Source organism: Desmodus rotundus, chromosome 12 (genome assembly GCF_022682495.2).
Source record: "Desmodus rotundus isolate HL8 chromosome 12, HLdesRot8A.1, whole genome shotgun sequence".
Classification (NCBI taxonomy): domain Eukaryota; kingdom Metazoa; phylum Chordata; class Mammalia; order Chiroptera; family Phyllostomidae; genus Desmodus; species Desmodus rotundus.
In genome coordinates, this window is record NC_071398.1 from 47,045,448 (window position 1) to 47,114,505 (window position 69,058).

At 49.1% G+C, this 69,058-nt stretch overlaps 4 protein-coding genes and 1 non-coding gene across 10 annotated transcripts; 2 read left to right on the forward strand and 3 right to left on the reverse strand.

Annotated features, from left to right (window-relative positions):
- Window positions 1-1,477: 1,477 nt before the first annotated feature.
- Window positions 1,478-5,578, reverse strand: LOC112310108 (myeloid cell surface antigen CD33-like). 2 transcript variants are annotated; one of them, XM_045200405.2, is made up of 7 exons: window positions 5,492-5,578; window positions 5,041-5,424; window positions 4,560-4,832; window positions 4,113-4,397; window positions 3,716-3,815; window positions 3,311-3,371; window positions 1,478-2,547 (listed from the first exon to the last, which is right to left on the reverse strand). In XM_045200405.2, exons 1-7 carry the CDS (start codon window positions 5,532-5,534, stop codon window positions 2,506-2,508), a joined length of 1,188 nt encoding a protein of 395 aa, XP_045056340.2. In that variant the 5' UTR covers window positions 5,535-5,578; the 3' UTR covers window positions 1,478-2,505. The 2 variants fall into 2 exon arrangements, with proteins under 2 accessions (XP_045056340.2, XP_024422115.2); XM_024566347.3 differs by having other exon boundaries at window positions 1,478-2,670.
- A 5,584-nt stretch (window positions 5,579-11,162) lies between these two features.
- LOC112310109 (myeloid cell surface antigen CD33) lies at window positions 11,163-18,057 on the reverse strand. 4 transcript variants are annotated; one of them, XM_053915015.2, is made up of 7 exons: window positions 17,927-18,057; window positions 17,479-17,862; window positions 16,999-17,277; window positions 16,728-16,775; window positions 15,405-15,501; window positions 14,946-15,126; window positions 11,167-11,754 (listed from the first exon to the last, which is right to left on the reverse strand). In XM_053915015.2, exons 1-7 carry the CDS (start codon window positions 17,979-17,981, stop codon window positions 11,635-11,637), a joined length of 1,164 nt encoding a protein of 387 aa, XP_053770990.1. In that variant the 5' UTR covers window positions 17,982-18,057; the 3' UTR covers window positions 11,167-11,634. The 4 variants fall into 4 exon arrangements, 3 of the variants coding, with proteins under 3 accessions (XP_053770991.1, XP_053770990.1, XP_045056341.2); XM_045200406.3 differs by having other exon boundaries at window positions 11,192-11,754; window positions 15,042-15,126; window positions 17,927-18,053; XR_008425709.2 differs by having other exon boundaries at window positions 11,731-11,754; window positions 15,042-15,126; window positions 15,378-15,501; window positions 17,927-18,055.
- Window positions 18,058-31,278: 13,221 nt separating this feature from the next.
- Window positions 31,279-38,015, forward strand: LOC112310110 (sialic acid-binding Ig-like lectin 5). 2 transcript variants are annotated; one of them, XM_045200402.3, is made up of 9 exons: window positions 31,279-31,879; window positions 31,947-32,330; window positions 32,535-32,801; window positions 32,995-33,036; window positions 34,297-34,548; window positions 34,635-34,919; window positions 35,217-35,316; window positions 35,672-35,732; window positions 36,496-38,015. In XM_045200402.3, exons 1-9 carry the CDS (start codon window positions 31,843-31,845, stop codon window positions 36,535-36,537), a joined length of 1,470 nt encoding a protein of 489 aa, XP_045056337.2. In that variant the 5' UTR covers window positions 31,279-31,842; the 3' UTR covers window positions 36,538-38,015. The 2 variants fall into 2 exon arrangements, with proteins under 2 accessions (XP_045056337.2, XP_045056336.2); XM_045200401.3 differs by having other exon boundaries at window positions 31,281-31,879; window positions 36,373-38,015.
- Window positions 38,016-48,992: 10,977 nt separating this feature from the next.
- On the reverse strand, window positions 48,993-49,099 carry LOC112310253 (U6 spliceosomal RNA). Its single transcript, XR_002975366.2, has one exon. It is a non-coding gene; the product is annotated as a U6 spliceosomal RNA (small nuclear RNA).
- Window positions 49,100-59,985: 10,886 nt separating this feature from the next.
- SIGLECL1 (SIGLEC family like 1) lies at window positions 59,986-63,300 on the forward strand. The gene is made up of 5 exons (XM_053915866.1): window positions 59,986-59,989; window positions 60,078-60,359; window positions 60,479-60,584; window positions 61,687-61,843; window positions 63,244-63,300. The coding sequence occupies exons 1-5, from the start codon at window positions 59,986-59,988 to the stop codon at window positions 63,298-63,300; spliced, it is 606 nt and encodes a 201-aa protein (XP_053771841.1).
- The last annotated feature ends 5,758 nt before the right edge of the window (window positions 63,301-69,058 follow it).

Sequence of the window (69,058 nt, forward strand, 5' to 3'; positions counted from 1 at the left end):
CAGTATCCATGGTCAAACCGGTATAATGCTCCCCCTGCTTATGACTACTGGTTCTGGGATGGGGCTAATGCAAACTCGTATGCTCCTGTGGACACAAACAAATGAGATCGCAAAGTGCAGGAGGAGACCCAGGGCTTATTTCAGCTCCTTGGTGATTCCGGGAACTTTAACTGCTCCCTGCACACCAGAGATGCACAGAGAAGAGACACAGGGAGATACTTCTTTAGGGTGGAGAGGGGTCCTATATGAAACAGTTACAAAGGAACCAGCTCACCACGTGTGTGATGGGTAAGGATCCTGCTGCAAGAGAGGCCGCAGGGAAGTTCACGGTGGCCCCGGGGCAGCACTTGGATGTCCTCATCCTGGGTGGGCTTTGGGGGTACAGCATGTTGGGGCTCAGAGGGAAGAGTTGCACCAAAGCCTGAGGTCCCCCTCAGGGCTGCACCAGGGACACCCCTCCCCCTCATCCCCAGATGAGGGTAAAAATAAATAAGTAAAATGGTTCATAGACCCAGTACACATGAGCAACTAGTGCCCAGATCCAGAAGCAGACCCTTACCTGAACCCCAGAGGGGCCCCACTGCCTTCTTCCTGTCACGTCCCCCTGAGGGAAACCAGGCTCCAGATTTCTGATACCAAAAATGAGTTTTTTTAAAACATTTTATTTATTTATCTTTAGAGAGAGGGTAAGGCGGGGAGAAAGAGAGGGAAAGAAACATCAATGTGTGGTTGCCTCTAACGTGGCCCCCACTGGGGGCCTGGCCTGCAACCCAGTGTGTGCCATGACTGGGAATCGAACCAGAGACCCTTTTGTTCGCAGCCCATGACCAGTCCACTGGGCCACACCAACCAGGGCCCAATGATGAGTTTTGTCTGCTTCTGAACCTCATGTCAACAGTATCACCCAGCACATACTCTTCATGTCTGGGTTCTCTTCCTCAACCTAATGTTAGTAGGATTCACACGCATGGTGCAGAGCTGTTATTTGCTTCTTCCACTGTGTAAATCATCTGCAATCTGTGGGCCCGTTGATGGGAATTCGGGGAGGTTGCACTGCTCAGCCCTCACAGGGAGTGCTGCTGGGGACCTCCAGGTGCACGTTTCAGGGGCGTTTGCACACGTCTGTGTTGGGTCCGCCCCCCGGAGTGGAACTGCTGGCTCCTATGCTCAGTGTTTCCCGAGACATTGTCCCAGTTCTCCTCCCCACCAGCGTGTCTCAGAGTCCCAGTGGCTGCACGTCCCCACCAACACATGATTGTCCTTAAAAAGTTTTTATTGCTATGAGCCATACACAACCTAAAACTTCCTCTTTAGGTATTTTTAAGTGTGCAGTTCAGTGACTACACTCACTTTGTGCCACCATCACCGCCGTCCACATCCAGAGCTTTTCCCTCATCCTGAACTGAAGCTCTGTACCCCTTAACCCTGAACAGCCCACCCAGCCCCCAGTCTCAAGCCCTGGGAAACCACGATATGTTACTTTTCTTTATTGCGGTTAAAAACAGAAAACCCTTTGCTATTTGTAAGTACACACAGCACAGTGGTGTTGACCACCCACGTGTTGTCCGTGATTCTCTAGAACGTCTTCATCTTGCAAAACTGAAACTCTGTAGCAATTTCCCACGTTCCCTCCCCAGGGGCCCCGTTCCCGCTGTCTCCAGGGGTTTCAGGCCGGCAGATACAGTGTGTACCCGGGATCCCGCAGCATCTGTCTTTCTGTGACTGGCTCTTTTTTCACTTAGTGCAATGTCCTCAACACCTGATGTTTTTTATATTCTTCTTCTTATTTTCGCCCGTGTGGTGGCTGAGCGGTGGCAGGGCCCTGCAGTTTCTATTCTCAGGTCCTTGAGCGCTGCTGAAGCCTGCGCCTTTCTATGTGCTTACTGGCCCTTGCGAGATCCCATTTTCTCTCGGGTTGTCTGCCTTTTTCTCATTGATTTTTGGAAGATCTTAACACAGTCTTTATTTACTCTGGATGAATCTTTGGTAAGATACATGCGTTGTGAAATATTTTCTCCTGCCAAAGAGTTACATTTAGAAATAGAAATACTTGAAAATAATACAAGTTCCCCTCCACCAAGTGAAGATAACACATGTTCTTAAAAATAGTCAAGCAAACAGAAGACAGAGGTAGAGCCAAAACTGACACCTCTCTCCACCCTGAGGTGAACTTGGTACATAACAATGCCCTTAACGCCGATGGTGCATATATTCTCACTTAACAATGTAGGTGATCAAATTATCCCCCATGGTCCAGAGCAGGAAACTGAGGCACACAGAGGTAAAGTGACTTGCCTGATGGAACACCCTCAGTAAGTAGCTGAGCCTGGATTCGAACCCAGGAATCTCTGCGACTTCAGCCACTCCAAGGAACATGATGTTTCCATTCATGACCTTTGGCTCAGAGGGCTGTTAACTGTTTAGGAATCGGACCCTCCACTCCTTTCTTTTCAGAGATGCCTTTCCTGGGCTCCAGCCAGCTCCTGCGGGGGTGGGGGTGCGCCCTCATTTCTGGATCTTGATCTCGGAGTACGGGGTCTCCTGGGCCTGAGGGTTGTGTGGTTTCATGTTGTGGAAACTGAGAGCAGCGTAGTGGAGCTCGTGCTCAGAGGGGGAGGCGGCCGCTGCTGGGGGCAGGTGGTGGGAGGAGGAGGGTGCGTTCAGGTGACTCTGAGGGGGAGGAGAGAGGGGCGTCCCAGTCCACCTTTGAGGTCTGGAGAGGGGCACCTGGGGCTTGAGGGGTCTTCCTCATTTATCCATTTCACACCCATTTCCTGAGGATTCACTCGCTCACTCATTCACTCATTTATCCATTTGTACCACTGACAAACTGTAATCATTATAGCTTGTTCTTATTACTAATCTCATGTAATCTTTATGAGCTCTCTCCATGGATATAACTATTCTTCTCGTTTCACAGATAGGGAAGCTGATCTCATGTTTTTTCCTACTTTTTTGATGCCACTCCTAGAAGGTTGTAAGTTATAAACATTGTTCGCATCGTATTTCTCTTGGACTCCCTGATGTAAACGGTGGGAGCAGGACAGCTGTCTGGGGGCTATTCGGGGAGGGGAGGTGGAGTCAGGGACCCCAGGAGGTGGTGGGGACTCGGCTGGACAGGAACCAAAGGAGAAGGGCGTTGCCACAAGGGAAATGGACAGGACTTGGCCAGTGACTGGCTCTGGGGGATGCGGGAGAGGACAGTTCTCAGACCTGAGGAAACCCGAGGGAGGGCCAAGTTTGGGGGCAGAGGAGGAACTCCCATGTTCACCTCAGGGACACTGGGTGGAACATTGCCCACGGCAATCACCTGGGAGACGCCTTCCTGGCTCTCTGCCTTCTCTTCCTGTTTCTTCCTGCAGATCCTCAGTCTGAGAAGAGAGACAGGGCCCTTCAGCACAGGCGGCTCGCACCTGGGGGCCTGGCAGGGCTCAGTGAGGCAGGCGTGGAGGCTGCTGCCTGGTTGCAGGGACCACAACAGGAACACATGTACCCTCCTCCCAGACAGCTGGCACCAGTGTTGGGAACACAGTACACCTGGCCAAGGTGTCAGGAGGCTGACTTCCTGTCACCGCCTCAACTTGTGGCACCTGTTCCCAGATTTATTGCCTGGTCAGGGCTCTCTGGTTTGGAGATTCTTTGGGTCCCTGCCCCCCCCCACCACCACTGCCACCTCCTGAGGCCTTTGCCCAGTCTGGGGCCACCCCCCACTCACAGGAGGAGGCCAATGAGGCCGAGGCAGACGGCCAGCAGGGCTGTGGCACCGGCTCCCACCACGGCCCCCTGAATCACCCCTGTCCTGTGTCCTGGTCTCCCTGAAGAGACGAGACACCCGCGTGAGCTCCTGTTTCCCTAAGCAGGCGTCTGAGCACCCTGCCTTCTCCAATCCATGCTGACGAGTGTGCCCACTCCCACCCAGGACTCCTTTGTCCCCCACCCCTTCATATGACTCAGCCTCCAGGTCCCCCAGCCCCCTCCCCAGCCACATGTCTCAGAGGCCTGGCCTCGAGTTCCCCTTTGCCCAGAGTCAGGCCACTTTCCCTCCCACTCAGTGTCTTCTAGGGTCCAGGCTTGTGCGCCATCTCCCTGGGCGTCACCCATCACACCCTGACCTGGCAGCAACAGGACAGTCACGGTCTCTTTCCCGTGGGTGTTCTGGGCCTCACATCTGAGTCTGAGGGTGGACATAAGCTCCCCGTAGAGGCTCAGGGAGCTGTTGGCCCAGGGCCCCGCAAAGCAGGAGGTGATGGTGTAGGAGGCATTGCTGTGGTTCCCCTCCAGCAGCGCCTCCCCCAGTCGCCAGCGCAGCAAGGGGGCTGGCTGGGCTTGGGAGGAGCAGCTGCAGCGGAGACCCTTGTCCTCCCAGGAGCAGGAGGGTCCCTGCAGCTGTGGGGGGTCTGTGGGGAGAAACAGGGGAGGGATCAGAGGAGCCTCTCTCCTCCCCAGGAACCCAGGGTCCTGCCCCCAGGTGTGTTCCTACTCACTCTTCAGAAGGAGGGTCAGTGGGGCCCCCAACTCCTTCCACCCTCATGGAGCCAGTATCCTGACCGGGTACTCACAGGTCACATTGAGCTGGACGGTCCTCTCCCTGATCTTACCACCTTGCAAGGCCGCCCGACAGGTGAGGTTGGTGCCGTGGTGCTGGGGCCCTGGTGTGAGGGTGAGCACTGAGGAGTTGGCAGTCCTGAGACCCAGTGTGAAGTTGGCCCACATCCAGGAGAAGACAGGTGGTGTCTCTCTGCCACAGTCCCATGACACTGTACAGGTGATGTTCTTGGGGTGGCCAGATTCCAGGGTCCCCTGGATGTGGATGTCAGGTGTTGGTGTGAGACCTGGGGAAGTGAGAGACAGAGACCTAGGCCCTGGAAGCGGGGTTCTAGAGTGTGCCCCTAATTGCAGCCTGTGTGCCAGGCCAGCCCCAGGATCCAGTCCCCATCGGTCCCCCTGAGTCCATCCCAGGATGAGGAGAATCGGGTTCCTTCCCAGCCCAGGAGCCCGCAGGACCCAGCCATGTGTCATCCCTTTGACCCGATTTCTTACTCGTTACATTTACAGAGAGCAGGTTCTCTTTATAACTTTGTTTCACATAGGACCCTCTCTCCGCCCTAAAGAAGTATCTCCCTGTGTCCCTTCTCCGCGCGTCTCTGATGTGCAGGGAGCAGTCGTAGGTCTGGGGGTTCCCGATGAGGTGGAATCGGCCCTGAGTCTCCTGTTGGACTTTACGATTGGGGTTGTTTGTGGCCACAGGAGCATCCTCGCCTGACTTGGCCCCTTCCTGGAACCAGTAGCCATGAGCTGGGGTAGAGTCTGTCCAGCCTATCTTGGGGTAGATCACAGTGCAGGGCACGGAGACACACTGGCCCTTCTGCACTGTCATGGACCCCAGCACTTGCAGCCGGAATCCTGGATCCTGAGCCAGGGACCCTGTGGGGAAAGGAGGGTCAGCCCCAGCCTCCACCCCAGCCCTCACACTCTCCCCTGGGGCACTCACCTGCCCACAGCAGGGCCCACAGCAGCAGCAGCAGCAGCAGCATCTCTGGGGTATGTGTTGGGGTCTCGGTGTCACAGGACTGAGAGGAAGCCCCAACAGGAAGCCAGGGGGAAGGGAGAAAGGTGATGATCAGGAGGAGGAAGTGGGCAGCGCATGTGGTGGAGCTGGCCCGGCCCTTGGAGAATCAGCACTTCCACTTTCCAGATGGGGTCCCCATGAGGGCCCCACACACTGGAGAGGACCTGACCCAACACTCCCGACTGCCTGTCCTCGCCTGTCCCTCTGGCACTACTGTCCACACAGGAAAGCAGGCACTGCCTGGCCAGGCACAGCTTCTGAATGACGCAGAGGATCAGTCCCTCAGGTGTGGGACTCAGGAGGGGCTGACGGGGGAACAGGAAGGCATGGAATGTGACATAGTCCTCTGGGTGAGACAGGTGGCGGTGACAGACAAGTGAATGAACACACAGCCCAGCAGAGCATCTACTCCCTCTGGGGCGTGCAGTCAAAGTGGAGACAGTGGCTGCCTTTGTCCCCATCCCTGAGAGTGACCCTAACACCCGAGGAGGCAGAGGGGCCCCAGGTCATGCCAGCTCCCGGTGGTCCAGGGTGTGTTGGTGGGAGCACAGGCCGGGGCGTGTAGGAAACTCAGTTGCTCTGGGCAGTGGACAGTGAGCTCCCAGGTGAGAATGGCCAGAGAGGACAGGACCAGACTCTGAGGGGGTCACCAGCCTGTGACCCCAAGGTCGTCCTAGGCTTGCTTGCCTGCTCAAATCCCCTGCCCAGGGATCCCTGCTGTTGGTTCAGAGAAAGATGCCATCACAGTATGCCTTTGGAGTCAGGTGGACCTGGCTCTTCTGCCCTCCAAGCCTCAGTTTCCTCATCTGTCATAGGGAGGCATCACAGGCCTCAACCCTCATTGTCTGTGGGAGAACCCTGTGTAAGGGCAGGTGCCAGCCCTGCCTGATCCTCAGTGGTCACTCTGAGTCCGGCCCTCAGTGGACATCCTCTGGTGGCCAGCTCGGCCCTGGGCTTCCTCAGTGGAGGCCTCCAGCATGGGGTCAGGGGTGTGGGTTCTGCAGCCAGATGGCCCTGGGCTCCAGCCTGTCTCCTTCATGCTCACTGTGCTGCCTCAGGAAAGGCTCCACCACCCTGTGCACAGCCGGGCACCCCGGCTCACGAGGTGCTGTGGGCTGAATTGTGTCACCCCTAAAATTCATCTGTTCATGTGCTGACCCCCCAGTACTGCTGAATGTGACTGGTTTTGGAGGTGGGGTCTTTTAGGGTCGATTAAGGTAGAATGAGGTCACTAGGGTAGACCCTAATCCAGTAGGAGTAGAGTCCTTATAAGGAGAGATTGGGGCACAGACATGCACAGAGGAGAGACCACAGGGGAAGAACCGTCTGCAAGCCAAGCAGAGAGGCCTCAGAGGGGACCAGTCCTACCAACTCCTTGATGTTGAACTTCCTGTCTCCAGAACTGTGGGAATATGAATTTCTGTTGTTTAATCCCTCTAGTGGCAGCACTGTGTTATGACAGCCCAAGCCAGGGAACACAGCGGGTTGCCAAGTTGACCTGTTCCTACAAGTGAAGTGTGGGGAGTGGCCTGGCCTGGCCCACAGTGGACACCGTTTGCACGGGGTGGGTCTGTAGGATGGGGCCACTCTCAGGGTTGGAGGAGGAGAGGGAAGGGAAGGGAAGGACTTGGTAAAGGGGGGAAACCCCCTCGAGTAAACCCCACTGATCCTCTGTCACCAGTTCTGCATTCTGCAGGGCTGCAGCTTCAGCCCCGCCACCCTGCTCCTCCTCTCCCCAGGACGTGTCCAGCCCCATGGGTTCTGCTCAGGTGGCTCCCTCTGCTGGAGGGGCCTGTCACTGCACCTGAACCCTGGTACCTGCCTCCCATCTGTGGAGCAGGGTGTTTGGGGAGCTGGGCTGAGGTGAAGCAGACCCTGCTGAACTAGGAGTGGGGGGTAGGGACAGAGTCACAGCCTGGCTGGTCAGGGCTGACACAAGGGGAGGGCGGGCCAGAGGAGGGAGGGAGGATGTGCCTCGGAGATGGGACAGGTGAGCTGGGGGGTGGAAGGGGAGCAGGGTTGTATGGGAGGCAAGTCATCCCATTTCACAGAGCAGGACCAGAGCCAGACTCGCTGGTGGGGCAAAGAGGGGGTCCCGCTGTATCCCCCTTGCCTCAGTCAGTCCTTCTGCTTCTCTGCTCCAGCATCCAAGGGAATCTGCCTCCTCCCCTCCCTGCCATCCCCAACTCTCTCCTCTACATCTCCCCTCCCCTCCACTTCCCCTTCCTACACCTCCCCCTTTCCTGCTTCCCCTTCCCCCCTTCTCTTCTCCTCCTGCTTCTTTATCCCCCCTCCTTTCAGGTGAATCCACTTCCCTTCTCACCTGCCCTGGCTTCAAGCCTCAGTCTTTCCAAAGGTGGAGAGAGGTTTCCACTTTCCCTGCCCATCCCCTAGTGCTTGGTCTCAATGTGGACACGACTGTAGTTCCCTCACAGGCCAGTGGGGGGTGTGATGAGGCCACAAGGACTGCTGGAGCACAGGCACATGTACTGGGGGTGTGATGACATCAGACTGCAGGGGGTGGCTTCTGAGAATGACAAGGTCAGTGGAATGGCTGAGAGAGACCTGGAGTCATGAGCGACCCTGACCTTCCCTCCTGCTGGGATGTTGGATCTGGTTGGCCTGACCATCAGGCCTGAGTCCTCCCAGGCAAAGCTCCCATGTGAGGACCCAGGGGATTGAGACCTGTTGTGTGTCTGTGTGTGTGTGTTCTTCGGAAGTGTTTGTGTGTTTGTGCCATGTGTGCTTGTATATTAGTGTCTGTATGTGTGTATGTGTGTGTGGTCTCTGTGTGTATTGTGTGCACATATCTGAGTTGTGCATGTGACTGAGGCGCCTGTGGTGTGTATGTGTGTGTGTGTTGTGCACGCACTCAAAGTTCAGCTTCTCAAAAACGACATCTGCAAACAACACCACGAAGAATATAACCCATCCCATATTTTCTATACAACTTTCCTGCTTTGTCTTCCTGCAGACTCCTTATCACCAAGCTATATAACATATAAATCTACTTACTCCATTTCCTGCGACTCTTTGGCTCTGGGGCTCAGGCCAGCCCCGGCGAAGAACTGCAGGAAGTGTCTGGGCAGAAGTGGGGCTGGGAGCCTTGGGGTGGTTGAGACCACCTGGGCAAAGACCAGAAGGCTCCAGACAGAAATGTGCAGAAACCCAGAAAAAGGGAAAGCCTGTCCTGGACTGTACGAGATTAATCAACTCCAGTGTGGCAAGATAGAAAGCATGCTGGAAGTTATTCAGCTGGCTGGGGGACAGATAAAAAGCCAAAAGGAAACCTGATTTCTCCTAAGGTCTTGGAACAGCTGTGAAGTGTCATAAGGACCCCACTTTGAGTGATGAATGAATGCCCTCCTCCAATGATGCTCCGAGTCCGGCTTTGTTATTCCCATCTAATGCACAGCATCCAGTATATAGTTGACATCCCTACGGGGGAAGAGCCCACGTCTGAGGAAGGCGGCACCCCGGAGGTCCTGACACCCATGACCAGCATCACTGCCCTAGGAGGTCACCAGACCCTCATCCAGCCCCTCCCACTCTGCCCTGGGCCTCATAGACGGTCGGCCTCCAGGGGGCGCTCGATCCACCAGGGAGACTCAGGCAGGGCAGCTGCCTCTGTCCGCGGTGCTGAAACCGGGTCCCAAGGCGAGCTCAGGTACCCACCTCCCAACTCTGCAGAAGGGCCCGATCCCAGAGGCTTATGTACCAGTTTGGGGCCAGGAGGGTAAAGGTGTGGAGGTGGATGGATCCGGGGGGAAGCCGACAATCAGGAGTCGTAGGGCTGGGCTCCTCTCTCTGCTCCATCTCCCCACTTTCCTGTTCACTCTCAGGCATTGTCTGTCCTGAGGATGATGTCTGTCTGCCCCACCTGGCTGGAGGATGTGCTTGCTAAGGCTTTCTGTTTCCCACCCCCTAGATGACTCCATTAAGTAGCTCTCTTCATGCCAGCCACACCAAAACAAACAAAACCAATACAACAAGTCTAAAGTGAGATGCTAGCCCTCCCAGTTGACAAAGGAGAAAAGTGAGGGTCAGGGTCAGGAATACTACACACTACGTCCACCCACCCCGTGCTTCTGGGCAGGAAGGGATGCTCTCGGGTCTGACGGGAATAGCATGCACTTCCTGGCTCCCATTGGCCCCTCTTGCTGTACTCACTGGTATCGTCAGAGGGACTTGGAGAGAGAGGTGCCTACCTGGCTGCCTCCTGATTCTCAGTCAGCATTTGGGAAACAGTGGGCTGAGTGTCAGTCCTCTGTTGGGTCTGGGCACTGAGGGGCCCTGCCTCTGCATTGTCCGTCACGTCCTGCGCTCCTAAACCAATTTACCTTCTTCTTATTTCCAGAATATTTTGGTGGATCTTGCATGAGTCAAAGGGTGTATGGCTGTGAGTGGAGGGGAGGAGTAAGGAACAAGGATCGACACCATCCTCTCTGGATTGGAAGTCTAACTATCAATTATTAATATTTCAACAATGGGTTGATTTGCATCGTCCTGCCTGACACTGTCATGGACAGAAGTCTGACTCAGCTGTTCCTTCTGGGTGTAGGGCAGTGGGGTTTAGGGATCAGGCATTGTTTTATGCTACACTTGTCCCTAAGGGTCACTTTATGAACTAATGGATCAGCACTTCTTCCCTGTCATGGTTTTGGCGCTGCAGGAAAATTTTGGGCTGTTTTTCCTTAAATTGATTTTAAGTTCAAATCTTAGTTATCTTGCCCTGGCCGGCATGGCTCAGTTGTCTGGAGCATCATCCTGTAGACCAAAAGAATGTGGGTTTGGTTCCTAGTCAGGGCACATGTCCAGGCTGCAGGTTCAAACCCTGTGACATGTATGAGAAGGGTAACCAATCAATGTTTCCCTCTCCCTCTCCCAAAGCAATAAAAAAAAATGTCCTCAGGTGAGGATAGAAAATAATGAACAAATATCAGTGTTTTCAGGAGGGAGATTACAGAATCCTGCTTCCCTCCACCTTCCCAATGAAGAGATGGAAATTTGAAGGATAAGAAGGTGTTAGCCAGAGAACGACATGGTGATGGGCATTCCTGGAGGAGGGATGTGGGAGTTCAAAGACAGGGAAGAATACATCAGAACAAGGGTCCTCAGAGACTGGTTGAAGGATTGACAGCTTAGGATATGGTGATGGAGAAGTGGACGAGGTGAGATTAAGAATCACTTCGAACAGAGGGGCAAACACTGTAGCCAGGGGGTGGCTTGCATTTGCAAATAATATGTTGTGAAACAGTGACATTAACTTATTTCCAGATTGTCTGCGGTTGTGCTTGCCCTGCAAACAGAATTGCATCATTGCAACAGAGACCATACCGCTTGCAAAGCCTGAAAATTTGCTTTCTGTCCTCCCACAAAATTTTTTTCTGGACCCCTGACCTCGAATAACAAGTTGGAGCCTTGTAAAGTGTTCTCCTGGGCTAAGGAGATAGAGCAGTATTTTGACTCCAGTTGGCTCTGAGCTTTAAGAAATTCTATAAATGTCAATATGTGGTTTTGCCCACAGCAGGAATAGTGGCAGGCAGGCAGGATGGAAAGGGAAGATTCAGGAGTGGAGAGAGATGATGGGAAGAAACTCACAGGAGGGATTTGAGTAGAGGACAAAGCTGACATGTCGCAGATGTGATGTCCAGGACAGGACAGACACCCAGCCTCTGAGTGAAATGTCACTCACTTTCACAGTGGACCAGGACTTCTGCCGGCTGTTCTGCACACGGACTTTTATTCAATATGAAAGCAACTCTGTGAGGTGGAACTTCTTACACCTAATCACAAAGCAGGGAATGGAGACACAGAGGGGTAAGATGGCTCACCGGCTGTCATATGCATAATAAATGGAAGAGTGTGAGCTTGATCCAAGGTCCCTCCAATTGCAATGCCTAAGACAGTTTCAACATAGCAGGAACCCCATGTACAGTGGTTTATATACTCCCTGCCTGTGGGGATGTAAGACTCCAAGAATGAGCCTTCCCACATAGACATGTTGACTTCCTACTAGGTCCTTATCTCTGTGGATGCTGTGTGGGCTCTCTTCTGAGGAGGATTCATTTCTGAAAGCTGATGGAGGCATAATACACTTCTGGCTCTGTTCCCAAGGTCAGGCTGTCCCCTGTAGAGAGTGTAGGGTCAGCAGAGCTGTATAATGTGGGCTCCATCTGGTGACCCTGTGGGAAGAGCAAAGGAAGGGGTCAGAGCAGGGAGTTGGTGGGGTAGGGGGATTCCCTGAAGTGAATTTGATTATGACAGGACCTTTGTTCATTCTTCCATTCTTTTATTAAATACTTGTTTTTAATGTTTACCTGGGGATATGTTTATTGATGTCTCTGTGTGTGTGTGTGTATGTGTGTGTGTGTGTGTGAGAGAGAGAGAGAGAGAGAAACCTTGATATGAGAGAGAACATTAATGGGTTGCCTCCCATACATGCTCCGACCGAGGGTTGAACCCGCAACCTAGGTATGTGCCCTGACCAGGGATCCAACTCGCAAACTTGTCGTGTATGGGATGATGTTCCATCCAACTGAGCCACCCCACCAGGGCTATTAAATATTTCTCAAGGTCCCATGTCTTCAGTTATCCAACAAACATAGCTCTTATTGGTTGCTTTCCAATTCTACTCAACACTCACAGAGACTGGTGTGGAAAATGCAATTATTTTACAAAGAAAGAAACTAAGTCTCAGAGAGGTTAGGTGCCTCTCGAGACCACACATCTATGGTTTGTGAACACAACCCCTGGGCTCTCGGGGGGTCTCCCATGTTCCAGGCACTGGATACAGAGGAAAGGGTTTATGAAAATCAACTTCTCTTTCGGTGTGGCTCTCCTTTGCTCTTAAACCGAGCAATTCTCCAATACCAGCTGAGTGACCTGCAACAGGACTGAATTCTGACACTATCTACTTGAGGTATTGTCAGGTCCCACAAGTTAGGGGCTCCGTCCACAAGATCGACCCCCTCACTGCCACGTCAGATGCCAATCGTCAGAGTGCAGATTTTCACTCCTTTCTTGGCTGTTGAGTTAACTGCAACATTTCTCAAGAGGCTTTCCACTTCCTCTTCTTCCAGTCTCTCTTGAACTCACTCCAATCAGGACATCTGCCTCCACCTGGCCACCAGACCCACAGCAGCTCTGATACCGCTCAGCCCAATCTAACCAGTCCTTTCTCAGACCCTGTCTCACCAGACTTACTGGCATTTGAGAAAACATAAGCAGTCTCTCCTCCTCGAAGTTTCACCCCCTTGTGGCCCCCAGGATCCAACCCCACACTCTCCCAGTCATTCATTTTTCTTCAGCGGTCTCCTTTCAGTGTCCACCATGTCTCCCTGACTAAAGACTGGGGGGTCTCAGAGCTCTGTCTGCAGACTCCTTCTTTTCTTCGTGGTTTCATCCACTATCAGACTTTGATGTGGAAGACCCCCAAATCTCCATACTTCCCACCTGCCTTCTCCTGAGCTCTGGACTGTGACCATCTATTTGTCTTCTTCAGGTAAACATTTGAGGAGCACCTTAAACTTGTGGTAACCAAAGCAAGGTTTTGCCTCTCACACTGTACTCCTCCCAAGCTGGCCATTTCGGGACATGGTAATTCAGTTCTTTAAGTTGCTTAGGGCGACCACACGGGAGTCCTCCTTGGTGTCTGTGGACATGTGTGGACATCTAGGACTATCTACAGACCGCTATGGCATCGCTGGACATCTATCACATCCATGGAGTCACCTCTGACACCAATGGCACCTATGAGGAAGAAGCCATGGGCTCTCTTTGCTCCCACCCCAAGTGCACCCTACATTCCACTGGCAAATCAGTTCTAAGTGCAAGTCTGGTTGACTCCACCTTCAAAATGTATCCAGAGCCCAACCATTTCACACCAAATTCATCGCTGTTACCCTGACTCCATCCATCAAATGGACTGACCTGTGCCCCCATATTCGTGGGTTGAAGCTCTAACCCCCACTATGGCTGTACTTGATATTCAGGCCTTTGGAGAAGGATGTAATTTTAAATGGGGTCATTAGGGCAGGACCCAAAATGACCTAACTCTTCATAAGAAGAAGAGGCACCAGAAATGTGTGGACAGAAAAGGCCATGGGAGGACACACCGAGAAGGTGGCCATCAGCAAGCCAAGGAGAGAGTTTTCAGGAGGGACATTTTACATCAGTAACGTAATAATTTGTAAAAATATAGATATTACCAAGCTCCCAGAACAGTTGACAAGTGGGAGATATTTGCTGAAGGAAAAGATAAACGCTCGGGTGTTGTGAGTCACGTGCTCACAGACCTCACCGCGGTGCCCGCATTAGTCAGAGTTCAATGCGTAAGTGAGAGCCAGAGCACGGAGGATGAGCAGGAAGGGGGCAGTGACGTAGGCGTGGGACAGGGTGGGGAGAGACGAGGGGTGATGCTGAGATGCAAGTGAGCAGACGAGTGTGGGAGACAGGAAGCACCAAAGGTGACTAGTTTTCCGGCCTCAAATGCTAGACCAAGTCGCTTGGGCCTCAGCTGCTCAGTGCATTTCAGACTTGGGTGCGATGGGGCAGTGCTATTTCACAGAAGTGATGCTAAGGTGTGGGTGAGGAGAGGTGGAGAGGTGGCGGGCGGGGTGGCATCAGCAGGATAAGGACTAAGAGGGGAGCTCAGTTCGAAGGAAATGGTTGTGCTAAGCTGTGTTCAGAAGCATGGACATGCTTACAGCATCTTGGTGCAGGCAGAGCTGATAGAAGACTGGGAGGGACAGAGACAGGTCTCTGATTGGGTGTCAGGGACAAGAAGACCAGCGGTGAGGTGGAGAGCCCAGCAGAAGTACGTTTGTGGGAGTATTAACCTCATTCTCCTTTGTTATGACACCAGGGGCTTTGCTCACCCTAGGGAAACCGTCCCTGCCAGGACTGGCCAATGGCTAGAGATAGGGAAGGACTTCCCTGCGAGCATGACTGTCACGTGGCAAACCAGCCAGTCCAAAGTGCACAGCCCCTACCACAGAGCTCTTACATCCCAGCCCCTTCCCCTCCTGCCCTAATCGCACCAGGACCAGGTACAGGACAACAAGAGGCAGCCCTTACACCCAAGAGCCCACTGAAATTATTCAAACTAGCCAGGCCTACGCCTGCTTCCCCTGCCTCACCTTGGCCTTCCCCAGGGAAACCTCCATTAAGGATATGCCCATGTTTTCCCCCCTCTCCTTCTGTCTGCTTCTGACCGACTCCGGGGCTGCCCTGCCTGGCCCTGTAGTGTGGCTTTTCCTCTGCCTTTTGGGAAGTATGAGCAATAAACGGTGGCAATTGTCTCCCTGGTGTGTTGGCCTGATATACTGAATAATAATAAAATCTACATTTTCAAAAAAAGTAGGACGTTGAAGACCTTGTTTTGGGACACGCCAAATGCAGTGCAACCGTGGGCCACCCAGGGAACAAGGCGGGGTGTGCAGGCTGCGTGCCGGATGCCCAGGTCACTCACCGTGGGAGCTGGTGCCATGGTAGTGTGGGTGTTGTCCACGCCCCCTGCTGGCCTGGCTGCTTTCTTCCTGAGGGTCCTCTTCACTCTGTGGGAAACACCAGGGTCTTTGACACAGGGTCACTCTCTGAGGCTGGAGTGAGTGACTGGGGCAGGGGCAGGGTCGGGCAGACCAGGAACCATTATAACAAGACTTTTGAACCAGGTCTGCCTGATTTTGGACTTCCAGGGCCACAGCTGGGAACATACTGAAGCCTGGCTCAGCAGCTGGATTCTCACTACTACTGTACCCCCAGCCTTCCTCTGGGCCTCCCAACCCCTCCAGCCCCTGTTCTGCACCTCGGGCCCACACACTATGCAGCTCACAGGAAGTAGGTGATGCAGAGGCAGCCAGCCAGCAGCACGGTGACACCAGCTCCCCCGATGGCCCCCCAAATCACGCCTGCCCTGGTCTCTGGTTCCCCTGCACACAAGAGAGGCTTGGGGTGAACTCCAATCTGAACGTGCAGGCTGTGTCCCTTCCCCTCAAGCATGAAGACAGGGGTTCCCCTTGGCTCCCACGCAGGCTCATCATGAGGTCCCCCAGAGCCACAGCATAAAAGGCATGGTCTATGCACACCCCCTAGCCAGCCCCCACGCTCATGGGAAGCCCACCTCATTGCTTCCAGGACCAGGTCCCTCTCCACCTGGATGTCTCTGAGGCAGACGCACCTGGGCTGCACAGGACCTTGAGCCTCAGGGTCCCATGGACATACCCGTGGAGACACAGAGAGCTGTGGGGTGCTGAGAGACCCTCCTCTCCTTCCTCCTTGGGGAGCATTCTGAATCTTCTCTCCTCATCCCCTCTGGCCCTGTCACTCAGGGTCGAAGGTGGCCTTTGTGTCTCCAGAAAGGGGTATAAGCACGGAGGTTCTCAGACTTTCTGGGGAGCCCCAAACTGCTCTCTTGGTTCCATCTGGCCAGCCTCCCAGGAGCCCCACACCTGGGGTCAGGGTGGTGTCTTTGGGCACCTCCTGTCTGATGGGACCTAACAAGGTCCCTGTCTGGGGGCGGGGGGGGGTGGTGAGGACCAGATGCTGTCACCAGTGTGAACAGGGCGGGGGAAGTGCTGGGCTCGAGACAGTCGGGGTCAGGGCTGAGGGGCTGACAGTCACAAAAGAGCCCAAAGAGACGATTCTGAGCACTGAAAAGACTCCATGTGATACTGTAAGGGGGACATACCCCGCCACACAAAGTCCAAACCCACAGCACGTCCAGATCCATAAGTGGACCCTAAAGTAGATTGTGGATTCTGGGGGACGGTGCCTTGTCAGTGCAGGTTCATCAATTGTACCCATGGCCCCTCGGGTGGTGGAAGTGCTTGTGAGAAAGGGACCGGCAGGTGTAGGGACAATCCTTCTACCTTCTTCTCAGTCTCGCTGTGGACCTGTATCTGCGCTAAACACTGTATCTCCTGGAAAATGCCCCAAGCATGGGTGACTGAAGGAAGAGCCTCGCTTAGGATGGGCAGGGAGGAGCTTGTGGGTCACCCTTGGGAGACAGCAGGATATTGGGGAAGAGGCCTGAAGGGAGTTGCTACATCTAACTGTGTCCCATCCTTCTGTTGAACTCTGGGAGACTTGCTGTGAATCAGCTGGGCAAGGGACCCCTCTTCCATCAGCGCCATATGGACAGGAGGCTCCTTCCTACCTGGGCCATCTCCCAGGCAGGCACTGATTGCTGGGTTCTGGGGGACACCTGGGACAGGAAGAGAGGAGTTGCCTCTTCAGTGGGTGGGACAGACTGAGACACGTGTAGGCATCGTCACATCCTTAGACACCACAGCAATGCAGGACACACAGGGCTGTGTCCTCTGGGTCCCCTCCTCAGCCAGGCCTCCGGGACAAAGGTACCACCACAGCAGCCAGGCTCTCTTGCTCCCACACCCTCAGGTCCCCTGCTCTTCTGACCCAGCACTCACAGGTGACGTTGAGCTGGATGGTTCTCTCCACAGTCACACCCACTGCAGGGAACTGCACCTGACAGGTGAGGTTGGTCCCCTGGTCCTGGGCCCGTGGGGTGAGTGTGAGCACGGAGGACAGGTGTGTCCTGGGGCCCAGGGAGGTGTGAGCAGCCGACGTCCAGGAGAAGAGGGGGGGCGTGCCCTGCTCACAGGCCAAGGGCACAGAGCAGGTCAGGTTCGTGGGGCGACCAGGCACCAGGGGCCCCGGGATAAAGATGTGAGGAGTGTGGTTGAGGGCTGGTGAGGAGAAGAGGGGACAGGGGATCAGGAGGGAGGGTCCCAGGTGTGGCCCTAAGACAAACTTCAGGCTTTGATCCAGATCCTCCCTCTGGGTCTCAACATGCTGTACCCCAAACCCCTCCCAGGATGGGCCATCCCAGCCAGGCCCTGGGGCCACCATGAACTTCCCTCTGGCCTCTCCTAGAGCCTGTTCCTTACCCGTCACATGCACGGTGAGCTGCTTCTCTTTGTAATTATGATTCACACGATACGTTCTCTCCACCCTAAAGAAGTATCTCCCTGTGTCTCTTCTCTGTGCATCTCTGATGTGCAGGGAGCAGTTAAAGTTCCTGGGATCCCCAAGGAGCTGGAATCGGCCCCGGGTCTCCTCCTGCACTTCACGATCTTGTTTGTTTGTGGCCACAGGAGCATCCAAGTTTGTATTAGCCCCATCCCGGAACCAGTAGCCATAAGTAGGGGGAGCATTATACCAGTTGAACCGTGGATACTGAAATGAGCAGGGCACAGAGACACACAGGCCCTCCTGCACCGTCACGGGCCCCTGTACTGTCAGCTTGTATCCATCGTCCTGAGCCAGGGACCCTGTGGGGAAAGCAGGGTCAGCAGCTGCCCTCACCCACCCACAGCCTTCCCCTCAGGCTCTCACCTTCCCACAGCAGGGCCAGAAGCAGCAGCGGCAGCAGGAGCAGCGGCAGCAGCATTGCTGACAAGGAGGGTGTCTGGCTCCTGTGGGTGAAAAAGAATGAAGGCGGCAGGAGGGGGCTGTGGGGAGACCACGGAAGCTGGGAGGAGCACGAGATCTCGGCTGTTTACAAAAGAGGAACCTCAGAGCCAAAGTGTGTCCCTCTCTGCACAGAGCTGGAGGACACCCCTCAGCCCAGACATGCTGGCCACCCACCCAGAGAAGAGTAGAAGGGGAGCTGACCCTGAGTCCTGCCCACCTTGGGGACTCCCCTGCAGGACTGGAGCAGGACCAGGACCTCTGAGTACAGACACGTGAGTCTCCTAAGGGCCCCCCATCAGAGGGGCTGGTCAACCCCTGCATGAGCAGGAGGTCAGAGCCTCATGTGGGAGTCATGCTGGGTCCCACAGGGCGTAGGACTTGTAATGTTCCTGTGAGAGTCGGGGCAGAAGGGAAGTGGGGGACCCTGTGAAGTGAAAGGAGCACTCACTCACTCACTCACTCATTCACTCATTCATTCATTCACAAGCACTCGGTGAGCATCTAAGTGTTGGCTGGCTGAAGGCAAGACATGAAGGGACCCGTCGACCTGGTCTGTGTCTCTGAGAAAGTCCCCACCACAGACATCCCTTCCTCCCAACACAGGAAGGCTGTGGTCACTGGGCAGTTGACCATGCTTCCTGCTCACATACTGTTTTTTTTTTTTAATACAAGTGTGGGGTGTTTTAAAAATCTAATATACTGAGGAACTGCGATGCCGTTTTCCAAAGCAGATGCACAGTTTTGCAGTAGAGAGCAAAGCAAAAGAGGTCAGTTTCCTTCTTATTCACTCCCATAGTTCTTCTTTCGTTTTTTCCTTTTTTGGTAATAGTCAACGTACAGAACCATGGTGAAACTTCCTTGTGTGATTTAATTTAAATTTATCTCACATAGGTAATGTTGGACGTATTTTCATGTATTTATTGACCATTTGTATGTCTTTATAGAAATGGCTATTCAAATGATTGAGCAAGTGTAAGTAGGGTTCTTTCTGTTTTGTTTTGTTAAGTGACTATTTTTCTACAACAGGATTTATTTTTTTATTATTGCTTCATATGAATATCTTGGATATATTCCGGATTCAAGTCATTCATGAAGTCTGTATTTGTAGATATTTTACTCCAAGTCTGTAACTTTGTCTTTAACTGTATTAACAGCGGCTTCTGTAGAAGAGCAAGCTCCTGTTCCCCAAGACATGTGCCCCTCATGGGGTGGCTATCTAATGCATCAGGATGTGGAAGGACAAGGTAAACTAAATCCGGAGGCCAGATGGGGACATTCATGGGGAGCAGCAGGTCACGTGGGCAGTGCAGAGGAGGAATATTGGCCACCTGAAGGGAGCCTGGTACCTGCAAATCTTGCCTGATGAGGAAAAGGGTCTTTGCTGATGGGGTGGAGGTGAGGATCTTGACCTGGAGAGAATCCCCCCTTGTCAGGGTCAGTCCCTGAATGTGGTCACATGTGTCCTTGGAGAGAGACGCAGCAGGTGACTTTTTGTACACTGAGCAGGATGAGGCAGTGTGACCAGGGGACAGGCTGCAGTGAGCCAGACACCAACCAAGGATGGCCGGCAGCCCAAGCCCCAGGGAATCACTAAGGTGGACTCTCCCCTCGAGCCACTGAGGGCGTGAGTCCCACCAACCACTGGATTTCCACACATCAGAACTCATTTCTCATCAAGGAGCTCAGGACATGTGACCCCAAAATGTGGCACCTAGTCTTTCTCTGTTTCAGGGTCTCAGTCCAGAGCTTAGAAGGGCAGAGGGAAAAGACACTTTACTTTTTTTCACAAATTTCTAGCCCCCAAATCTAAGAAAATAAAACTTTTTTTTTAAGGCACTGAGTGTATGGTAATTTGTTTCAGTGGCCCCAGGAAAGCAACAGATGCAGGAATTCATGGGACACCTGTGGGAAAAAGCAGAGAAGGAATCGAGAAAAGTCCTCTTTCACCAGATCCACTTCTCTGTTCCTCTTTTCAGACAACTTTCTCAGAGGGTTTTCTGGAGCCCCTACTCCCATATCGCCTCCTGCAGTTCCCTCCTGGTCCTGCTCCAATCACATCTTCACAGCTTTCCCACCAACCACTGGAACCCAGTGACGACATGTTTTCTTGTGTCTTCTCTTCTCTGTGGGCCGCCAGAGCCTGTCCTGCCTCACTGTTCTCACCCTCTCACACTGACAAACGCACCCCCATCTCCAGTCCAGAATGCTTCCCCACCTCCATCCTACACACCAGAGCTCTCGCTGACATCATGAGGTGGCTTCTGAGAATGAATGTCCCCCTCAAAACCCCTCTCTGGTCCCTGAAACACACGCCCTCCGTCGTGTGGCTCAGTGCTGTAATTTCTTCAGTGATTTAAGTTCTATCCTCTTGTCTCCAGATTGACAGCTTCTGGATGACAGAGATTTTGATGCTGGGTTCAGGGTTGCATCCCCTGTGTCTACAAAAATGCTGGCACACAGTACGGGTTCAGTCATACTACAAAAGAGGATGTAAATAAACAAATAACTACTATTTTCTTCAAAACTACACACACACTGCAATATAAAAGAATCAGAAGGGAAGGGCATTTCAGTAGAAGGAACTGCACGTGCAAAGTCTCAGAGTCACTAAGGCCCTGGTCCACCTGGTATGGCGATGGTGTGAGATTCCCAAAGAGGGTGGGATCCAGTGGAGAATCCAGCAGGGCACAGGCCATGCAAGCCCTTAAATCCGGCCTCTGGAGTTTGTCCCTCCTCCCGGGCCACAGAGAGTAAATGTCGCTGTTGGTACTGTGTAGAACCTGGAGGATAGGGGGGTCTGCAAACACAGTCTGTTGGCCTGAGTTGAGGACTGAAGTGGAGGTTCAGAGACTCAGGAAGAGATGAGGCCCCAGGAACAACCAGGGTCAGGATGGGGAGGAGATGGACATCGAGCTGAGCTGTGATCAAAGAGGGAGGGTGGACAAGACTTAGTGACTTATTGAATCACAAAAAGGAAGGGAGGGCACTGTGTCATCTATGTGACTAGGACCCTGTAAAGGAGTGGGTTTGGGAAGGAAGATGGCAGCTCAGTTGTAACCATGCTCAGCAGAGCAATCCCAGGGATCGTCCTGGAGGTGGTGTCAGTGGGATGTTGGGGAGTGAGACTCCTGTGTCACTCACCTGAGACATCAACCTGAGACTGTGCTTGTATCTTTCATGCCCCTTGTGGGCCTTGTCACCTTCCTCCTGTGGTACCTGACTCTGAGAGAAGAGACCAGGGCTTTTCATCCGGTCAGATCAGGGTGCAGTGGACAGCAGAGCCAACCCCCTGTTTCTTGGGACAGAGGGGAGAGTGAAGTGGGGGAGCAAGTCTCACAGATTATCTTGAGCACAGTAGGTGCCTCCCAGCCTGGACACTCACAAAGGCTGTCCATATGGGATTCTCACCCATCACCCATTCACCTCCTGACAGCACTACCCCTGATTTGTCAGATTCCTGGGCCCTGGCTCTGGACTCAGCCACGTGCCCCTTGCCCTCCCCTCCTCTCCCTCCCCCCTGGGGCAGAGTTCACATGAGGATAACAAGGCAGAGCAGGAGGAGCAGGGTCTTAGCAGCTGCTTCCACAATGGCCACCAGCAGCACCCCTGCCCTGGGCCCTGGTTTTCCTGCAGGAAAGAGGGACGAGGAGAGAGTCACTGGTTCAATGGCAATCCTGTGTCCTTTGGCTCCCACTGGGAAGGTCATCTCAGGCCTTCCTGCATCAATAGACTTGGGACTGCCTGTGCCTTTACCCCTGACCCTGCCCTGATCCCCTGCAGTGGGGCAGAAAATAGAAGGCCTAGGTTGGGATTCCTCAAAATAAAACATTGTGTTCATTGATTAACTCTATGGAGAAAGTGAAAAGCAAACCCATTTAGTGGGAGAAATATTTGCTAGTCGTAGATCTGATAATGCTTATCATCCAATACATATGAAGAACTCTTACAGTCCTGGCTGGTAGCTCAGTTGGTTAGAGCATCATCCCAAAGTGCCAAGGCTGCGGATTCGATCTCTGGTCAGGGCACATGCAAGAAGCAACCAACGAATCCATAAATACGTGTAACAATAAATCCATGTTTCTCTCTCTCTCTATCTTTCTCTCTCTATCTCTCCCTTCCCCTCTCCCTAAAATCGATTTACAATATAAATATTAAACAAAAAACATTCTTACAGGTCAACAATGGAAGTCAAACCACTCCATTACAAAATGGGCAAAGGACTTGAAAAAATTGTCTTCAAAGATGAATAGAAATGAACAGTGACTACACAGGAGAAGAAATGGCTTCATTATTATTACACAGAGATGCAAATCAAACCCATGGTGAAATAGCCCTTCACCCCCACTTGTGACCTATAATGTTTTTAAAGGAGAGTAACAATGCAAGTTTTACACTTTCCTTTTGGGAATGTGAGATGGTGCTGCCATCATGGAACACAGTCTGCAGTTTCTTCTAAAAGTTACACACAGAAACTGTCATTTGACCCAGCAATTCCACTCCCAGGCGTATGCCCCCAAAACATATGTTACAACAAAAAAAGCATAAACAGTATTCACAGCGGTGTTCTCACTGTCAAAAATGGAAACACCCAAATGTCTGCCTACCGATGACTGGGTGAGCTGAATGTGACACATGCACACAACGGAACGTGTTCAAATACTGTATATAGAAGTTGTATTATGCAATTGTCCACCTGGGCCTATGCAATTTTACTAAACAACATCACCTCAATAAGTTCAATGAAAAAGTAAAGAAATAAAGAAAAAATATGAATAAATATATTAAAAACTGTAGGAGGGAAACTAAATGTGAGCCTGGCAGTCTCGACCAGACACATGCTGAACAGTCCCCAGGCCCTGCATCAAGGTCCCGTCCCCTCTAGGCCTGGGGTCCTCAGTATGAGCCCCCCCATCCCTGCCCTGGCAACAGCTGGCCCCAGATAGTCCGGGTTCCTGGTATCCTGAGGCTGAACCCGAGAATAAGGTGGAGCTACTAGGCCTCGTCCCAGCTGAGCTGAGGTCACTGCTGGCCTGGACTAGGTCCTACCCCTTCCACATTCTCTCACATCTCCTGAGCAGGGGCAGCCCACACACCATCTGTCTACGCTCCCTTGGCACCGAGACACAGGGACACCTGGGCGCCAGCAGGTGCCTCTCTCATAAGGTGAGCTCCCCTCTGTCTGCAGCCCCTTCCTGGGGCAGCACCCTGCCCTCAGGGATGGAGGATTCCCACCAGGGGGCCATAGTGAGGGCTGAGCTCGGGACAGTTAATACTGAGCCAATTAGATTGACAGCAGTGTGTGAGTCCCACACAGTCACTGCCTGGGAGGAGGACACAGCGCCACGCAGGCCCGTGAGGGCTGCCCTCAGCAGCCGTGTGAATGAGTGCCTGACATGGGGGGAGGGTCTGCAATGAGGGGTCTCCAGGCTCTAGCAGAAGGATTGGACGGGCTTGCCTGCATGATTCTGCATGCTGACAGGGAACTCAGTCAACTCAGGATTTTGTAACCGCATATCAAGGACTGGGCATCTCAAACAACAGAATTGTATTTAAGGCTGGGAAGTCCAAGTCTGTGTGTCAGCGGATTTGGTTCCTGGTTGAGCCCACCTCCTGGCTTGCTGGTGGCTGACTTATCCCTGTCCTCAGTGGCCTTTTTTTTTTTTTTTTTGCCTGTGGGAAGAGAAAGAGGAAATTGCTTTCTGTTTCTTTTCTTATAGGGCCATCAATCTTGTGGGGTCACTATCACGAACTCCTTTAACCTCAATTATTCTGAAGTAACAATCATGTCACTTCAACATATGGATTTTGGGGGACCTGATTCAGTCTATAGCATTCAGGCTTCATGGGGTCCCCACATTCCATCCATCCTTGTCCTTATTGTAGGCAGTTCCATACCTGTCGTGCACAGGGTCTTTCTTCCCTTATTGCAATAGTTTCCTTCCCCCTTTGCAATAATCTCACTCACCTATTTGCAATAATCCTTGTTTAAAAATCCTCACCTGAGGGTATGTTTTTATTGGGGAGGGGAGACAGAGAGAGAGAGAGAGAGAGAGAGAGAGAGAGAGAGAGAGAGATGTTGATCAGTTGCCTCTCGTATGCATCCTAACCAGGGATCAAAACTATAACCTAGGCATGTACCCTGACCAGGAATTGAACCAACAAACCTGGGGTTTAGGAGACAACTGTTGGAACCAACTAAGCCACTTGCCAGGGCTTGTGATAATCCTTTTGAATAAAGTCTCTCCTTATCTATATCCAGATTTATTTTTTACATCACAGACTGAAGGCTGAAGTCCAGCCCCCTCTGTTTGGCTGTGGAGCCCTTGGAGAGCAGACCCCAGACAGACATCCAGGGGCGTGACCCAACCTTGCGTCCTTTACCCCAGATTCCAGCTATACTACACAGACTGCTCCTGCCCAGACAGTGGCCAGGACCTCTTCCAGTCCCTTGCATTGTGCCTGACATCACCACTGCCTGGGATGCTTTCCCTGCCATCTCTGCTTGGTTGACTCCTGCTTTCCCTTCTCAAAGTGCATCTCGAGAGGGGGTTCTCCTGAGAAGACTTTTCTCACTCCATTTCCACACCTGAGAGCAGAGGCTGGAGCTCTGGTCCTTGGACCCCCAGGCCATGGGAACCTCATCACACTGTGTTTTAATAGTTTACATATTTCTGTGCCTTCCCCAAACCCCAAACTATGGACTTGAGCTCCCCTGAGGCAGGAACTACACCTTCTTCCTCTTACTGTTTCCAGCATATAATGGACATGCAGTAAAAGTTTAGAGAACAAAGAAATGGGGAGAAATGTAGGGATTTCCCAATGTTTCCCTCATGAATGTGATGCAAAGGAGCTGAAATGCACTTTTGTTATGCAATGAGCTGGGAGTAAGGTTTCTCTGGTGACCTTGAAAGAAGAACTGGAGTAAGTTTGTCAATCTGCCAAAGTGACTGTGAAGGCAGAGGTTGGAGACTCTAACCCCATGGTTCTCATTGGGAGGTTTTACCACCCACAGACATTTGGAAATGTCTGGAGATAAGGTGGTTGTCAAAACAGAACAGGGGAAGCTCCTGGCATCTCCTGGGTGGAGACCAGGGATGCTGCTTAACATGCTACAATGCACAGGACAGCCCACCCCCACACAACCAAAAAACCCCACTCAGCTACAAATGCCCCAATATCAACAGCACTAAGGTTGATAAACCACAGCCCTAATCCTATCTGTGAGAAAGGGCAAGGGTGGAGGGGGTGGGAAGGCAGCGAACACAGCTTATGTGAGGAGGTGATATTTGAGCTGGATCTCACAGGATAGGCATGTGCCACAAAGATGGAGAATGGGGACACTATTATGACAGGGAGGTGGAACCAGGTGAATTCAGTGTGGGGAGGCCAGAAGGGGCAGGAGGGTTTCAGGTTGTGGCAAGAATGTGGCTGAGGTGTGGGAGGAATAAGGTAATGATGGTGAGTTATGAACATTCCTGAACAACTCCCACTGGAGTGGATACCTTGAAAGTGGCAGGTGGGGAAGGATGTCAAGCCAGGGGAGGAGCAGAGTTGGAGCTGAGTCTGAGAAAGTTCCCTGTTCTGCTGGACTTTTTGTTTGGTGTGGCTGGCATGAAGCGAACTCTTTGAAGGAGCCGTCAAGAGGGCGGGAAACAGAGCCTTAGCAAGCACATCCTCCAGCCAGGTGAGGCAGACAGACATCATCCTCAGGACAGACAATGCCTGAGAGTGAACAGGAAAGTGGGGAGATGGAGCAGAGAGAGGAGCCCAGCCCTACGACTCCTGATTGTCGGCTCCCCCCCGGATCCATCCACCTCCACACCTTTCCCATCCTGGCCCCAAACTGGGACATAAGCCTCTGGGGTCAGACCCTTCTGCAGAGTTGGGAGGTGGGTACCTGAGCTCGCCTTGGGACCCGGTTTCAGCACCGCGGACAGAGGCAGCTGCCCTTCCTGAGTCTCACTGGTGGATCGAGCGCCTCCTGGAGGCCAACCGTCTATCAGGCCCAGTGCAGAGTGGGAGGGGCTGGATGAGGGTCTGGTGACCTCCTAGGGCAGTGATGCTGGTCATGGGTGTCAGGACCTCCGGGGTGCCGCCTTCCTCAGACGTGGGCTCTTCCCCCGTAGGGATGTCAACTATGTACTGGATGCTGTGCGAACTCATTAGATGGGAATAACGAAGCGGGACTCGGAGCATCATTGGAGGAGAGCATTCATCACTCAAAGTGGGGTCCTTATGACACTTCACAGCTGTTCCAAGACCTTAGGAGAAATAAGGTTTCCTTTTAGCTTTTTATCTGTCCCCCAGCCAGCTGAATAACTTCCAGCATGCTTTCTATCTTGCCACACTGGAGCTGATTAATCTCGTACAGTCCAGGACAGGCTTTCCCTTTTTCTGGGTTTCTGCACATTTCTGTCTGGAGCTTTCTGGTCTCTTCCCAGGTGGTCTCAACCACCCCAAGGCTCCCAGCCCCACTTCTGCCCAGACACTTCCTGCAGTTCTTCGCCGGGGCTGGCCTGAGCCCCAGAGTCAAAAAGTCGCAGGAAGTGTGGGTCCTGATAGGACTGAAAACAGGAACTTCACGTCCTCCCAACCTTCCCCTCTATGTGCCACTCCTTGTTATCCTCACTCAGCCCAGGAGTGCCCACGTAGGGGTTGGCTTCCTGCTCCCCTGTGGCTGCTCCAGCATCCACTACACCAGGGGGTCAGATTCCTTCCAGGTGACCCCTTATCTGAGTGCCCCAAACACCAGTATACAGCTCTGAAGCCACTCAGCCCCAGGCCAGCATCCGATTGGATGCTGGCCTCACTCCTGTTTGTCCTGGCAGGGCTGGGGCTTCTGGAAAAGGAGGGATGAGAAAAACTTGAGATCCTTTGCCCTGCAGAACACAGGGAAGGTCCTGGACTCAGGATTCAGAAAGAAAGGGCCAGACACAGGGACATCCCAAACCCTCTCCCCACCCCGAACCCACCTCTGCACATCAGGGAAGCACTTTGCTGAGTGGGCCCTGACTTCACAGAAAAACAAACTCCTGTTCTCCTCTCACTTCTGGTCTTCCAGACTATTCCCTCTGGCTGTGAGTGAGTAGATACAAGGAGAAGGAAAACAGGATGTATGTAATTCTCTTTACCAAAATTAAAGCAAAACTTTGTGCAAGACTCTGCTGCTTGTGCCTTTGCCTTATGTAGACCTGCAAAGCCTGTCACTCAGCACATCCTTATCACCTCCTGTGCAGCTCATCACTGTGCAAAGCTAGTGCACAGGGCTGGTGAGAGATGCACATTCCTGCCTCCAAGGACTCACTTTCCATTGTGGGGACTTAAATGCACAGCCAAGGAAACTCCTCTCAGTGCTCTCTGCCCACCTCCAATCTGTCCTCCACAGAGAAGCCAGAGACAACTCTAAAACCCAATGGTGTCATTTTCCTGGTTCCTCAGCTTAATTTTTCTCTAGGTGCCCCAATGGAAATAGACAGAATCCTTTAAGATGGTCCCAGGGGTGTTACTCAGTTGTCTTATTTGTTACTGATGCTTAGAACACACCACAAACTGAAATGCCAACACATGTACAGAGACACACACAAATTTGTTCATGTAGTTTTTCTAAAAAGTTTAGCCTTAGCCATTGTGGCTCAGTTGGTTGGAGCATTGTCCCCTAGACCAAAAGGCCATGGGTTCAGTTCCCAGTCAGGGATTGTACACAGATTATGGGTTTGATCCCTGGTTGGGGCATGTACAAGAAGGCAGTCAATTGACATTTCCTTCACACATCTCTCTCTCTCTCTCTCATCAATGAGAAAAATGTTCAGCTGGGGATAAAAACTTTAAAAAATGTAACATCATGTTTCTCATATGGATACAAAATAAACACGTGTTAAAGACTTTTTATTGTGTTTAAAAACACATAACATGAGACCTCCCTTCATAACCAATTTTTAAGAGCCTAGTATTACCAACTACAGGCACTCTGTTGTACAGAGCTCCCTAGAACTTTCTCATCTTGCATAACTGAAACTTCATACCCATTAAACAGCAGCTCCCCATGTTATTTAACTCATGAGTTGAGAGAACCGGGCAGAAATGATAGAAGCACAGATTTGTATGGAGTACATGAGTGTTGAGGTGAAGTTGTGAATGCATGTGAACCTGGATTGGCAGGGCGATTCAAGAGACCCTCTGGCAGATGGAAGAATGCCTGTGTGTGTCTGTGGAGATGAACTATTTGCATGGTTTCCAGTTATCTATAAACTAGGGCAGTGTAAAACAGTTCAAAGGCAATAAAAGGCTAGAATCAGATAACCCTGGAAGTGTGAATGGTAAAAAATGCATAGTTTCCCACCGCAGATGGCCAGTCATCTCATTTTTGCCTAAATTTTCTTGTATTAAAGCAAATACTTATTGATCACCTAATATAGACCAAGCATGCTTCTAGTCAGAGTGGATTCAGCAGTAAGAAGAGCTACAAGACCCTTCATGAAGCTTATATTCTAACGGCAGAAAAGACAGGCAAAGAATGATCAAGTAGATTATATGTTATATGGATTGGCGTTAAGGAGTCTGGAGGAAAACAAAGCAGGAAAGGACGTAGAAAGTATGGGATGGATTATATTCTTCATGTGATTATTGAGAAGCTGAGGTTTGAGTGTGCACATGTGAGCTTCACAGACACATGCACACCTCAGATATGTGCACACACAGAGATCATACACACACACACGCATATTCCTCAGACAGACACAGAAAAAAGACAGGCACCACCACACACACTTACACCTTAGATACATACAGAGAGACCGCACACACAGGTGCATGAAAACAAACACACGTGCCCAGGTACATGCTTCAAATACACACACAGACACAAACACCAGGCACAGAGACCATAAACACAGACACACAGGCCCTCAGACGTAACCACACGCTTACCCACAGATGTACAACACAGGCATGCACACAAAGACACAGAAACATATACACTTCAAATATACACACAGACACACCTGACACACACAGAGACCACAAACACAGACACACACTTACATTCAGAAACACATGTCACAAACACTTGCAAAGGACACACACACTCAGATACACACAACAGGCCTCAACCCCCCTGGGTTCTCACATGGGAGCTTTGCCTGGGAGGACTCAGGCCTGATGGTCAGGCCAACCAGACCCAACATCCCAGCAGGAGGGAAAGTCAGGGACACACGTGATTCCAGGCCCCTCTCGGCCATTCCACTGACCTTCCTTGTCATTCTCAAAAGCGACAGCCTGCCCACTAAAACACCATCCCGCCCCCAGTCCCTAAACCTGTGGTCCAGCAGTCCCTGTAGCGTCATCAGCCCCCTGCTGGCCTGTGAGGGAACTACAGTTGTGTCCACACTCAGACCAAGGTGGGGGGGGGGGGGGGAGTTGATCAGGGAAGGCGGGAACATCTCTCCACCTTTGGAAACACTGATATCTGAAGCCAGGGCAGGTGAGAAGGGAAGTGGACTCACCTGAAAGAAGTGGGAAGTGGAGAAGCAGGAGAAGGAGAGAAAGAGGGAAGGGGATGCAGGAAAGGGGGAGGTAGAGGGGGGAGGGGCGATGTGGAGGACAGAGTGGGGGGATGGCAGGGAGGGGAGAAGGTGGATTCCCTTGGATGCTGGAGCAGAGAGGCTGTAGGACTGACTGAGGCAAGGGGTCTACAGCGAGACCCCCTCTTTGCCCCACCAACTTCTCTGGGTCTGGTCCTGCTCTGTGAAATGGGATGATTTGCCTCCCATACAACCCTGCTCCCCTTCCACCCCCCAGCTCACCTGTCCCATCCTCCAGGCCCACCCTCTCCCCTCCACGGGTCCCCCCAGCCCATCGTCCCCACTGCGTCAGCTTTGACCAGCCAGGCTGTGACTCTGTCCCTGGTCTCCACTCCAGGTCCATTCAGCAGGGTCTGCCTCACCTCAGCCCAATCCCCCAGAACACCCTGCTCCACAGATGGGAGGCAGGCTCCCAAGGTGCAGGTGCAGTGACAGTCCCCTCCAGCAGAGGGAGCAGCCTGAAGAGAGCCCATGAGGCTGGTCGTGTCCTGGGGAGAGGAGGAGCAGGGAGGCGGGGGCTGAAGCTGCACCCCTGCAGAATGCACAGCTGGTGGTGGAGGAACAGCAGGGTTTCCTCACAGGGTTTCCTCCCTTTACCAAGTCCTTCCCGTCCTTTTCCTCCTCCAACCCGCAGAGTGGCCCCATGCTACAGACCCACCCTGTGCGAACTGTGTCCACTGTGGGCCAGGCCAGGCCGCTCCCCACACTTTACTTGAGGAACACGTCAACTTTCTTGGCAACCCGCTGTGTTCCCTGGCTTGGGCTGTCATAACACAGTGCTGCCACTAGAGGGCCTAAACCACAGAAATTCATATTCCCATAGTTCTGGAGACAGGAAGTTCAACATCAAGGAGTTGGTAGGACTGGTCCCCTCTGAGGCCTCTCTGCTTGGCTTGCAGACGGTTCTTCCCCTGTGGTCTCTCCTCTGTGCATGTCTGTGCCCCAATCTCTCCTTATAAGGACTCTACTCCTACTGGATTAGGGTCTACCCTAGTGACCTCATTCTACCTTAATCGACCCTAAAAGACCCCACCTCCAAAACCAGTCACATTCAGCAGTACTGGGGGTCAGCACATGAACAGATGAATTTTGGGGGTGACACAATTCAGCCCACAGCACCTCGTGAGCCGGGGTGCCCGGCTGTGCACAGGGTGGTGGAGCCTTTCCTGAGGCAGCACAGTGAGCACAGAGGAGCCAGGCTGGAGCCCAGGGCCATCTGGCTGCAGAACCCACACCCCTGACCCCATGCTGGAGGCCTCCACTGAGGAAGCCCAGGGCCGAGCTGGCCACCAGAGGATGTCCACTGAGGGCCGGACTCAGAGTGACCACTGAGGATCAGGCAGGGCTGGCACCTGCCCTTACACAGGGTTCTCCCACAGACAATGAGGGTTGAGGCCTGTGATGCCTCCCTGTGACAGATGAGGAAACTGAGGCTTGGAGGGCAGAAGAGCCAGATCCACCTGACTCCAAAGGCATACTGTGATGGCATCTTTCTCTGAACCAACAGCAGGGATCCCTGGGCAGGGGCTTCAAGCAGGCAAGCAAGCCTAGGACGACCTTGGGGTCACAGGCTGGTGACCCCCTCAGAGTCTGGTCCTGTCCTCTCTGGCCATTCTCACCTGGGAGCTCACTGTCCACTGCCCAGAGCAACTGAGTTTCCTACACGCCCCGGCCTGTGCTCCCACCAACACACCCTGGACCACCGGGAGCTGGCATGACCTGGGGCCCCTCTGCCTCCTCGGGTGTTAGGGTCACTCTCAGGGATGGGGACAAAGGCAGCCACTGTCTCCACTTTGACTGCACGCCCCAGAGGGAGTAGATGCTCTGCTGGGCTGTGTGTTCATTCACTTGTCTGTCACCGCCACCTGTCTCACCCAGAGGACTATGTCACATTCCATGCCTTCCTGTTCCCCCGTCAGCCCCTCCTGAGTCCCACACCTGAGGGACTGATCCTCTGCGTCATTCAGAAGCTGTGCCTGGCCAGGCAGTGCCTGCTTTCCTGTGTGGACAGTAGTGCCAGAGGGACAGGCGAGGACAGGCAGTCGGGAGTGTTGGGTCAGGTCCTCTCCAGTGTGTGGGGCCCTCATGGGGACCCCATCTGGAAAGTGGAAGTGCTGATTCTCCAAGGGCCGGGCCAGCTCCACCACATGCGCTGCCCACTTCCTCCTCCTGATCATCACCTTTCTCCCTTCCCCCTGGCTTCCTGTTGGGGCTTCCTCTCAGTCCTGTGACACCGAGACCCCAACACATACCCCAGAGATGCTGCTGCTGCTGCTGTGGGCCCTGCTGTGGGCGGGTGAGTGCCCCAGGGGAGAGCGTGTGGGCTGGGGTGGAGGCTGGGGCTGAGCCTCCTTTCCCCACAGGGTCCCTGGCTCAGGATCCAGAATTCCAGCTGAATGTGCAGGGGTCCGTGACGGTGCAGGAGGGCCAGTGTGTCTCCGTGCCCTGCACTGTGACCTACCCTCAGGAAGACTGGACTGACTCTACCCCAGCTCATGGCTACTGGTTCCAGGAAGGGGCCAATACAGGCCAGAATGCTCCTGTGGCCACAAACAACCCCAATCGTAAAGTCCAACAGGAGACCCAGGGTCGATTCCACCTCATCGGGAACCCCCAGACCTATGACTGCTCCCTGCACATCAGAGACGCACGGAGGAGGGACACAGGGAGATACTTTTTCAGGGTGGAGCGAGGGTCCTATGTGAAATACAATTACATACATAACCAGCTCTCTATTCATGTGACAGGTAAGAAATGGGGTCAAAGTGAGGACACATGGCTGGGACCTGAGGGCTCCTGGGCTGGGAAGGAACCTGATTCCCCTCATCCTGGGATGGACTCAAGGGGACCGATGGGGACTGGATCCTGGGGCTGGACTGGCGCAGAGGCTGCAGTTAGGGGCACACTTGGGGACCCCACTTTCAGGGCCTTTGTCTCTCTCTCTTCTCCAGATCTGGTACCTGACATCCACATCCACGGGACCCTGGAATCTGGCCACCCCAAGAACATCACCTGTACAGTGTCATGGGACTGTGATAGAGAGACACCACCCATCTTCTCCTGGATGTGGGCCAACTTCACACTGGGTCTCAGGACTGCTAACTCCTCAGTGCTCACCTTCACACCAGGGCCCCAGGACCACGGCACCAACCTCACCTGTCAGGTGGCCTTGCGGGGTGGCCTGATCAGGGAGAGGACCATCCAGCTCAACGTGACCTGTGAGTACCCGGTCAGGACACCAGTCCCTGGGGGTGGAGGGAGTTGGGGGTTAGGGATGCAAACCTGGGATGCAGAGGAAGGAAGGAGGACACCCAATTTTACCCCTTTCCTGTGTATAAAGTTTTTGGGTGGAAAGGGCCAATGCCCACCTTTCTGCCACTGAAAAAGGAACAATTATGTCTGTCTGTCCAGATGCACTCCAGAACCTCACCATCATGTCCTGGGAAGACACAGGTAGGGTGCACCCTCTCCTGTCCTGGGGTGGTGGAAGTGGGGTGTGTCTCTCTGCACCCTTCAGAGCAGAGCTGGGATTTCAGAACTCAGATGGGAGACAGACTTGGGCCAGGTGAGAGGACAGCAGAGGTGAGAGGCCCCCCACTCACTCCTTCTAGGCTTACAAACTGGCCTCCCCGACCCTGACCCCGTCACGGGACACTGCATGAGGTTCTCAGATGTACAGCCCTGTGGTCAGACATTCCCAGAACTTACAAAGGGATGAGTTTAGTTGCCCCCGGCACCCTCCATAGTTATTACAATATTATTCACTATATTCCCTATGCCATAGTTTACATCCCGTCACTATTTTTATAACAGGCAATTTGTAATATTATTTTTTAAATCTCCCTTAATTTCTTCCAGTAGCCTCATATAAACACCCCCAGCATGGCCACTCAGTCGGGCATCACAGGACTACTTGCTTCTCTGGGAGCAGGCCCGGCCTTGCCACACCCTGGCTGTAGTTGCACTCTGTGCCATCTTCCCACAATGTCCTCCATGCCAGCACCATCGCCTGGCCAGCTCCCACCCCTTCTCGTACTCTGCTTAAGCCTTTCCTCCTCCAGGAAGCCCTCCCTGACCTGCCAGTCCCATTCAAGTCGCATTCTCAGGGTTCCCTAAACACAGATAACCCCCCATCATAAAGTACATCTTATTGCTCTTTGAGGGCCTGTTTTTGGGGTGTCTCATCCACGAGACTGTAAGCTCTGAGACACAGCTGAATTGGGCAGGTCATAGTGTACCGCTGTTGACAGACATAAATGACGAGGTTCATACAGAGAAATCTGGGGTCTGCATTGGCACTGGTAGCCAAGGCAGGAGGCATGGGGACCAGGGCAGTCCAGCCAAATGCTCAGCAGCCTCTTGCAGAGGCTGTAGTGCCTGCCCCTAGCCCTGTTCCCTTGGGGTTGAGCCCAGATGGTATTAGCCCATCGGGTTATGGAAGAGAAGAAACTGATGTACATAATGTTAAGGAGGAGAGAGAGGGAGACAGAGAGAGAGAGCACAGAGATGGTGGGAGAGACAGAGAGACAGAGGGAAATACAGAAATAAGAAGAGAGAGAGACATATAGATGAAGAGGGAGATTGAGATGGAGAGCCAGGGAGATGAAGAGAGAGGCAGAGCTACAGAGAGACAAGGACATACAGACAGGGGGAGAGAAAGACAGAAGGAGATGTAACAACAGCTGGGGCTTAACTCTCTCTCTGTCTTGCCAGGATATAAAGTTTTGTCCAATGGCTCATCTCTCCAAGCCCAGGAGGGCAAGTCCCTGTATCTGGTGTGTAAAGCTGACAGCAACCCGCCCACCAGTACGAGGTGGACCCGGGGCAGCCTGACCCTGCAGTCCACGGACCCTGGGGTCCTGAAGCTGCCCCGGGTGGAACTGGAGGACCATGGGAAATACATCTGCCGAGCTCAGCAGAACAAGTCAGCCTCTCTGGAAGCCTCTGTGACCCTCAGTGTGAAGAGTGAGTAGGAACACACCTGGGGCAGGGCTCTGGGTTTCTGGGGAGGAGAGAGGCTCATCTGATCCCTCCCCTGTTTCTCCCCACAGACCCCCCACAGCTGCAGGGACCCTCCTGCTCCTGGGAGGACAAGGGTCTCCGCTGCAGCTGCTCCTCCCAAGCCCAGCCAATCCCCTCACTGCTCTGGCGACTGGGGGAGGCGCTGCTGGAGGGGAACCACAGCAATGCCTCCTACACTGTCACCTCCTACTCTGTGGGGCCCTGGGCCAACAGCTCCCTGAGCCTCTACGGGGAGCTTACGTCCACCCTCAGGCTCAGATGTGAGGCCCAGAACACCCACGGGAAAGAGACCGTGACTGTCCTGCTGCTGCCAGGTCAGGGTGTGATGGGTGACGCCCAGGGAGGTGGCGCACAAGCCTGGACCCTAGAAGACACTGAGTGGGAGGGAAAGTGGCCTGACTCTGGGCAAAGGGGAACTCGAGGCCAGGCCTCTGAGACATGTGGCTGGGGAGGGGGCTGGGGGACCTGGAGGCTGAGTCATATGAAGGGGTGGGGGACAAAGGAGTCCTGGGTGGGAGTGGGCACACTCGTCAGCATGGATTGGAGAAGGCAGGGTGCTCAGACGCCTGCTTAGGGAAACAGGAGCTCACGAGGGTGTCTCGTCTCTTCAGGGAGACCAGGACACAGGACAGGGGTGATTCAGGGGGCCGTGGTGGGAGCCGGTGCCACAGCCCTGCTGGCCGTCTGCCTCGGCCTCATTGGCCTCATCCTGTGAGTGGGGGGTGGCCCCAGGCTGGGCAAGGGCCTCAGGAGGTGGCAGTGGTGGTGTGGGGGGGGGGGGCAGGGACCCAAAGAATCTCCAAACCTGAAAGCCCAGAGACCTGACCAGGCAATAAATCTGGGAACAGGTGCCACAAGTTGAGGCGGTGACAGGAAGTCAGCCTCCTGACACCTTGGCCAGGTGTACTGTGTCCCAACACTGGTGCCAGCTGTCTGGGAGGAGGGTACGTGTGTTCCTGTTGTGGTCCCTGCAACCAGGCAGCAGCCTCCACGCCTGCCTCACTGAGCCCTGCCAGGCCCCCAGGTGCGAGCCGCCTGTGCTGAAGGGCCCTGTCTCTCTTCTCAGACTGAGGATCTGCAGGAAGAAACAGGAAGAGAAGGCAGAGAGCCAGGAAGGCGTCTCCCAGGTGAGTGCCGTGGGCAACGTTCCACCCAGTGTCCCTGAGGTGAACATGGGAGTTCCTCCTCTGCCCCCAAACTTGGCCCTCCCTCGGGTTTCCTCAGGTCTGAGAACTGTCCTCTCCCGCATCCCCCAGAGCCAGTCACTGGCCAAGTCCTGTCCATTTCCCTTGTGGCAACGCCCTTCTCCTTTGGTTCCTGTCCAGCCGAGTCCCCACCACCTCCTGGGGTCCCTGACTCCACCTCCCCTCCCCGAATAGCCCCCAGACAGCTGTCCTGCTCCCACCGTTTACATCAGGGAGTCCAAGAGAAATACGATGCGAACAATGTTTATAACTTACAACCTTCTAGGAGTGGCATCAAAAAAGTAGGAAAAAACATGAGATCAGCTTCCCTATCTGTGAAACGAGAAGAATAGTTATATCCATGGAGAGAGCTCATAAAGATTACATGAGATTAGTAATAAGAACAAGCTATAATGATTACAGTTTGTCAGTGGTACAAATGGATAAATGAGTGAATGAGTGAGCGAGTGAATCCTCAGGAAATGGGTGTGAAATGGATAAATGAGGAAGACCCCTCAAGCCCCAGGTGCCCCTCTCCAGACCTCAAAGGTGGACTGGGACGCCCCTCTCTCCTCCCCCTCAGAGTCACCTGAACGCACCCTCCTCCTCCCACCACCTGCCCCCAGCAGCGGCCGCCTCCCCCTCTGAGCACGAGCTCCACTACGCTGCTCTCAGTTTCCACAACATGAAACCACACAACCCTCAGGCCCAGGAGACCCCGTACTCCGAGATCAAGATCCAGAAATGAGGGCGCACCCCCACCCCCGCAGGAGCTGGCTGGAGCCCAGGAAAGGCATCTCTGAAAAGAAAGGAGTGGAGGGTCCGATTCCTAAACAGTTAACAGCCCTCTGAGCCAAAGGTCATGAATGGAAACATCATGTTCCTTGGAGTGGCTGAAGTCGCAGAGATTCCTGGGTTCGAATCCAGGCTCAGCTACTTACTGAGGGTGTTCCATCAGGCAAGTCACTTTACCTCTGTGTGCCTCAGTTTCCTGCTCTGGACCATGGGGGATAATTTGATCACCTACATTGTTAAGTGAGAATATATGCACCATCGGCGTTAAGGGCATTGTTATGTACCAAGTTCACCTCAGGGTGGAGAGAGGTGTCAGTTTTGGCTCTACCTCTGTCTTCTGTTTGCTTGACTATTTTTAAGAACATGTGTTATCTTCACTTGGTGGAGGGGAACTTGTATTATTTTCAAGTATTTCTATTTCTAAATGTAACTCTTTGGCAGGAGAAGATATTTCACAACACATGTATCTTACCAAAGATTCATCCAGAGTAAATAAAGACTGTGTAAAGATCTTCCAAAAATCAATGAGAAAAAGGCAGACAACTCGAGAGAAAATGGGATCTCGCAAGGGCCAGTAAGCACATAGAAAGGCGCAGGCTTCAGCAGCGCTCAAGGACTTGAGAATAGAAACTGCAGGGCCCTGCCACCGCTCAGCCACCACACGGGCGAAAATAATAAGAAGAATATAAAAAACATCAGGTGTTGAGGACATTGCACTAAGTGAAAAAAGAGCCAGTCACAGAAAGACAGATGCTGCGGGATCCCGGGTACACACTGTATCTGCCGGCCTGAAACCCCTGGAGACAGCGGGAACAGGGCCCCTGGGGAGGGAACGTGGGAAGTTGCTACAGAGTTTCAGTTTTGCAAGATGAAGACGTTCTAGAGAATCACGGACAACACGTGGGTGGTCAACACCACTGTGCTGTGCACTTACAAATAGCAAAGGGTTTTCTGTTTTTAACCGCAATAAAGAAAAGTAACATATCGTGGTTTCCCAGGGCTTGAGACTGGGGGCTGGGTGGGCTGTTCAGGTTTAAGGGGTACAGAGCTTCAGTTCAGGATGAGGGAAAAGCTCTGGATGTGGACGGCGGTGATGGTGGCACAAAGTGAGTGTAGTCACTGAACTGCACACTTAAAAATACCTAAAGAGGAAGTTTTAGGTTGTGTATGGCTCATAGCAATAAAAACTTTTTAAGGACAATCACGTGTTGGTGGGGACGTGCAACCACTGGGACTCTGAGACACGCTGGTGGGGAGGAGAACTGGGACAATGTCTCGGGAAACACTGAGCATAGGAGCCAGCAGTTCCACTCCGGGGGGCGGACCCAACACAGACGTGTGCAAACGCCCCTGAAACGTGCACCTGGAGGTCCCCAGCAGCACTCCCTGTGAGGGCTGAGCAGTGCAACCTCCCCGAATTCCCATCAACGGGCCCACAGATTGCAGATGATTTACACAGTGGAAGAAGCAAATAACAGCTCTGCACCATGCGTGTGAATCCTACCAACATTAGGTTGAGGAAGAGAACCCAGACATGAAGAGTATGTGCTGGGTGATACTGTTGACATGAGGTTCTGAAGCAGACAAAACTCATCTTTGGGCCCTGGCTCATGTGGCTCAGCGGATTGAGCATGGGCTGCGAACAAAAGGGTTGCCGGTTCGATTTCCAGTCAGGGCACACACTGGGTTGCAGGCCAGGCCCCCAGTGGGGGCCACGTGAGAGGAAACCACACATTGATGTTTCTCTCCCTCTCTCTCTCCCTCCTTTCCCCTCTCTCTAAAAATAAATAAATAAAGTATCTTTGAAAAACCTCATTTTTGGTATCAGAAATCTGGAGCCTGGCCTCCCTCAGGGGGAAGTGACAGGAAGGGGGCAGTGGGGCCCCTCTGGGGGTTCAGATAAGGGTCTGCTTCTTGATCTGGGCACTAGTTGCTCATATGTATTCAGTCTATGAACTATTTACTTAATCATTTTTATCCTCACCTGAAGATATGCTTATTGATTTTTAGAGAGGAAGAGAGAGAGAGAGAGAGAGAGGCAGGTTTCAATGTCAGAGAGAAACATCAATCAGTTGCTGCCCATGCACTGGGAATCGAACCCGCAACATTTTGGTGTACCAGACGATGTGCCAACAGACTGAGCCTCCCAATGTCAGGGCTCCATGAAACAATTTTTTGTAAAACACTTGTGATTTCTGCTCTTTTAGAGAGGAATGTTGCTCTTTAATGAATTTTACATTAATCTTTTAAAAACCAGAGTCCTTCCCCTACTGGTGTGGCTCAGTTGGTCAGTCATCATCCTGCAAAGTGAAAGGTCACAGGTTCAGTCCCAGCCAGGGTGTGCGTGAGAGGCAACAGATCGCTGTTTCTCTCTCACATCAATGTTACTCTTCTCTTCTCTTCCTGCCTTGCCCCGTCCCCCCCCCCAAAAGGTCCCTGTAAGTATCTGACTCTGATTTCCACCAAACTATGAGCTTCCCAAGGGCAGGGACAGTACGCTCCCCAGAGCTGTATTTTCAGAGTCCGACCTTGGACACAGCACACAAAGTGGACTCAGTTAACCTCTGAAATGACATGAACTCCAGTTCAAGGGGACAACACGGTTGGGCTCTGCTGGGGTCTCCCAGGTTGCTGGGAGACCAGGTTCCAGCCCAGGCCTCTCTTCCAGGTGCCAAATCCCCATGTCCTGTTGGACACCTCCCCCTGAGTAACCACAGGCTCCTCCCTTTCAGTGCACCCCAAACTGGACTCTGAGTTCTCCCTCCAGACTGGTTCTCCCCTGCTCCTCCAGCTATGCTGTGAGAATGTCTACCTGATGGTGTGGAGCCTCATATCCAATACATGGGCAGGAGAGCTCTCGCTGCTGTGCCTGGATTAGCTCCCACTTCTCACCAGTGAGACAGGACCCCCTCCTGCTCTCCAGTCTCTGGTTCCAGTCAGGCTTCCCTCCACCTGTTCCCCTAAGAAGCCATGTCTCCATCACTTCCTGAATCTGGTGAGTCTGTACCTTTCCTTCCCCCCTCTCCACCCCAGGTAGCTGTGCGCCCCATCCCCCAGGGCCACCATATAAAGTGCCTCTAGTAGAGGTCCAGCTTCCAGCATGAAGCCTTCTTCAACCCCTTCATACGACCCTGGGGAAGATTCTGGAACTCGTCCCTCTGGGACCCCACAGACTCCGTTCATCCCTCCACCATAGCTTTAATCCTGGGGACTAGAGACTACCTGAAATATCTTAGAAGTAGGAGGTGGTTAGAAATGTAAGCTTCCCCCTAAGGGTGGAAACAACCAGAATGTCCATCAACAGATGAATGGATCAGCAAACATGGACCACCCACACAATGGAATATTATTCCACCATAAAAGGAGTGACACAAGCCCTGGCTGGTGTGGCTCAGTGGATTGAGCGCTGGCCTGTGAACCAAAGGGTTGCTGGTTCAATTCTCAGTCAGGGCGCACGGCAAGCCTCATGAGTGGTCAGCTCTGGGTGGCTGCTCAAAGTGCCCCCAGCTACGCACTGCCCAGGTCTTCATTCAACTCCCTCAATGACCTCTCAAGTCATAAACAAGCGGTCACAGACTCCATTTGCTCCCTGACCAAGACAGTGTTCCTATGGTTACCAGAAAGGCTGCTGATGCAGAAGGTGGAAAATAAGAGGAAGGCCTGTTTCAAGGACTTATGGCCAAGGTTTTGTCTCACTTACCCCTCCCACCGGGCACATTCCCATGAGTCACCAAGTCCCTGATCTGGGCTCCATTTCATCCCATCCAGCCTGTTGCCAACACTAGCAGAGCAGGGAGCTTCTCGCACTCAGCTCCAACTCTGCTCCTCCCCTGGCTTGACATCCTTCCCCACCTGCCACCTTCAAGGTATCCACTCCAGTGGGAGTTGTTCAGGAATGTTCATAACTCACCATCATCACCTTATTCCTCCCACACCTCAGCCACATTCTTGCCACAACCTGAAACCCTCCTGCCCCTTCTGGCCTCCCCACACTGAATTCACCTGGTTCCACCTCCCTGTCATAATAGTGTCCCCATTCTCCATCTTTGCGGCACATGCCTATCCTGTGAGATCCAGCTCAAATATCACCTCCTCACATAAGCTGTGTTCGCTGCCTTCCCACCCCCTCCACCCTTGCCCTTTCTCACAGATAGGATTAGGGCTGTGGTTTATCAACCTTAGTGCTGTTGATATTGGGGCATTTGTAGCTGAGTGGAGTTTTTTGGTTGTGTGGGGGTGGGCTGTCCTGTGCATTGTAGCATGTTAAGCAGCATCCCTGGTCTCCACCCAGGAGATGCCAGGAGCTTCCCCTGTTCTGTTTTGACAACCAAGTTATCTCCAGACATTTTCAAATGTCTGTGGGTGGTAAAACCTCCCAATGAAAACCATGGGGTTAGAGTCTCCAGCCTCTGCCTTCACAGAGTCACTTTGGCAGATTGACAAACTTACTCCAGTTCTTCTTTTCAAGGTCACCAGAGAAACCTTCACTCCTAGCTCCTTGCATAACAAAAGTGCATTTCAGCTCCTTTGCATCACATTCATGAGGGAAACATTGGGAAATCCCTACATTTCTCCCCATTTCTCCCATTTCTTTGTTCTCTAAACTTTTACTGCATGTCCATTATATGCCGGAAACAGTAAGAGGAAGAAGATACAGTTCCTGCCTCAGGGGAGCTCAAGTCCATGGCTTGGGGTTTGGGGAAGGCACAGAAATATGTAAACTATTAAAACACAGTGTGATGAGGTTCCCATGGCCTGGGGGTCCAAGGACCAGAGCTCCAGCCTCTGCTCTCAGGTGCGGAAAGGGAGTGAGAAAAGTCTTCTCAGGAGAAACTCCTCTTGAGATGCACTTTGAGGGGAAAGCAGGAGTCAACCAAGCAGAGATGGGAGGGAAAGCATCCCAGGCAGTGGTGACATCAGGTGCAAAGCAAGGGGCTGGGAGAGGGCCTGACCACTGTCTGGGCCATTAGATAAAGGATAAATCACAAGAGCCATTAGAAAATACCTGAGGATAGCTGCGTGGAGTGGTGTGGGGGAGTGGTGGGAGGAACATGGAGACAACTGTACTTGATCTACAATTTTAAAAATATTTAAAAAAGAAAATACCTTGATAAAGTGAAAACCAAAACACAGCACACTGAAATCTGTGGGGTGCAGTGAATGTGCTAAGAAGGAAATTTATAGCTGTATATATTTACCTTCAAAAAGATTGGACTTCCAGTCAAGATGGAGCATAGGTAAATATGGTACTTACATCCTCCCATGACCATGTCAAATGACAGGACAACCATCATTCAGAACCTCCTGAAATCTGGCTGAACTGAAGTCCTACAACCGGGAATTTAAAGAAGCAGCCACATCGAAACTGGTAGGACAGGCAGAGACTCGGAAAGGGCTGGTCCCACACCCATGTATGGCACATAAAAATTAGGAGGGATATCTCAGCTGTGGCTGTTCTTCCTGAGAAGTGAGGCATCCCGGCCCTAACTAGACCCCCTGACCCCAAGTTTCCAGTGCTGGAAAAAGAAGTCCCCATAACTTCTGGCTGTAAAAACCAGCAAGAATTGAGGCTGAGTGAGATGGAAGGCTGCTGAAGTCCCAGGCAGTCCCTCTTAAAGGGCCCTGCTCAGAAACTTACTCAGACTCACTCCCTATGAGCTCCAGCCTTGGGGCAGCAGCTCAAAAGACACCAGGGACTTATGGAAACTGAAGTGTCTGGCATCGACGAAAGATGGGGGGGCAGCTTTCTTCTAGACAGAAGAGCTGGCAGATGCCATTGTTCCTTTGATGAGCTGTCCCCTACAGAGACAACAGGTAGATGTCATATCTAAGTCTCCATTAACCTGGCTATTATTGTTTGCCCCACCCTGGTGATTCCCTGAGATTCCACTCCACCCAAATTGCAGGCCCACACAAGCTCTTTCAAGTGCCTTTTCCATACAAATAGCCTGTCTTGGCTCATGCTTTAGACTTGTCTAAAATCTCTCAGACAAGCAGTACTTGGCTCCAGCATGCCCCATACCCCTTGCTAAGTGACCCCAGACCCGGAACTATCAGCAGCCAGCCATGGTTTGAAGCCTGGCCTCTCCTGGGCACCTCCAAGCCAGACACAAGTAGCAGGCAGCTTCAGATCACTTTGTAGCTCAAGTGGGTGGCCCTATGCAGATCACAGGTGGTGGTTGACCTTGGCCTGCTCCTCCCAGGATGCCCTAGGGCCAGTGCACCTGGCAGAAAACTTTAGACCACATTGAAACAGCACCCAACTATCTCCATAGTGACACACTCAAGGGACAGACTCAGCAGGCACTGAAGTAAGTCCTGCTCTGTTGGGTGGGCCCCTGCACAGCTGATCCTCCATGGTGGTCAGTGGTCTCAGCTAGTCCTTGCAATTGATCAGCCTGGGGGTAAGTCCCTCCCACTGATGTGCCAACAGCAATCAAGGATCAACAGGAGGCTGTACGCAGCCTACATGGGGTGGAGGGGGCTGCAACTGAGGTGCCCAGCTTAGGTGATCAGAGAGGGTTTGGCATTAGGACCTACAGAACGCCTACTACATTAGGCTATGCTACCAACCCCAGGAGACACAGCAGCTCTACCTAATATACAGAAACAAACACCAAGAGACTGCCAAAATGAGGAGACAATGAAACACATCACAACTAAAACAACAGAACAAAACTCCAGAAAAAAAATTAAACAAAAATGGAGACAAGCAACCTACTAGGTGTGGAGTTCAAAACAGTGCTTATAAGAATATTCAATGAACTTAGGGAAAGAATAGTTGAACTTAGAACTTCAACAGCATAAAAAAGGACATGAAAACCATTTTAAAAAAGACATGGAAACCACAAAAAAAAAGAACCAGTCAGAAATGAAGTATACACTAACAGAAATGAAGAATAATTAACAGGGAATCAGGAGTAGAGTAGATGAAACTGAGTATCAAATCAGTGATTTGGAATATAAGGAAGCAAAAAACACCCAATCAGAACAGCAAAAAGAAGAGAGAATTCAAAAAACTAAAGATAATGTAAGGAGCCATACCAATATTTGCATCACGGGAGTGCCTGAAGGAGAAGTGAGAGATTAAGGAATTGAAAACCTATGTGAAAAAATAAGACAGGAAATTTCCCTAACCTGGTGAAGGAAATAGACATACAAGTCCAGGAAGCACAAAGAGTCCCAAACAGGATAAATCCAAAGAAGCCCATACCAAGACACAGCATAATAAAAATACCAAAGGTTAAAGACAAAGAGAATCTTTAAAGCAGCAAGAGAAAAGCAATTAGTTACCTACAAGGGAGCTCCTATAAGAAGACTGTCAGCTGATTTCTCAACAGAAACTTTGTAGTCTAGAAGGGATTGGCAATAAATAGTCAAAGTGATGAAAAGCAGTGACCTACAATCAAGATTATTTTACCCAGCAAAACTATCATTTAGAATCAGAGGACATATAAAGAGCTTCCCAGACAAATAAAAGCTAGAAGGAATTCATCACCACCAAACAAGTATTACATGAAATGTTAAAGGGTATTCTTTAAACAGCAGAAGAAAAAAAGATAAAATATATGAACAATAAAATGGCAGTAAATATATATCTATCAACAAATGAAACTTTAAAAAAACAAAAAATATGAAGAAGCAAAACATAAACAGACTCATAGATAGAGAACATTTTTTAAAATATATTTATTGATTATGCTATTACAGTTGTCCCATTCCCCCCCCTCACTCCACTCCATCCTGCCCACCCCCTCCCTTCCACATTCCCCCCCTATAGTTCATGTCCATGGGTCATACATATAAGTTCTTTGGCTTCTACATTTCCTACACTATTCTTACCCTTCTCCTGTCTATTTTCCACCTATCATCTATGCTACTTATTCTCTGTACCTTTCCCCCCTTCTCCCCCTCCCACTCCCCTATTGACAACCCTCCATGTGATCTCCATCTCTATGGTTCTGTTCCTGTTCTAGTTGTTTGCCTAGTTTGCTCTTGTTTTGTTTTAGGTGTGGTTGTTAATAACTGTGAGTTTGCTGTCATTTTTATTGTTCATATTTTTTATCTTCTTTTTCTTAGGTAACTCCCTTTAACATTTCATATAATAAGGGCTTGGTGATGATGAACTTCTTTAACTTGACCTTATCTGAGAAGCACTTTATCTTCCCTTCCATTCTAAATGATAGCTTTGCTGGATACAGTAATGTTGGATGTAGGCCCTTGCCTTTCATGACTTGGAATACTTCTTGCCAGCCCCTTCTTGCCTGTAAGGTCTCTTTGGAGAAATCAGCTGACAGTCTTATGGGAAGTCCTTTGTAGGTAACTGTGTCCTTTTCTCTTGCTGCTTCTAAGATTCTCTCCTTCTGTGTAATCTTAGGTAATGTAATTATGATGTGCCTTGGTGTGTTCCTCCTTGGGTCCAGCTTCTTTGGGACTCTCTGAGCTTCCTGGACTTCCTGGAAGTCTATTTCCTTTGCCAGACTGGGGAAGTTCTCCTTCATTATTTGTTCAAATAAGTTTTCATTTCTTTGTTCTTCCTCTTCTCCTTCTGGCACCCCTGTAATTCGGATGTTGGAATGTTTCAAGATGTCCTGGAGGTTCCTAAGCCTCTCCTCATTTTTCCAAATTCTTGTTTCTTCATTCTTTTCTGGTTGGATGTTTCTTTCTTCCTTCTGGTCCACACCGTTGATTTGAGTCCCAGTTTCCTTTGCCTCACTATTGGTTCCCTGTACATTTTCCTTTGTTTCTCTTAGCATAGGCTTCATTTTTTCATCTAGTTTTTGAACAAATTCAACCAATTCTGTGAGCGTCTTGATAACCAGTGTTTTGAACTGTGCATCTGATAGGTTGGCTATCTCTTCCTCGCTTAGTTGTATTTTTTCTGGAGCTTTGAAGTGTTCTGTCATTTAGGCCTTTTTTTTTTTTTTTTTTTTGTCTTGGTGCGTCTGTTACTTAAAGGGGCGGAGCCTTAGGTGTTCCCCGGGGTGGGGTAAAGCTGGTTGCTGCGCTGTGACGCTGTATGTGGGAGAGAGGCTGAGAGGGAGCAATGGCGCCCACTCCCCTCTCTACCGGATTTCAGTCCCTCACTCCGCTACCCACAATCAAACTGGGCCCCTCTGGTGCTGGTTCCCGAGTGGGTGGGCTTGTGCACACCCTAGGCCCCTGTGGGTCTCTCCAATGACCTCTCCTGTGAGGCTGGGAGTCTCTCCTGCTGCCGCCCCAACCACCACGGGCATTTTCAATCAGAGGCCTGAGGCTTTATTTCCCTGCGCTGGAGCCCTGGGTTGCATGGTCTGCTTCGCTCCCCGCCGTTTGTCCCAGTTTATCTGTGCACGAGTGTGGGGCCTTGGGGTACTACCCACCGCTCTGCCTGCTCCATTCTCCGCCACTCTGAGTCCAGCCCTCTTGGTTTATCTGCGCGAATGTGGGGCCACAGGGTCTGCTAGTGGACAGACCACCTGCCCTGTTGGTCCCACACTCCGCCAGTCTCGGTCCCGCCACGGCAACGCGAGTCCTCTCCACCCCGGCTGCCCATCTCCTCCCCTCCTACCAGTCTGGATGAATGTTTATTTTTTATTTCCTTATTGTCGGACTTCCTTGCCGTTCGATTTTCTGTCAGTTCTGGTTGTGTGAGGAGGCGCAGTGTGTCTACCTACGCTGCCATCTTGGTTCTCCCAATAGAGAACATTTTGAAGGTTGCCAGATGGGAGGGGGTTGGAGACCAGGTGAAAAAATTGAAGGGATTAAGAAGTACAAATTGTCTATTACAGAGTAGTCATGGGATGTAAAGCATAGCACATGGAATATAGTCAATAATATTGTAATAACTATGTATGGTGTCAGGTGGGTACTAGATTTATCAGGATGATCACTTCATAAGTTATATAATGTATAATCACTGGGTTTACACCTGACACTAATATAATATTGTAAGTCAAATGTAATTGAAAAAATTTTTAAGAAGATTTAAATTTAGAAAGAGAAACAATGGAACCACCTAACTTTACATAATAACTTTACATATTATGAAACTAAGAAAAGACTGTAATAGAACAACAGTAAAATATTTATTTTAAAAAATAAACTAAGAAAAGAAAAACTAAACCTAATACAAGTAGAAGGAAGGCAACAATAAAGATTAGCATGGAAGTAAATGGCAGATAACAGAAAAACAATAGAGAAACTTAACAACACCAAAAGTTGGTTTTTTGAAAAGAGAAACAAAGTTGACAAACTTTTAGCTAGGTCAATGAAGAAAAAGAAAAATCTCATTAAAAAAATCAAAATGAAAGTGAAGATAAATCAGATATTACTACTGATTCTACAAAAATAAAAAAGATTACAAGAGAGTACTATGCACAACTGTACTGCACATCCATATTGTATAACCTAGATGAATGGACTAATTCCTAGAAACACACAATCTACCAAAACTGAATCATGAAGAAATAGAAAACTTAAATAGACCTATAACTAGAAAGAAGATTGAATCAGTTATCAAAAAACTCCCAATTAAAAAAAAGCCCAGGGTCAGATGGTTTCATGGGTGAATTCTACCAAACATTTGGAGAATTAACACCAAGCCTCCTCAAACTCTTCCCAAAACTTGATGAGGAGGAAATACTTCATAACTCATTCTAGAAGACCAACATTACCCTGACACCAAAACCAGATCAAGACCCTACAAGATAATCAAATGACAGACTAATATCCCTTGGATATGACACCAAAACAAAGGCAACAAAAGAAAAAATAGCTAAATTTGATTTCATCAAAATTAAAAACTTTTGCGCATCTAATGACACTATAAACATAGCAAGAAGGCAACCCACAGAATGTGAGAAAATATTTTCAAAACATATGATAAAGGATTAACATACACAATTTATAAAGAACTCCTACAACTTAATAATAAATACAAATTACCGATTTTTTAAAGTGGAAAATGACTTGAATAGGCATTTCTTCAACGAGGATAAACAAAAAGGCAGTAACACATGAAAAGAGACTCAACGTCACTAGTCAATAGAATACAAATCAAAACTGAGTGAAGTAACATCTCATACCCATTAGGATGGCTATTGTTTTAAAAAGAGAAAATAAAAAGGCTGATGTAAAATTGGGACCCTTGTGTATTGCTAGTGAAAGTGTAAAATGCTGGAGCCCTGTGGAAAACAGCACAAAATTTCTTCAAAAAAAATTAAACATAGAATTACCATATGATCCAACAATTCCACTCCTGGGTAAGTAGCCAAAATAATTGAAAGCAAGGACTCAAACAGATATTTGTAAACCCATGTTTATAGCAGCATTATTCATGATAGCTTAAAGATGGAAATAACCAAAGTGTCCATTGACAGATGAATGAATAAACAAAATGTGGTATATACAAACAATAGAATATTATTCAGCCTTAAAAAGGAAAGAAATCCTGTTATATGCTAAGTGAAAACATTATGCTAAGTAAAATGAGCTAGGCACAAAAGGAAAAATATGGCATGGTTCTACTTACATGAGGTAGCTAGAAGAGTCAAATTCATAGAGAAAGTAGACCAGTGATTACCAAGGACTGAAGGGAGAAGGAAATGGGGAGTTATTGTTTAATGGGTACAGCATTTCAGTTTGGAATGATGGAAAATTTTTCCTGGAGGTGGAGAGCAGTAATGGTTGTACAACAATGTGAATGTTCTTAGTGACACTAAATTGTACACTTGGAAATCTTAAAATGATATGTTTTATGTATGTATATCTTATCACAATTTTTAAAAGGAATATTGTACCATGTTCACAGTCAATTCTAATTCATCTGTTGACTCAATAAAATCCCAGTCAGAATTCTGGGAAGAGAGAGAGAGAAAGGGAGTTGACAAGTTGCTTCAAATTTTTAAATAAAATTCAAAAGAGTTGAAAGAAAAAAGACACTCTTTTTTTAAATTAAATTATTTTATTATTATTTTTAAATTTTTATTGTTATTCAATTACAGTTGTCTGCATTTTCTCCCCATCCCTCCACCCCACCCCAGCTGAACCCACCTCCCTCCCCCTCCTCCACCCTCTCCCTTGATTTTGTCCATGTGTCCTTTATAGTAGTTCCTGTAAACCCCTCCCCACACTGTCCCCTCCCCACTCCCCTCTGGCTATTGTTAGATTGTTCTTAACTTCAATGTCTCTGGTTATATTTTGTTTGCTTTTTTCTTTTGTTGCTTATGTTCCAGTTAAAGGTGAGATCATATGGTATTTGTCCCTCACCGCCTAGCTTATTTCACTTAGAATAATGCTCTCCAGTTCCATTCATGCTGTTTCAAAGGGTATAAGCTCCTTCTTTCTCTCTGCTGCATAGAATTCCATTGTGAAAATGTACCATAGTTTTTTTATCCACTCATTTGCTGATGGGCACGCAGGTTGCTTAAAAATATGGAACGCTTCACGAATTTGTGTGTCATCCTTGCACAGGGGCCATGCTAATCTTGTCTGTATCGTTCCAATTTTAGTATATGTGCTGCCAAAGTGAGCACCAAGACACTCTTAAAGAAGTACAAAGTTGGAAGACTTAAAATGCTTGACTTCAAGACTTTGATAAAGTTGGAGGAATTAAGACACTGGTATTGGTGCAAGAATAAATAATAGGTTATTGGAATACAAACAGTAATTAAATATATATCCACAGAGATAGAGACTTGATGGATGAATAAGGTGCTCCTGCAATTCAAGGGAGGAATAATTGTCTTTTAAATAAATGGTGCTGAAGCCATTATACATCTATTCACAAAGAATCAAAGTTTACCCACACTTTACATTACACCCAAATATTCACTTGGGCTATGTCATAGACTTAGACGTGAATGGTACAACAATAAAGCTTCTAGAAGACAAAGGGGGATGCCTTATCACCTTAGGGGGAGCTAAAAGGATTCTTAAAGAAAACACAAATATTACTACCATAAAAAATTTTAAATTATAAGTTGAATTTCACTGAAATCAAGAATTTCTCCTAATCATGAACACCATTAAGAAAGTGAAAGCCCAGCAAAGACTTGGAGAGGATATTTGTTTAAAAAAAAAAAAAACATGACAAACAATATCCAGGATATATAAATAACTCATCCAAAAGTTTTTTAATTTTATTTTTAATGGGGAAAGGGTCTACATGGGTGCTTCACCAAAAATAATTATTTCCAAATAATTAATAAGAACAGGAAAAGAACATTACCCTTTCAGGGAAATGCAAATTAAAACCACATGCAAACACTAGAATGGCTAAAATTAAAAATTGGCTTATTATATGTTAGCAAGGATATGGACCGTGTTGAGCTCTCCTACATTCCTGCTCAGGAATGTAGCATTCAATATTATAAAAGTTCACCATTTAGATGGAAGTGTAAACTGGTTTATCCACTTTGGAAAATTCTTTGGCAGTATCTGACAAAGCTAAACATACACCTAAATATGAAACTCGGAGTCCCTTGCCTCCTCGGGCCTCTTCTTGATTAAATAACTACTTATTGATGGATATAAATCACCCTCAGTGTTCCAGGCGTGGAGGAAACAGCAAAAAAGAAAAAAAGAAAAACCCAACTCTGTCCACAATGAGCTTACATTCTGGTGGGGTAGTCAGACCATAAGCAAACATATAATTTAGTAGCAATAAGTGTTTTGAAATATGTGTAATAGGTAAGAAACTGTTTTATGAGTATGGAGTAAGAAAAATAAAGCAGAGTTAGTGAAGGGCAATGGAGCCATCACAGTGGGAGGGTAATGTGGTTTTCATCAGCAAGGTCAAGAGGGGCCTTTTGAGAAGAAAGCTAACACCCAAATTTCCATGGCACCGCCCACCACAAATTATTAGTTTAAGCCCTCCAGACAACCCACCTTGCGCCAGTGGCCCACAAAGGGGGAGGGGCATGCACTATCAGCTGCTGATTCGCTGTCATCGGCTCTAACAGGTATGTGCCCATGAACGCACATCTTCATCTGCCTCATTGATTGGCTGCAGAATAATACAACATGCAGCTGCTGATTGGCTGCAGAGTAATAGCTAGTGAAGCTGCTGATTGGCTGCACATAGATGCTCCCCTCGCAAGGCACGCAGGGAGGACCCAGAGAGACTTCCGAGCGCCATTATGCTGACTTCCGCGTGCCTCAGATGGAAGTCAACTGGCTTCTCGAGGCCGGACCCGGCCTGTTGTCTTCCCTGACAATCGTTGCGTGTGGGACCTGCGCTGGGGGCTGACCAAACTGCGCTTTCGTGAAGCAGGACGTGTCTGTCAGTCAGCGGGACCTGGGGCAGCCGGGCTGTCCTCTCCTGTGACAGGCGCCCTCAGCCTCGTTTTTGGACGAAGGGCAATTGCGCATGTGTCAGTGAGGCTCCCTGAGAGCCGGGCCGCTGACCAGTCAGTCACTCAGTCAGTCCGTCCACCGGGAGCCTGTGTGTTCGTCAGCCCGCCACCAAGTCAGTCACCAGGTCAGGCCGGAGCGCAGCCAGGCAGTCTGTCGGCTAGTGACCAGGTTAGTACCCTCGTGAGTCAGCAGTCCCCTCGTAAACCAGATCATCCATCCCCTCCATAGCCTGCCCTGTCCATCAGTCAACTGGACTCCCCTGAACTCCGGTTATTAATAAATTCACCCTTCTGTGAGGCACTCGGCTGCCAGTCACACACGCCACTGACCCGCGTGGAAACGGCTCCTCCGTTTCGCCGTTAGACCTTGGCTTCCCCGGAAGATTAGGCGCCCAGCCAGCCCAAGGAGGGCAAGCACCCCGAAGTCAGCTTTCCCTCAGCAAGTCTGGACAGCGCTGCGCACCACTTGCACTCTGCCGAAGAAACAGACACACGGAAGTGTGCTGAGGACAGAGAAAAAACCAATATCCCAGAGGCCCAGAACAAGAGACGAAGGTAACATTGAGAGGAGTAGTGGTGGGCAAAGGGCAACGTAAGGGGGAGGAAAACAGAGGGTGCCTGGGGAGTCATCCCAGGTATCTCGGAAGCCTGGCAGGCAAGAGCAAGCAGTCGCCAGAATCCAAGAGCAAGGCCGAACATTGCATCTCCAACAAGGAGACCCGCTCGTGGTACAGATGAGGTAAAAGGAAACCACAGAGCGGGAAATATTGACCAGGGTTATTCAGTGGTTTCCTTGCAAAGCTGGGGCCAGGACCCAGAGAGGGCTCATTCCCACATCCAACGTGTGGTTTTAAATCTAGGAAGGGGAAAGAAATGGGCAATACAGAAAGGGAGCCAATGTGGAGTGATGAAGACAGGTGCTCCCTTACCTGGCAGTCTGGGCAGCATCTTCTTTATATGAGAAGGAGACAGGAGATCTGTTTTGGCACATGGAGGTTAAGGTTGGGGCAGAGTCCACTCAGAGGGGTCCTGTGAAACATGCAGAAATACAGAATAGGAAAGCAGAAGGCTGTTTCTAAAACCAGAACACTGGGAAAGGGTTAGAGACAGTCAAGAGAGGTCCCAAATATAACGCTGACAGGAACCAGGCAGGAAATTTAATAAATACCATACTTTGTCACGTATAATGCATACCCACGTTTTTGACCCAAACTTTCAAGGGAAAAATCATTTTAATTTTTTCATTCAATTATGTATGTATTTATATTTAGATACTTGTTTTTTTGTATTATAAAGGAATTTTAGCATTTTTTAACAGACCATAGTACAAGAAATTTTATGTAACTAATAATTAAAAAACACAAGAAAAGATACAAGGTATTTCAGGTACTACCCATGTATAATGCTCATCCTTATTTGTCCCTCAAAAATTTGGTCAAAAGAGTGCGTATTATACACAGCGAAATATGTAGTAACTGACATTTATTGAGTATATACTATAGGAGGCTCTGTTCTATTAACTATTGATTCTAACAACCACCATATAAGATGTCTACTGTTACAATCCACATTTTAAATATGAGGAAACTGAAGCCTAGGGAGAGGTGAAACTTTGCTTACCATCACACAGCTAACCAGGCTTCACACCCAGGAGGATGAAATTTTTCTTTAAGAGAAAGAGAAGCTGGCCCTGGCTGGGTGGCTCAGTTCATTGAAGCATCCTCCCATATACCAAAAGGTTTTGGATTTGGTTCCTAGATGGGACACATACATAGGTTGCAGGTTCAATCCCCAATCCGGGCACATGCAGGAGGCAACTGATCTATGTTTCTCTCTCACATCAATGTTTCTCTATTTTTCTCCCTTCTTCCTTTAAAAATCAATAAACTTATCCTTGAGTGAGGATTAAAAAGAGAAAGAAGCTGAAAGTTTGAATTTTTGTGACACATCCTGGTTTTTATATGTTCCCCCCACACACACACACACAAAAGTTATTTTCAAATTTAAGCATTTAGTAGGCAAAACAAGACCTATGTAAAGGTCAAGATCCAGCTTGGGTACAGTTTGCAATCTCTGAAGCTGACCAACAGTGAGGGAAGTGACTCACCCAGAATCCTCCAGATGTGGGAGACAATGATTAGGCTTCCTGACTTCTGGTCCACTTTCAGAAAGAATCTAGAACACTGTCTTAAATATATTGTGTGTCCTGTCAGGTTATAGCTGAAAATATCTTTAACTCGCATTGCTATGCAGTTTACAGCTCTTTCCCTACGTATCTTATCATCCCATGAGGGCTGTAGCTGATTTATCCCCCTGTTTTATTCATGAGCATAGGGACTGAGAGAGGAGAGTGGTTTTGACCATCCTTACACCGCGGATTTTAAGGAAAAAATGTGTCATGCAAAGGACACTGCATTTGGAGTCAAAGGTTGAGTCTGAAATCTGTCAACCTAATAAATGTTTGGGTCAGTTACGTACTTCTGGGACTGTGCTTTCTTCTGTGAAGTCATACTAATGAGATCTGTCTCATGGAGTTCTTGAGAGGCTTTTAGTGACATGAAACTTCTAAGTCTTTGGAGTTGTAAATGACAATGATATTTTCTCATTAAATATTAACTGCAAAGTAGTTACCAGTTGTAGCAGCATGTATTATAACTGATTCATAAGGCCAAAGAAACAACCCAAATGTCTGTCAATTGATGAATGGATAAACAAAATACGGTATATCCATCCACACATGGAATATTATTCAACCATGAAAATAAAAGTACTGATACAATATGAATGAACCTTAAAAACATGATGCTAACACAGAAGAGCACATATTGTATCATTTTATTTGCATAAAGCATCCAGAATAGGCAAATACATAGATACATAAAAATAGATTAATGGTTGCCTAAGACTAGGGGTGGGGATGAGAGGGGAAATTAAGAGTGAATGTTCATGGATACCAGGTTTCTTTTGGGGGTTTTACATTCACTCTGACCCGGGGCAAGGGTGGAAGCACAGAGACCATTTGGGAAACTGCTTCAGGCAGCCAGATAAAGCCGATGATGGCTTGGCTCAGAGTGGTAGTAGCAGTGGAGGCTTGAGAGTTGTGTTGAGGATATCTTTTGGAATTAGACTGAGAAGATTCGTTGGTGAATTAGATACAGAGAGGTGAGGGAAAGAGACGAATCAGAGATGACTGAAGTTTTTCACTCAATCAATGGAGTGGATTTCATTTTATTGTAACGTTGGTTACTATGTCTGTCTCCCCCACCAAACTTTGAGCCCTGTGAGAAAATCATGGTGACTCAGTCATCTGACTTTCTAGCACCCAACATAGTAATGAATTTCACTGAAGAAAAGTTTTGAACTAAGAGTTGTTTTAGCTACATTTTTATAATTAACTTTTAAAAATTAAGATGCAATTGACATACCATAGCACTCACCCTTTTAAAGTGCATGACTGAGGAGTTTTTAGTATGTCCACAAAGATGTACAACCATCACTATTATCCAATTCCAGAACATTTTTTCTCTTAAACATGCTAAACTGCTCTAACTTTGCAGTTGTTCCCTCTACCTACCGTTTTCCTGCCCCAGTTTGGCATGGTTTCCCACCTCTAGGTTTCTGCTGAAATGTGACTTCCTCAAAGAGGCCTTTTCTGACCCATAACATCCCATAACTATGCTATTATCTTGTATTAATTTTTCTTCATTGTACTCCACAGCTATCAAATTATCCTCATTGTCAGCTTGTTTATTGTCTGCCTTCCACACTAGAATGAGGACAGGGATGTGTCATTCTTGTTACTGCCTTATCCCTGAAACAGTGCCTGACATAAAGGAGATACTCAAAAATGTTGTTTGATTGAAGGAAGGAAGAAAGAAAGAGTGCCATCATAAAGAAATGTCCTTATTGAGAGAGAGTCCTTAGACTCTCCAAAGAGCGCCCTGCTCCTTGGCTTTGACTCTGAGTGAGATGACCCACAGATAGTTTTGAGCATAGAAGGGGCAGGGTATTCTGAGGGTTAATAGAATCCCTGTGGCTGCTTTGTGGGGAATAGGTTGTAGGGAACTAAGGTAAATCAGCAAGGCCAGTGAGAAGGTTCTTGCAGCAATATGGGTAGGAGAGAATGGCGGCTTGGGCCAGGGCGGCAGTGGAAGTTATTAGAAATAAGGAGATTTTGAATGTATTTTGAGAGCAGTGCCAAGCAGATTTTTCTGACAGATTGGTTGGCTGTGGGATATGAAAGGAAAAAGACTAGTCAAAAAGAGGACTCCAGGGTTTTGGTTTTTTATTTCTTCCAGGACATGATTTTATTCAATTTAGATACATGTTTCATAAATTTTAGGTGATTGATTTTTTCTGAGATAAGGGTATTTAAATTTTTAATATTAATTTCTACCTTTACTATATTTCCTACTGGCCAGAGAATGTGGATAGCTTATAAAATTTCTGCTCTCTTGAAAACTGGTATGGAGAAAGAAGAACTTGAGTTTTAAGTGCATCTCCACCCAAACTTGCTCAATGACCCTGAGAAAATCATTTATGTCTCTTAGCTTCGACTTACTCCTCTATAAAAAAGAAATTACGAGACTTGATTCCTCAGGTTTTCAGGAAACAGACAAAGACAGCCCAAATGAGAACAAACAGGCTATTCATTGAGAGCTTACTACTGCAAGAGGGTCAACACCATCACTTGCATTTGGCAAAGACTAAAAGGCAGGCAGGGTAGTGGGGAATCCTTAAAGTGAAAAAAAAAGGGGATTTTCAGATAGTGTCTGACTGGGAATTGTGGTCATGGGGAAGCTGGAGGTCAGCTACTTACAAGCGAGGGCACCTTATGTGAGTGGATGGCAGAGTGCACTTGACTTTGGTTGGTTCTGACCTAGAAATGGGTAAAGAATAAAGAACTTGGTACTCATTGACCAAGTTATGGCTGTTCTGTGCAAATTGCTTCTTGGTTTGGCTTCTTGGCCTAGCTGCTGCAAAGTGAGGGTCAGCCATGTACGTCCTATAGTTGAGGCTTGAATGTCATATGTGGTCTGGCCATTGTCTGTTTGTATATTTAGTCTCTTTGGTTTTTGAGAGGAGTAAATGAGATGTATGTGTGAATTGACAGGTATATAGTAAAAAAATAAATAAACATTAGCTTAATTTACAATTTAAAAAATTTTATTATGGCCTAATTATGTAATTTTTTCTTTGTTTTCTTTTACTAATCCATCATTATGAAATGAATTTTTTCACCAATGTAATACATGAATGCAAACTAGTATGTCAGTTTCACTTACCTATAGGTCCTGCTCTATCTACAGGTAAATAATGGTGTCAATTTATTATGGATTTTTCTGTATCTTTGTGTTATTCACTTATGTATGTGTATATTTATGAACATATAAAAATTATATATGAGCATATATATGAAGCTTTTACATAAATGACCACTGATCATATTTTTATTTAATATTTTGAAGTATTTCAGACATACAGAAAAGTGTAAAATGGTATAACAAGAACATGTACCATGTACCTGCCACCCCAAATACATCTCCCACACAAACCTAGAGCTAACTGCTACCTTGATTTTGGCATTTATTGTTCTGTGTAGTAAGGAGTTTAGCGTGAAGAGAATTCAGGCCTTTGCCCTTGGCTTCTGGGGTAATTTCTAAATCCTTAGAAGGTGACGCCTGATAGGAGTGTCTGTTTGCCCATGGGCCTTGCATCACACTGAATAGCCTAAAAATGTGATTAAGGGCAGGGGCTGGCCACACCAGATAGTTTAACAGTGTGATTTAGAGTGGGGTCTTTGGATCATGTGGCATTGGCTCAACTTCAAAGGGAGCTGGAGACTAAGATCAGCCATGGGGCCATCAGCCATGCCCACATGACGAAGGCCCAAAAAAACTTGGACACCAGGTTTGGGTGAGCTTCTCTGGCTGTCCTACTCTGTGAATATCATCACTTATCATTACCAGATATTTAGTTTACATTCTTCATGACTCCACAGGGAGAGGACACCTGGAGGCTCTCAGGTCAGGACTTTCCTGGATGCTGCCCTGTGAGCAGATTTTAATCTATATCCTTTAGTTGTAATAAACAGCAACCATGAGTATAACAGCTTTCAGTGAATTTTTTTGGTTGTAAAAGGATATCTTCTGGGGTGGGGGGAGGGGGCAAACATGTTAGAAGCCCAGTGTTTGGTTGGCTTATCTGGATTTTGGAAGACACATAGGTTATATCTGTGAATATTGCTAACCTCTATTTATAAAATAGCAGAAGTCTTGGAGTCCTTATGCAAACCACAGCTTGTGGCAAAAACCAGTGAGCGCCATTCAGTGGCAACCACTGGGATATTTGGCCAGAAAATTTCCATTAGAGAGACAACTAGGTGGCTATTGGGCTTTCATCGAAACCACCGCTCTTACTGAAGGACATAAAATAATCCCAAAACCAGAAATAATACTCATGATGTCTTGGGTAATGTTGAATATAAATATGCTAATAAGGAAGGTCATGCCCAGAAAACTTCCATAATAAAATGGAAACGGTTTATAGAAGAACATGCTGCCAAGGGACTGTAAGGAGGTATTCATTGTATTCAGGAGCAGGTGGCCTCTTTTTCCCCAAGACCGACTCTGGAACCACCTGAGGATCTGCCAGATCCTATTGCCACTTGGGTGGTGCCAACAAATAACTCTCAACTGACAAAGAGCTACTTCGTTTATGGATGGCAGTTCCAAGATGAGCGGCTTTCTTTGAGTGGGAAATATTAGCAATGGTGCTGTTAAATATTTAATAGCAGATCTCAAAGGGCAGGGGAATCCCTGAACTGTAGTATTGCCAATTTCTACTGTGTAAATACTCTCACCATAGTCAATTTCAAGCTACCAACCATGATGTGGAGTTAGGAAGAGATACAGTAGCACACCATTATGTAGTGTTTCCATCATACAGATACAATAAATGCAAACAACCTGAAGAACACAAACAGCAGTAAAATGTATTAGAAAAATTAGAGGTAATTGATTTTGAGTAATTATTACCTTTGTTTTTAATATAATTTGCTTAACCATAGGTCTATATAATTTAATTTTTAATGATGAATGTGTTTATAGCCAGCTAGCAACATTCCTAAACTTTTAATAATCAGTGAAATTTAGAAAAGGCAACATTTTCTCTTCAGCATGGGGAATGTTGGAAAAGGCACAGGGGAATATAAGCAAAGGTACAGCTTAATTGTGGAGAGCTTTATTTGCAAAGCAAGGAGTTTGGGACTATTCCTATCATCAGTAGTAATTCCTGTTCTCTTTTATTCTCCCAAAAGGTCTGTTAAATTTGTTCTACCTCTCCATCCCTCACAGCCCATGCACCATCTGGAGCGTCACTCATTCCAGACCACCACACAAGTCTCTTCCCGGGCTATCTGGCCTGCATTCTCACATGGGCCCCAGTGGGCTGTTTGGAACACCCAGACTTGATCCTGTCCCTCTGTGGCCCACAGCCCTCCCATGGATACCCATTAGCTTTGAGAGGGAACCCAAAGGACCTGGTAAGGGAGTCCCTTCAAGGAGGCTGGGACTGGGAGTGAAAGACTAGGGGACAGAGAAGAAAGGAGACCTGGCATTAGGGTTTCACAGAGGATCAATGGATGCTGCCCTGTCCCTAGTCGCTCTTGAGCATCTCTTCTTATGGAATTCCTGCTCCTCAGGGTGGACTGGCCTTCAGGATGACCAAAGGGACAGAAGTCCCTGGGTTGCTAAGAATACTTTCTTCGCCCCTACCCCCATGTCTTCTTTCAGTTACTCATCCTCTCATCCTTTCTGGACCACACGGTTCTGAGGTAAGATCTGGCTGCAGTAAAAGTGCCAGGCCTCTCCTGTCACTGAGAGCCATCATTACTGCTGCTGATGGCACTACCACCGAATGGTGTGGGTGAGTAGTGGAGAAGTGGTGCTGGGGCGTCTGTGGAAGCCAAGGGCTCTGGGGGCACAAAGAAAGAGAATACAAGTGTGCTGGATGCAAAATAACCAACATGGATCAGGCATCTGTGGGCCAGATGCTGGCCAGGCTGGGGGTGTCTGGGGCAAACAGTGGATTGGGCCAGGGAGTGGGGTTGGAGGCGAGGGTGGTCTGAGGAGCTGTTTGAGATATCACTGGCACACGCTGGGAGTTCCCAGGTAGTCACTTTTTCAGCGTCTTGTCAGTGGCATTCCATGAGCATGCCTTCCCAGATGGAGAAAATAAATAGTCTAGACACCAGCAGTGGAAGAGAGGCTATACATCACCCATCACCATCCCCTTCAAATTCTTTATCACCTCAAGTGACCCAGGTGAAAAGGCCAAGTCAAGACGCAGGGTTACTGTTTAGGAGGAAATTACCCCTTTCTGCCAGGAACCCCAAGTGGCTCCAATGAAAAAGTACCTGAAAGCACTAAGGACCAACTCCTTCCTAATCCATGGTATTCACCAGATTGACAGTATGTCCTGCCTGTTCTGTGTAGAACTGGGCAGCTTCAATTGCTGTTACCCAGACAATGTTACAGCAATCTTTGCTTCAGGTGAATGCTCAAGCAAAGGCCTCTTGGGGTTGGGAAGAGGAAAATCTAGAAAGGCATTCAATTTATTGAATGGGTAATGTTTTACCGCACACTGAGCTAGGAACCCTGCAAACCTTAGGGCATTCCTCCTTACAGCAATGACAGTGTGATACACATTCAGTGACTATCCCTATTTTCCAGAGTAGGAAAGGGCAAAGAGAGGAGAAGTCATTTGCCTGAAGTCATCCAGATAGTAAGTGATGAAGGGAGAAATTGACCACAGATGGAGCTAGGAAGGGGCAGAGCCCAAGGGGAGAGTGGAGAAGGGAGGAAGAGAAGGGAGGACATAGGAGCTAAGACTGGGTAGTCTAGTCTGGGCGGGGGGGTAGATAAGGGATTACATGCAGTGTGTATCCCCAGAAAACTCCAATCTACAAGGTCAAGCATTCAGGTTCAAGCCAGATGAGGAGAGAACTCTGTGAGGCTCTACCCCCCTGGGGGCCCATAAAGTCTTTCCAAAGCTCCTTGTGAAGCATGAGTAAGGAGAAAACTGGATCCTAGAGAAAGTGGAGATGGAGAAGGGGCATCAGGATGCCCTGCCAACTCCTGGCCCTCCCTTCCCACAGAACCTGCCAGGCTGGTCTCTTCCTCTTGCTCTTTGGAGAAGGTTCTGCAGTGCAGCTGCTCCTTCCATGGGGTCCCTGTACCCTACGTGCGGTGGTGGATGAAAGGTGATATCTTGGGTATAGATGGCATGGATGATGGCCCCCAGTTGACTTCCACCCACATGGGCCCTTGGGCCAACTCCACCATCAGCCTGGCTGAGATACCAGAAATGGGCACAAGTCTTCTCTGTGAGGGGAAGAACTCACACGGAGTGCATTCTATGACCATCACACTGATGTCAAGTGAGGATGAGGAAGAAGGGGATGGGGATGGGCATTGGGGCCAGGGGAGGAGGCAGAGCTTTGTCTCCAATTTCAAGGTTGCGGCAGAACAGCCTTTCTCATATGTTCTCTACTTCCAGTAAAGAGTTCCTTCATTACGCAGACGTTCATCAACGGGTTCTTCCAGGGCCTTGCTTATGGATCCATTGCGACTGCACTGCTCTTCCTCTGCCTCATCCCATTCATGTGAGTACCGGAGTTAAAATTCAGCTGTGGATCTCTCCCAGAGCCTGCTACTCAGCAGGCCCTGGCAATGGTGTGGCACAGAGTAGGTAAAGACTGGGCCCCTGCCCTCAAGGGAAGGGACAGGGGCACCAAACATGGTTCCCACAATCCAGGGCCATCAGGACTCTTCTGAACCACAAATAGGCCCAAGGGACAGAGGTTTTCAATCAGTTTCATGAAGGAGAATATGAAGGAGGAAGTGATGCCCTGGAGAAGACAGCAGAGTCCCTAGAGTACCATCTGCCATGGACCTGGGGGCTAAGCACTTATTTGGTAGAAAGTAGTATCTACAGATCTCAGAGACACGTTTGAGGAATTTCCAGTGTCTTTATGCAATGTCAGTTGCATTGAGAGTGACTGATAATGGCTAACAGTGAAGATGAAAAAGGTCCTCTATGTTGGTTTATAAAGACTCTCAAAACTTGGCTGAACCTATTGGCTAGAAGCCTAGAGTGAGAAGGACAGAGTTACCAGAGGTCAGACCAGATAGTTTGATGGGGGCTGGGATGGGGGTGGGGGTCTGTCCTCCATATGTCTTGGGCTTAATTCTGAGTTGGGAGCCCTGGAAATGTGCTAAGCTGGGAAGGAAGGCATGAGCTTGGGGTAGAACACAGACCAGAGGGGGAGACCCAGGAGGCCTGGGGCCTGAGACAGACCTGAGCTGGGCCAAGTGATGTGGGGCAGTCAGAGACATGGGACTTGGGAGTGACTAGATACCCCAGGTGAGGAAGGAGAGGAGCAGGGTGGCAGGACCAACTGGGGAGCTATTTTCAATTGGGGAGTCTAGTCATTTGGACTTAAAGACCAAAACAATCCTTTACAGTTTGCAAAGCCCTTTCATAACTGACTTCACCAGAGCCCCAGGGCCTGATGAGCAAGGTGATCCCATTGTGTGGAGTGTGAAACCACCTCCCAGACAGTGGTGTGGCTCACCCTAGATAACATGACAGGATAGTACTGTCACTGAGGCTCTAAACCGGAACTTATGATTAAGACCACAGCCCTCTTGGGGGTCCTGGCGGATGTGGAGAGCCAGAACTAATCTGGAGGGTCATTTCTGTAGAGTGAAACATATCAGAAGGAAGCTGGCAAAAAAAATTGTAGCAATCAAGGCAGAAAGGAACACTAAAGACAGAGAATGCCAAGGATCCAACGCAGATCTGAAGCCTGAGGAACCAGAAGAATCCACAGTCATGACATCTTCTGAGAGCCAGAGATTGGTGGGTACCCACTGTGTCTGCAGTCTAGTCTAGCATAATAATGGTAATAAGACACAGCAGGAGAACCACATGATTATCCTCAATTCTATAGAATGCCAGAATATGCTTGAACATCATCTTATAGACGATGAACCTAGGGCACAGGGAGGAAAAGAAGGATGAAAATTAAGAGGAACAACCTAAAGGATGATTAGAATCCACAATATATACACACATACACACACACTGAGTCCCTATTGAGAACAGGGTTGTGAGAAAAACTCCAGCAGCAGTTGTAGCGTTAGAGTGGAAATCAAAGGGTTTTATCTCTTGAGAGTTTAGCAATCTGCAGTCACCACAGTCTGTAGATACCACAGGCTCAAGTCAGTCTGAAGTGCTGGGGGACCAGATTAAGCAGTTTACTTCATTTACCCTACAGCCTGCATCCTCAGTGGAGTTTGGAAGAAAGTACTTGAGGTTTCTGAGCCTCACTGTTACTTACCATTGACCATTCTCTAGGCCAGAAGTGCCCTGCTGCTGTCCGTATACCTTGCACTGGGAGCCAGTGTTCCTTTTTGGATAAACCATGCATCTATTAAATTCCACCAGTATTTCCTGCAGTATTTCCTAATATCCATGTGGGCCATGCTAGGATCTCAGAAATGGGTCAGACCCAGGCCCTGCCCTCAGAGAGCAACCAGGCTGGTGGGGAAGGCACCCTCATAATATCGAGGCTGAGCTGGGGTTCTGGTTGCCCAGAGGAAGGAGGGAGCAAACCTACCTGCAGAACCAGGCAGAACTTCCCAAGGGAGTCTGGGGGCAGTCGGGTGGCTCTGGTGCTAGGAATGCATAGGAAGGACCAGCCAGGAGAAGACATACTGCAGGCTCCAACCAAGGCATTGCAAGGAAAGGTGAAGCCAATACCTTCTCCATGTTGCCCCAAGTGCTCAAAGGGAGGGACAGAATTCTGTCCTTATTTGGATACCTCATCTCTGAACCTGTTTCAACATCCTTCTTTCTTTGCTCTGCAGGACCCATTACCCTAAACTTCCAGGAAAAAGCAAGCTGAGTTGGAGCCAACAAAGCCTGTGAAAGCTACATTCACACCATGAGAGCCCATTATCCCATAGAACTTTTAAGGCCACAGAAACTCAAGATCTATAGCAAACCTGGAGCCCCTGAGCCTCCTCAGCTCACAAAGACCTCTCAGTCACCCCCTTCCTGTCCTTCACACTGGTTCTCCACTGAATAGGGTTACTCTTGATCTTAGAAACTTTGAAAGTACGCTATGAACTGTTCTTTGGGTTAGCCAGAAGAAATGTGCCCCATCCTGGAATGGTGTCAAAGGAAAGAAAAATACATGTGAGACCATGAAATAGGTCCACCAAGAAGGAGCTTTTGAGCCCCTGCTGTGTGCCTAGGATCTAGAGATGTACATATGGGAGCACCAGACTTTGGAGCCATCCTATCTGTATTGAATCCTAACTTAATGCTTAATGGTTATATATCTTGGAGAAGACCATTTGCCCCCACCCTTGAACTTTAAACTTTGAACTTAAGTATTCTCACTTGAGGTGTACCTGGGTGGAGAATGCATGAAAAATGGTGTCCAGAGATACAGGTGGAGAAAAGACACAAAGATGGGCCCTGAATGTCAAGCTAAGCATTGGAGCTTTTATCTGGTAGGACTTTATTCTGACTCCCTTAGAATGTGAGTTCCACAAGAAGAGCAATCCTGTCTTTTTTTTCCCTACCTGTATCACCAGTACCCTAGCATGGTGCCTAAAATATAATACTCTCAAAAATGTTCCTTGAATAATTGAATGAACTGTAAGCTGCTGGAAGGTTTGAAGCAAAGAAGTGGGGTGACCAGATACACAGTGAGAGGCCCTAACAGGAGTAGTTATTGAAGATGTATTTAGAAGAGGTAAGGCTGGAGGCAAAGAACCTAGTTGGGAAGTTATTACAATATTTCTTGGCCAGGCTGAAAGGAAGGCATACAAGGAATGAGAAAGGGATTCTGACATTAGAATGGACTGTGGCTGTGTATTCCTCTCAGAATGATTGGTAACCTTTCTTCTGGTGGCAGAGGCTGCTAATTTTCAGCTGTTGAAAAAAAGGGTCATCTCTTCCCTGGGGCATTATTTGTGAATAAATCCAGTGGTTTTCCATTCAGCACTGGTGAGATGGTTATCTTGTACTCAAGGCAGATATTTATATAAGCCCTCACATGTATGGGCACCTCTCTTGCATGCAGTCTATACATTCCACATGAGAACTCATCTTGTATCAGATGAAGCAAATAAGCCAGACACTGACATTGCTTCTGTGGATCTTGTGGTCTGCACAGGTACACAGATAGTGAAGAAAGAAACACAAAATGATAAAATAAGTGCCAAGAAGAAAAAAGAGAGACTACTGTCATGAAAATGGAGAGTTGGGTCTTGTGTCTTTTGTTCAGGATGGGGTCTTGGTTGCAGGACAGGAAACGAGGGTACGAAGGTGCCTTCTGATTGGCCCTGAGGATCGTGCCCTTGGCATTTTGTTCCTTGATCAACGACCTCCAACCCTCCCATCACGTTTCCCACAAGTACTGGGTTGAGGAAGAGTGTCCCTTAATGACTAATTGGCGTGAGTCTTAAGCTCTAGGAGTAACCTAAAACCACCAGCTCAAGAAAGACGATTCTCCTGAGAACTGAGATGAGGGATGCCCCGCCAGAGTCCAGGGTTTCCAGTAGTGACCATTGTTCCAGACTAGCTCAGGCAATGGAGACCCACGAGGCTCCTCCCCATCCCAGCGGCCCCTGCGCATCCTCAGGCCCTGATTGGCTCCTGAAAGACTCTCACATGTTCATTGGTGAGCATGCAGGGAGGGGGCGAGAGCGTGGGAAGGGTTGGTGCTTCTCCAGGAACTGGTATCCTCACGTGACCTCTGGCTGGTGGGTCGTTGGTGAAGCCTGGTGACTCTCAGGCCACCTAATGAGCTGATTGTAAGGCAACTGACCATTTAGCCTTCCTCTGCCTGAGTCACTTCCCGGCGAGTCAGTGGTTTTGCACATGGTTACTCCATGTGTCAATCAGTACATCGGGCTCAAGGTGAAACGTTAAAAAGGTCCTACAGATTATTCGTCTGGAAAGTTCGTTCTTCAGTCAGTGTTCTATAACTGGTAGTAAGTCAGCCCGTCAGTCCCTCAGCAAAAATCCAAGAGGACACTCGGTTTTCAAGGAACTAGCCAGGTGGAGACGTGTTGAGGAAGGTCCAGGTTGGAGCTCTTGGAACCCGAACCAGAGACAGGGAGGTAAATTTGGAAAAGGGAAGGTTGCCTATGGAGACAGCCCATGGATGTGCCAAGGCTTGGAGAAGGGCATGAGAAGGGGAAGAGATTGTAAAGCCTGAAGGACCATTACATGCTGGACAATAAAACCATCTCATGTTATAGATGAGGGAAGTGAAGAGAAACCGGAGAGTGGACAACGCCTCAGGTTACCTCATGGTTGCTAGATGGCTGCTCCACCTCCAGCATTACATCCATAGTCCAGGGAAGAAGGAGCGAGTGACAAGGAGAAAGTAGTGGTGCCAGTATCAGATAAGCAGAATTCCCCAATGTCCCCAGCAGAGAGCCTCATGTTTGGCATTTTATATTGAGAAGCCTCAACATTTGTGCTTAATATTAAGTCTAGCAGAGTGCAAGGTTTTTTATTTTTGTGCTGTACACATGGGAAAAGAGAAGAGTGCAATCCCACAGATAGGCATACATTTAGGGAAACAACGCCGTCAATTACAATGTTTTGTTACCAGAGCAAGAAATTATCAAGTTAAGACAACTGGTCAGAATATCATTTTTTATTTGAATATCATTTTCATAAGACATGGAATAATTTGTAATGTCTTTGGAGTCTCATAAGACCACTTTGTTTAAATTGTTCTTTCAAGGGAGGATTTGTATTAAGAGAGAATGGAACAAGTCAGTGACAGTCATGAATATTCATTAAAACACTGTATATTGCAGAGGAGGACATAAATTATATTCTTATAAACATTCTCAGTTTTGCACAATATCAAATCAGATTCCTTGAACTCTTTTAAAACATGGAACAATGTATTTTGATTTATAGCTGCAGGGGAAGGGAACATTTCCTTCAATTCTTTCTGAGTTGTTTCCTTTATTATAAAAACTTGGGTTTTTTTTTAACTAGGCTTTAGAATTTTAATAGCTCATTAAAAAAATAGAACTAAAAGAGATATCCAGATCTCAATTGTGATGGCAAAGAAAAAAATGGTGTAAAGGTTAAACAGGCTTTTATTTGCTGGTAGTAAGTTATTAACATTTTTCTTATACTTGACTCAGTGGCCAGAACTATGTCACATGGCCACCCCTAAATTTGAAAAGGCCGGGAAGCCCTGACTTGATATGGCTCAGTGGGTTTGGTGTTGCCTCACACACCAAAAGGTTGCCAGTTTGATTTCTGATCAGGGCACACTCCAGGGTTGTAGACCAGGTCCTGGTTGGGGGCATGTGAGAGGCAACCAATTGATGGTTCTCTTGCACATCGATGTTTCTCTTCCTCTCTTTCTCCCTCCCTTCCCCTCTCTCTAAAAATATAGATTAGATGATAGATAGATAGATAGATAGATAGATAGATAGATAGATAGATAGATATAAAGGCAGGGAAATCCAGGGTATTTATTTTTAAAGAACCAGGGACTTGATCACCTGAACAAATTTGAAATAATGAGACACACAGGAGGGTTGATACCATGTAGGCAACTCCAGGTCTGCCTGACACGTTGCTGGAAAACAGATGGACAGATGGGGTGCTGAAGAGAGTCTGAGAAATGCAGCCTTGTGGTTGAAAGCTACTAGGAGGAAGTTACAATTGACCTGGACTTGGATAGAGTAGTACGAGTTGAGTGTGGGCGGCAGAGAGGGTTGGAGAAGGATGCCTTAAAAAGGGGGGTTGGCCCGAATAAACACACAGAAATGGGAATGTATGGAGTATATGTGGAAAGGGTGCCTTTATTTCTTCTGCATGCAAAGAATAACAGAGGTATAGGGAAGGGGGCTGTGGAGATTGGGTAAGTATGGGGTAAAATCGTGGAAAGCCTCGAATGCAAGGCAAGGGAGTTTGGAGTTTATTCTGTCAGCCATAGAAATGCCTTTTTAAAATGCAGATACCTTCAATATATCCCATCTTCTCCACCCCCTACCTATGGCCAACACCACAGAGAATCATGGGGACTCTCCTCTCTTCTTAAAGCTCCTGGCGGCTGTTTAAATGAAGCTCCTAATTCACAGATGAACAGACCTTAAGGCTGATGGAAGAGACAATAGCCCCTAGTAAGCAGTGAATTTATTTCTACCCCTACCCCATGTCTCTTACTGCTTCACCTCTCTTCATTCGTTCCAAATCCTTTCCAGGACATAATGATCTGAGGTCAGATTTAGCAGCAGCATAGGTCCTGGTCCTTTCTTGTCCCTGAGATCATGCCGGTCCTCATGGCACTACCACTGTTATGGCTGGGTAAGTGGAATGAGGGCAGGGTGGGAGGTGTCTTAGGAAGCCAGGAATGCACTGGGGCGGGGGGGGGGTGAGTGGTGGTGGAAGATGAGCAAGGCTGAGGTGAGGTAAAGGGGTGAGGACCTAAAGAATCAAGTACCTGATGAATTAAGTAACAAAGAATTCCACGTGCACATTCCATGATTGGCCTTGTGACCCTTCACGTGTCCCATTTCATCTCCCCAGCAACCCCCTGAGGGATTCTTATCCCCATTTCCCAGATGGGGAAACAGGCTTTGGGAGACTAAGCAGCTTGCCCAAAGTCTCAAGCAGTTTCGCTAGTGGAGCCCAACTCCTGCTGACTCCTAGTACCATTGTAACACCATGCCCCTGCCACTCTAGAACCTAGATGACAGGTGTGTCCACACCTGTTGTCTCCACATCATCCTGTACGGTGGGTATTCTTAAGCCGCATCTTAGAGAACAGACACAGAATGGTGGCCCAGAACCCAGTGCTTCAGGATCCATGGATGTGACGTCTTGGAGTACCGACATCACATGTAAAAAGCTGGAGGCCAGGCCTGATGCTGTTACTCCTCTGTCTATGACATGGGACAAGGCTCTTCATCTCTCTGAATCTCAGTTTACCCCTATGTCTAGGGTAGTAATATAATAAAACCATTATGAGAATGGCTTACGCTGATTTCTGTGAAAGTGCTTTGAAACCTATAAAGACTTACTGGTGGTCTTACTACCATCATTTTAGGGTGACATTACTAGAAGTGGCCTCAGGAACCATGAAGGTTACAAGTACACTTGTTTTTTACATGAGAGAGTTGTCACCCAGCAAAGGGAAAAAGAAGGGGAAGGAATAATTGTTCACTAAGAGTGAACAGCTAAGTTATAACCTGCAATTATTATTACCGGGTGCCATGTGCCTCTGTAGTTAATATCTTTAATTCTCACATCATTGTGGCATTGGTATTATTGTACCTATTTTTCTTATTGAGAAGCTGAGGTTCAGAAATGATACCACCTGGCCAAGGTCACAACATACGGTCCCCCACGAATAACAAGAACAGCAAAAAAACCCCAGCAGACTACATCATATCGGTGCAGTCTGGGAGTCCCCCAGACCACTCTCAGGTTCCATGATTCACAGAAGGACTCACATATTCATGGTGAAAGTTTATTATAGCAAAAGAATAGACTAAAATCCGCAGAGGGAAGAGGCACCTAAGGCAGGGTCTAGGAGAGACCAGGCATGAGCTTCCAGTTGTCTCTCCCAGTAGAGCTGAGCAGGCGCTGTTTACCTCTCCCACAACGAAGTGTGGCAACATGCACAGTATTGCCAAGCAGGGAGACTCACCAAGCCCCAGTGTCCAGGGTTTGTCATGGGGTTCTGGTCCTATAGACATGGCTGACCACTCCCACGCCCCAGCCCCTTAGTCTCCAGCCCCTTCAGAGGTCGTGATGATCCCATGTGTCCCAAGGTCCCCACAACCAATCACGTTGTTAGCATATACTGTCTGTTTGTGTCCTGAGGCCTCAGGTAAACCAAGACACACTCACCAGGCAGGACATTCCAAGGGTTTCGAAGTCCCCTCCCAGGATCTGGGCAATGGCCAAACGCTTCTAGGTTAAGGTGGATACTTTCATGCACTGTTGGGATACTGGGAGAGACTAGGAGAGTCCGTTTTTCAACTTGAATCTCTCCCCACAGGGTTACTTTCTTGT

Bases quoted from the DNA above. Each gene is read 5' to 3' on its own strand.
- LOC112310110 (XM_045200401.3), top strand. From the start codon at position 31,843: ATGCTGCTGCTGCTGCTGTGGGCCCTGCTGTGGGCGG. The intron at 32,802-32,994 runs GTGAGTACCCGG...CTGTCTGTCCAG, and splicing joins CATCCAGCTCAACGTGACCT to ATGCACTCCAGAACCTCACC. The intron at 35,733-36,372 runs GTGAGTGCCGTG...CCTCCCCCTCAG, and splicing joins GCCAGGAAGGCGTCTCCCAG to AGTCACCTGAACGCACCCTC.
- LOC112310108 (XM_024566347.3), bottom strand. From the start codon at position 5,534: ATGCTGCTGCTGCTGCTGCTGCTGTGGGCCCTGCTGTGGGCAG. The intron at 3,816-4,112 runs GTCAGGGTGTGA...TCGTCTCTTCAG, and splicing joins GACTGTCCTGTTGCTGCCAG to GGAGACCAGGACACAGGACA. The intron at 2,671-3,310 runs GTGATTGCCGTG...CCTCCCCCTCAG, and splicing joins GCCAGGAAGGCGTCTCCCAG to AGTCACCTGAACGCACCCTC.
- SIGLECL1 (XM_053915866.1), top strand. The intron at 60,360-60,478 runs GTGAGGATGAGG...CTCTACTTCCAG, and splicing joins GACCATCACACTGATGTCAA to TAAAGAGTTCCTTCATTACG. The intron at 60,585-61,686 runs GTGAGTACCGGA...TCATTTCTGTAG, and splicing joins CTCTGCCTCATCCCATTCAT to AGTGAAACATATCAGAAGGA.
- LOC112310109 (XM_053915015.2), bottom strand. From the start codon at position 17,981: ATGCTGCTGCCGCTGCTCCTGCTGCCGCTGCTGCTTCTGGCCCTGCTG. The intron at 15,502-16,727 runs GTAGGAAGGAGC...TCTTGTGTGCAG, and splicing joins CTGCCTGGGAGATGGCCCAG to GGGAACCAGAGACCAGGGCA. The intron at 11,755-14,945 runs GTCTTCAACGTC...CTCTTCCCACAG, and splicing joins TTGGCGTGTCCCAAAACAAG to GGTCACCAGATGGAGCCCAC.